Genomic DNA, 71,311 nt, shown 5'->3' on the forward strand with positions numbered 1-71,311 from the left:
GATGATATTAAATTTGATGCTAAAAGTTGTGTAGTTTTCTTGTAAATTCAAGATTTTAGTGAATTTTTGCTATTTCTAGCTAACTTCCAGCAAAGCGTGAAATGGATTACATTGCGATAACAAGCCATAAGCTCATAATTGCTTCGTGCATCGATATGCGCGAGCAGAGAGAAGCATCCTCTTGCTTTCCTTTGTTTGGTTTGACCTCAATAATACAAAGCGCGTTATTTCTTATGCTACAAAGAAAAGCCAGTGATCACAAAGCTGTTAATTAGAAACAATAATAGCAAACGTTTTTTGCGTTATCAGCTCTACAAAGAAGAATAGCAATCCACGATCAAAATAGTAGGCTATGGAGGCCACAAACTATTCAAAACAGTTGTTTCAAGCAGATAATATTCATTGACGAATAAAAAACGTTACAATAAGAAATCTTCTCTTGGGTAAAGACACGAAAACCTGGTTTCGAAATAAACGTTCTATGGAAATGCTCTCATTGACAAAACTTGCAATTGAGGAAATGTATTACTGCAAATGCTTTTTGGAGAAGCCGGAGAAATAGCGTTTTTGCAAACAGTAATTGTGAGATACACTCAAAATTGTGAGATAGGCTCCATTTACACGTATAGCAGCTAACTCGATGGCGTCCCTTCCCTGCTTTATGTCGCCTACTTGTTGTTATGTCCTGTATTTTTGTTTCACAGTGCACTGTGTTTTGTTCCAAAGAGCGCAAAATAAAGATGATAATGCCTCATCTACATTACAAAATATTTTGTAATGTACAAACAAAATGTACAATGTACATAATGTACATTACAAAATATTTTGTAATGTTGACGAGGCATAAAGTTAGGCGTCACATAAGACAAACAACAAATCAGCTTTCTTCTTTATTGATTCAACATCTGAATACGTTGCCCCAATGTATAAGAGGCCGGCTATTGTGAAGACCCGCCATTTATAAACGATCCGATTATACCAAAAGTGGGACAAACTAGTGAATCAAAGAATGAATAAACAATGCTGAGAAAACTAAATCTAAGTGACGAACAATACCGATGTCTTCATTTATCTTGGAAAAATGCTGCCTAAACTTATCAACAAAAAATACCGTAAATAACGGCAAGGATCCCGAAAGCAGAATTTGCTCGACTTTGGCATGAATTTAGTCAGACATCTACAGTAATAATTCTACACATACAATAACAGGCTCTCAACGGCTGTAAGATACATAATAATCAACCTGGTTCTGGACGATTTGTGTAACAGTTTAGGGGAAGACACTACTTGAAATGATGCACCACACAAAAGATTTTCAATGAAGACTGAGTCTAAAAGCCGATGTGGATTGTGCTGCACAATAACTTCAAGTTTAGGACAAAAGAGGCAGAAAATATCACGATAAAAATAAAGACCTTGTGGGAAATTTTCGAGAATCATAACACGATGCAAATACCATAAACGCTTAGTTTGCATGCTGCTCTAAGCTGGCCGGCAACCACAAAGGTAGACAACACAGGCAGTTTATAATTCGATAACAGCGCAATAAACATTATAAATACGTAAACCGACAATTTTCTTTTACAAACGTTTTACGTCTAATAGTAAATTTTCCCCCAACAATTTTTTGTGAAGCGCTTGCAAACCACGGTTTTGTAAAATAATTCATCATTGTTATTTTTTACTTCTCGGATATTGTAAAACGTCATCAGCAAAATCACAAAAAATTTTTTCATTACTTCAATGTAGTAGGCCTCAGAATTTTTTATAGAATTGTAGCCACGTTGTTTCAACAAAGAAGCCATTATTTGGCAATATAAAGTTATAGAAAATAATTTGCAATCATGCAAATGGTTGGAAAGAATCTAGGAAGTCTTCTCACAATCTGGCACAAAGTGATTATGTTTATTGTATCTCTGCAAAATGTTTTACGACAAACTTTGAAGCTTCGTTATAATCATTTTTATCTTTGAAGCCAAAAGTTAATTTTTTTTGGCCAGAAACATAATCACTGCCTTGCTGATGTTGTCGCCTTTACGCGTATTTTTTGTGCTTCAAACAATAAGGACCCAGTCAGCAATCCAGTCTATTTACATTGATTCAACATTTGTAAACGTTAAATTTATGTAGATTTGCTGACTGTGGGTTATTTCACATTTCCTTTGTTTACGCATGTTCCTCAATTCGCCGTTGCATTGTTTCGACGCTGGCGGACTAAAAATGTATTTTCAAATTGATTGACGCAATCTTCAATAAAAGTGGGCTTCGAACTTAGCTTTGTTGATGTAAATGCTGTATTTTTTGTGGATGTAATTTATGAGTCATGTTTATAAACACCCGTAAGCGAAATGACTTATGATGGAGCCTGCATGATATTTGTGATGCGACTTGACACAAATCCACAATTTCAAAAGCACCTAATTTGAACTTAGAAATTTCAGATAATTTCAACAACTTGTTCAATTGTCTTCTCTCTACTAAAAATATTCATACTACAAACTCAATTGTAGACCTAAAATACACAAACGAAGATGTAAACAGCTATTCAAGCAGGCTAAGGTGTTACTTATGAGAAATTTGGTTCCATAAAACTAGAAGCTAGCCATGAGTTTCGGAATGCATTAGTTTAGGACAAAAATGTAAGACAACAAACGCAGTTTTGTTTTTTTGCAAATTCGTGTAACAATATTATTCTGATTGTAACTATTTTAGAATCAGTGAGTAGCTTACAATAAGATTTGCTCGCAAATCTTTACCAACGCGATGATTCGGCACACCGCACACACACTTCGTGCAGTCGATTGAGCTCTTTGTTATTCAGAACTTTGCATGAAATCGGATTAGCATGGTAATTAAATAGCGGCAAGATAAATCAAAATTGTCGTTTTTGGGTACCTTTGCAAAAATTGAAATATCAAGTTTAACATATAAAATTTTAAAATAATGACTTTTCAAACTTATAGACAAATGATTTGTTTTCACACCAGTGCAACTTCTGTTGAAATAGCACCAGCGGATAACACGTAACAGCTGATTGAATTTGATCCAAAAACGGCCCCCCCTTGAGCAGTTAACTTCCAAAAAAACGTTGAAAAGCAAAGGGTTAAAGTCCGAAACTCCTTTCCGCTTATGTTCTAACGTCGTGTATAAGTTCACTTGCTCGCATGATGCGAGATTGTCATACATTGGTATGACCACGCGACATTGACCACAGGTAGCCACTTTAACAAGTCGAAATTCTGCCACTGAAATTGACTAGAATGAAACCGCCAACCAATCATTAGCTACGGTTGAAGTGACGTAAAAAATGGCGAAAAGAAGATCATAGAAAGCAAATTAAGGATGGATTTTTTGTCTGGTGGTTGGCGATGGGGTTAGGGTTAGGGCTAGAAAGTAGTCATTTCATTGACACGTGTTCGATTCTCACCACTGCTATTGCTCTTTTTCTTCTGTAATTACCAAATAAAGTTCAAAACAAGCATTAACTCTCTGGATGAGTGCTAGAAGGGTCACAATTGGACGGTAGCCTCTTATAACACGTTCTGATTGGTTGGCGGTTGCATTGTAGTCAATTTCAGTGGCAGAATTTCGACTTGTTAAAGTGGCTACCCTAAAAACATGAGCCTACGAACAAATATAACTGAGATCCGATCGGGTGGCTCAGTTGAGGCCCAATATATTGCCGCTTTAGTAGGCTACCCAGTTGGACCCCAGTTGTCATTGCTGGCTGGGATGTCGTAAAAAGCCCATAGCAGTTATAGAGTGACAATAAATAAAACCATAGCTTTATTAATATTTTAGTTTTTAGGATTGTTAGCTTTTAATCCTGGTGTTGTTAGTTGGTCGTTGTCACAGTTTCTTGCTATCTCTAAACCAGGAAAGAGACTTTGAAAGGTTCAGTGACGTAGTTTAATGGAATATTACCGAAAGGCAGTCAATTAAATGTCGAATATTTCTACTGGTGAAATGATAATGAAAATTCTTGAAGAACTTTAACGAACAGCTTCTCAAATAACTTTAATTTCGAACACAATTTATATCAGCACCAATTCTCATCTAGGCTACTTGTATTCAATTAATTCAACTCTCAATCAACAATAATCTCTGCACCTATTACCAATCCACAACTCATAACACAACTCTCATAATCAACTCGTCTCATAATAATCAACTCATAATAATAATCCATCAATTTACACCACTACTTATAGCAGGTTATTTGGTTTAGTAACTTCGATAAGGTTACGTAATGTTACATCATAAGGACTCATTGTTCTGTCACGTTGCACTAAACGTAGAAAAGCAAGTTTAAAGAAGCTTCTAGATCTGCACGTAGCCTAGCAGTAGAATGAACTAGAAAATACGTTACATAATAAAAATTTCGCAATCACAGATATACTTGTAAACATCTTTATGACGTCATCATAAACGACATTTGGCAATAGTGGAAAACAAAACAACATTCCAGGCTTGTTCTGAATGAATCTTCTGGAAATACATTACACAATAGAGATCTCGCAATCAAAGGTTAGCCTACTACAGGACAATAACCGATGATAACCTATAGCATAAGAATTTTACAATCAAAACAGCACGTTCGATCAAGATACAAGCAGCCCGCCGCTAGGCTTTGCGCATTGATTGTGACAGTCGTTCTGTTTTGCGGCTGGTTGAAAATGGTCATGAGGTAATTTCGGCATAGGATTGGTCGACCTTTGTTAATTCTTTGCTTTGTATTTCGTTCTCTAGGTTCAGTTCTTCTTGCTGACGTGCTTATATTGTGCTTATGGTGCTGCATTTCGCCTTCACACCTGGACTTGAAATTATCTAAAACATAGGGCATTGAAGTCTGTGTGTCCTGTTGGTCACCAATTTGTCACCATCGTGTCCAGGGGTAAGCCTATTGTCGTCGTACGGACGGCTAAATATGAGCGGTCGTATCGACAATACAACTCGCCATGTCCGCTACAAAGCTCCGCTTATCCTACCACACGAGAAAGGTCAATTGTCAAGTTGGCAATTTTTTTACGCTTCGCTACATGATTTCAATAAGAAAAAATTGGCTATTGTCGACTGTTTGTGCTAATAACAAATAGACCTACGACACGTCCTGAACGGGATGAAAGCTTCATCAACGCTATCAGGATACCGACAGAGAGAGTGAGAGAAATTTTTTATTTCGTCTATTGCGAAAGTATAGTAGTCTACGGCACAATTATAAACAATACAAATAAAATGGCACAATAACAAAAACTCGATTCTACAATAAACAAAAAGCAGCAAAGACTGACAGTCATCAAGTAGGCTTAAGCAGTTAAGCAGCCTCCAGTGTTGTTACTGTGACAATTGTCAAGCATCTGCAAAATACGTTGAAACAAGATAAGTTGATGCTCAGTAAAAATTAAAAAGGAGAAGGTACTTGCACCTGCACGTTCCGTTTGTTGGCGAGCCGGTATATCGATTATTGAAGTTTGATTTTTGTGATCTTTTTCGCTCTAGATCCGTTGATGGAAAAAAATAAAAGAAAAACATTTCCATAGAGTCTCTGCATCACTAGCTAAAGATACATCGGAAAGATCCTTGACTTTCCCTCGACATGATCAAACTGAGGATGCTGTGATCAGAGTCACTCTGCTGTGATGGCGAAATCGATTCATGATTTATTTATTTTTTTATTTGCATCAGACCAATAAGTCCATATTAATTACCATACATGCAAAAAGACAAAAAATGCAAGAATAAGCATAATAACCCGGTTAACAGATAATGCTGTTGCGGAGAATTGTTAACAAGTAAACTGCGAATGGAACATTTGAAATACGAGGATTTGACAAGAGCATCATAATTGTAGAGAGCATTTATGTAACAATTTTTGGAAGATTTACATCTAACTTACATAAAAAGTTGTAAATAGATTTGCGAAGTAGGCGACTCCTTTAAAAATTAAAACAGTAAGATTAAAAAGATTAGGAATTAAAAAGATTAAAAAGTGAGACTGGTAAACTGTTTGTTAAGTAATTAGCAAGCCTTATACTAGTGATGAGACAATCAACTGTCGACCGCTTCAAGTGGACAGTTTGCTGGGTTGGTTCACAGAAACAGACAATTTTATTACACAGTTTTTTTAAGTTACTTTCGGCAACACTGGAGGGAGATCCCCTTCATAAAAACGCGTTTTACTTTTGCTGTTAGCTTGTGCTGTCACAATCGCATTAGCAGTAGCCTACTGGATGTGTCACTTGTGTGTTTACAAAAGTCATATTTTTATAAAATTTGGTTTGTTGTAATTGCATAAACTGCATGAAAATATATTAAAAACACATATTTAAAATGTCTGAAGATATTAGCCCCCTAGAACAGCTGTTGGCTGAACATCGTCAAGAAAAAAAGGATCTTCAAGGTAATTTCCAACACTTGTACTTAACTATGGACTAGCCAAATAGAGTACAAAACAAGGATATCCATCTTTGTAAAAACAAATATACTTAATGTTTAAATTCTTTTTTTTTTGTAGTACGGTACTTTGATTTAAATATTTCTTGGTAACTCCATCAGATATACAGTAATTCTGTTTGATGTTGAGCTGTCTTTAGAGTAGGCTAAGCTTTTGCTTAGCGAGAGACACTGAGTCTGTGTATTATAGCTAGAAGTAGATAATTTAGGGTTTCTGTCCAGGGCTGCGATTTTTTCTTGTCGAACGACCAAAAATTCTGCGGTTGTTTGTCGAATAGTAATATGACATCACAAGAGTCAGATAAAGCGTTTGCTGCAAATTACCGCATAAGTTGTGTGGATGTACGTCAGAGTCATATAAGTTTTTAATCGCACGCTGATTGAGAAAACGCTCATAACAAAATTTGAGATTCGTAAAAAATTGTCTTCAGCCTCCTCATGGGGCCGAAAAATGGGATCAAAAACGCAATTTTTTTTAAAAATATTTTTAGTTTGGGTAGATACAATATTGTTTAGATATATCTAATTAGCCTAAGAAAAAAAATTGGAGTCATTTGAACTATTTCTTCAGCTTCCTCACAGCTTCTGAAAATTTTCATTTTGCTGAAAATTTCGCATTTTGTTTGTGGTTACATAACTACAAACTTTGTCAGTGACGTAAATTCAAATAAAAGACGTCATTTTTTCCTACTAAATTAACCCAATTTCATTAAAAAATGACGCAACAGCTCAGGGCAGGTCTATAAAGAGAAATACAATGACGTTTTATAGCTGGCAAAATGTCTAACGCAATTATGTATCATGTAACCACCCACAAAAATGCAAAATTTTCAGAAGCTGTGAGGAAGCTGAAGGAATAGTTCAAATGACTCTAATTTTTTTTTTAAAGTTAATTAGATATATGTATCTAAACAATATTGTATCTACCCAAACTAAAAATATTTTTGAAAAAAATTGCGTTTTTGATCCCATTTTTCGATTTTTGGGCCCCATGAGGAGGCTGAAGACAATTTTTTACGAATCTCAAATTTTGTCATGAGCGCTTTCTCACTCATTGGCACCATTTCCCCACTACCCCGATAGAATTTTAAAAAAAAGTTCAAAAACGAGCCACCCTATTGAGCAATGCATGTTAAGAACTGCTTTCCATTCAGCGGCACCTAATAGATGGAATAATTCTCCGGCAACAACACTTCAACAATTGAAAACTTCACTCTGTCAATCTCAGTGACATGGCCTGCATCAGTGATTCAAAGCCTCTATGAGTATGCGAAACTGCCAGGATTAAGCTTTGCAGGAAGCTTTCCCAGTCTGAAAATAAAGATTCAATCGATCAAGTTAAATGTAATGTTAAATATATTTTTTGTTAATCAAAATTACAAGCTCTTACTCGAAAAATTGAGAAATACTTGCGGTATCCTGCCTAACTTGAATCAATTTAGTTCATTGCAACAGGTGTCAGAAAAGCAACATTCTCTCGTCATGATTTTCACCTTCTTGTTCTTGAGTGGTCTGTTTTGTTTTGAAAGTCTGTTTTGTCTCTTTTGTCTGTTCTGAAAGTCTCTTCCATCTGTTTTTAAATGGAAATCCTTATGGTTTATATACGTTACGAGTTTTTTTCATTCCCCGCCTTATTACATAATGTAGCCTAGTGCCTTTTTATCAGTAATATAATGAGAGTTTTGAAAGCAGACCGGTTGAGCTACACAGTCATGTCGCTTCAGAAATACGGATGTGGTGGGCTAAATTCCATGAGAGTGGCACTTGTTAACATGAAGCGTGACATAAATTCTGTTAAAACAGACTTTAGGTTTTGAATTTGCACAGTTGAAGTATATTTGCAAATTACAATTTTCATGGGTTTCGGCCAAATGTTCTCATAATTTGAATTTGTTAGTTAGAAACATGTTACAGTTCTTCTGTTCATACTTCTCATATATCTGTTGATATTGTCTAGCCTAATCTTTGACTGGATGATTTTGTATCACGCAGTGTTGCCATGAATATGCTTGTCAAACCTTTCTAAGGTTTTACTTTCAATTTTATATTTTATAAGTTACGGTGGGTAAGCTGCTGACTGTAGCCTTAAACCTCATTTCATTAGCTAAGCAGTTAACATTTAAATTTTTGCAGTACTGTGATTTTTAAAGTTATATTTCATTTTCATAAATTTTCTATCACTTTGATAGATTTTCCATCTGCATTAACATATATATTTGCATTATTATACTGTAACTGGTAATTACTGCATTGGTAACTACTGAGTGTAAATTAAAGTTATGTCAAATTGTCAATGATACAAAACGCAATGATGAGTAGGCTACCCCATAGTGATTGAAGATAAAAGAAGATACTGTTTCACGTCAATGCAAAACCAAAGCTTGTGTTGAAACAATTGTTTTCAAATTTATGAAAAGACATTTGTTACGCCTAAAACTGATGCACCAACACTACTAAAAAATTGTATTATCATTATGAGTTTACTGCTTGGAAGAGTAGTTTTCATATGAGATTTGAAAAAAGGACTGTTGTGTATGGTTAGACAGCTTTTGTATGGTTGCTGACAAGAAATTTGTACCACAACCATCAGTGACGAAAAATGATAATCATGTGAGATTAGTCTGAATATAGGGAAAATATTTAAAAGCCAAGCCAATCACTATATTTTGTTATTTGCTGAAGCTTTTATTCAGAACACATTTCTCTTTCAGCAAATGTTCAACAACTGAAGAAAAGTGTTCCCAAAAATCAAAAGGCTAAAGTAAAAGAGATGAGGAAAACCATTGAGACAATGCAAAATGATTTGAAGCTGAAGCAGGAAAAAGAATTGCATGCTTTAAATAAGCAGGTATAAAAATTGCAACCAAATTTTTGCAAGCATTTTTTATGTTATTTTGAACACGTAGAATGGTTCGGTTCAGTTTATTTTTGTTTTGTTGGCGAAAAAGAAAGAAAAAAAAACAAAAATATACAAAAACACAATAAACACAAATAATTTGCACCACAAGAATGGCAGCGAAAGACCAAAAGGCCACCAAAGTCAGCTGCCATCGCAATGGGATTCAATAAATTGAGTAAATTTTTGTGCACATCATCGCTTATGATTTTTTTTATCATTGTTCAATCTTAGAAAGTTATGATCTTGATTCTACATTTTATGCTTGTACAATTTTAAGTACGTAGGCTCTCTGCTTATCATAATTATCATGTATGAGTGGCACTTGTTTTTTAGGCTTTATATTCACTTTACGTGAGATCATTGATGTGGATTGTTTCTTCCCCCTTTTCTTGTCCAAAACTTACTTTTCTATTTTGTTACCTCTCAACTCTCCCTTGTAAACTTTTTTTTAATTTCTACTTTGGCCTCTCTTTTCTTCATTTCAAATCACATTTTTCTGTTTACTTAATTCTTTCTTCATTGTCTCCGAGGCACTACAATCTTATCTTTCCATTTTTTTTCTTTAAAACATAACAAACTTATTGGTTTTACCTTTTGATAGTTGCATTCCACATTGTCCAGTTTGTCTATTGCGAAGCGCCTCATCAACATTTTCATCCCTGTCACTTGCATCTTCTTCACTTGTGTTTTTATCATGGCTAATGCTTTCGTTATGATTCAACATATCATTGCTGGTCTCACAACTGTCTCAAGTGCATCTTTTGCTTTTTCGGAAAATTTTTTTTTATCACATGTCACCCCTATAATATTTTTTCCAAGGACTCCAAAATGATATAATTGATGTATATATGTATTATACATCTTTCTTTTTTCACGTAAAGTGCAATATTATAATACTAATTCAAGTTTGAAGATATTGTGCATGTATTGGCAAGTAGAATTTTTTCGGAAGGCTAGAGCCGCTGGCGTATATTACAGTCACACCAACAGCTGCTTTCTTAGTACTTTTACTGTTTGCTTTCAACCTATGGCTTATATACTTATGCAATGAAATTTGAAAAATGGAACATTTGCACAAAGTGCCGTGTGTGTACCTTTATCAAGTTAGTTAATTCAAGTTTATCTAGGCTAGGGGTGTCCGTTTTTTTTAGCCACAACCCTCATTATGCTATTTGTGCATCTTGACGGCTCGCATTACATTTTTCACTCATTTTTGTCTTTAAAATTCGACTTTAGCTTCAAGACTGTATATTTTAGGGAAGGCAGTCACGAAACCTTTTCAGTTATATATACAATCAACCCTGGTTAATTGGCCCATGTTTAATCGGACAATTTTTTAATGGTCTCAAATCTAAATTAATTTTTCTGTGCAATTTTCTTCACTTGATTGGACCATCTTATAATTATTATAATTGGACCATTATATAATTATAATTAGACCATCTTTGCTCAAACGAACCACCCTCCCATTAAAATTAGGCTTTGTAAACGTTTCTTGCACGTATGTGTTTGGCGAGATTGCATTTTTTTGAAAAAATAATCATTTGAAATTTTCTACACTCAGGTGCTAATTTTCGTTTCTTGGATGCTGCCATTTCTGGTGACTCGCAGTAAAATTTCTCTTTGCTTAATTTTGTTTAGTAGCGATAGCAGTTGTGAAGCACTGTTTCCATGGCTGACTCCATCTAGTGTTGAAACTGAAAAGCGCAACAGAATTGACCTCAAGCTTCTTGTGTGGGCCATATTCAATTATATTTTCAAAATTTGCCTCAGCCCATAGTTTGGACACCCCCTGACAGTGTTAGCTAATATATTTCAGAATTATGCCATATGTGATGTAAGCTTAATCAAATAAAATTTCACAATTTAAACTAGCAAATTTTAATTCTCGCAACCAGATCAATTCTAGTATTTAATTTTATCTACAAAACAAATTTTTCTTCTCTTGTAATGTTTTTAGTCTGTATTGTCACAGACTCTATATATATATATATATCACTGAAAATAACAATATTGATAACTTAAACGAATGCTTTTATGTTTTTAAAACTCTTTCTTACATTTAGCGTGTTTCTTAATTCAACTGTCAAACATATCATTTTTGACATAAAATTAAATCATGATTTTGAGCTTTTTGCTGTTGCACGATTGTTAACCTGCTATAACTGATGGGTCTAATTATTATTTATACACAAACAACCTTGAACAGCCTTTTGTATATCTTAAACTCTATCATTGGATTAAGATCATACATATTTTAGAATGACAACACTGCAGAAGACCTTGCTATCAAAGTTAATGAAGTGACTTTGGAAGACGAAGAGACCCGACCTGTAAAAGTTAGTCGAGCACAAAAGAAAAGGGTTCGTGTGTATATGTGATTTCTTGATCTAATATATATGTTCAAGTAATTGTATATGCAAGTGTGAAAAATCTTGACTGTGTATTGGCTTGACAGTTCAATGGCTTGACAGTTCAAATGATCAATCAACACATCAACGACTAGTCAATAGTCATAGTTACCAACAACAATTCTGTGGAACGCATTGATAATTAAAATTTCAAGTCGAAATTTCCTCTTCTAATTTCACTGGTGCAAAGTTTGTGAAAATGACATGATAATGCCGCGATCAATGTATTGCTCTGGCTTTGTTTAAGCTTACGCACAAGCAATGCTTGTTCTCCCTGATAGCATAGTTGGTTAAGCACCTGACTTCATGAACAAAGAAACTCCAAGATCAAACGGCGCTAGCTCAACTCTTGGGGTGTGCCCTTGACCAACGCATTTCAAGAACTGCTCTTCATTCAGCGGCACTAGCGGATGGAAGAATTCACAGACGAGACAACAACACTTCAACAATCGAAAACATTATTCTGCCAATTTCTATAACCGGGCCTGCGTCAGTGGTTCAAAGACTGTAAAAGTAGTCCCCTCTCATTAAGCCCACCTCGGGACCGGATAAATTTCGGCTTTTTAAGCGGGTGGGCAAATTAAGGGGAAGACAATTCTCTGCCACTTCTGTATTACATTCAGTAATCCCTGACCAATTTTGGCTAAATAAGCGGCTGAGCCTATTACCTGTGGGCTTAATACGCGGGGACTATTGTACAGGTATATGCCAAGAATAATTAATCTATCAGCTGTAGGCTTTCTCAGTATGAGCATAAAGATTCAAACCAAAATTCAATATGATTCTTTAAAAAATATATTCTTTTGTACACTTCAACATGCCTTATATGCCGATGTGGTTCAGGATAAGAAAGCCGCTAAAGCGAAAGAACAAGCTGCCTGCATTGCTGAAGCTGAAGCGAATTACGCGAACACGGCGAGATATCTTGAGAAAAAACAGATCAAAGAAAGTTTGATGAAAATGGGATTGATAGTGAAGTCGGTGGGTTGCTATTATTACTTGACCTTCTGTAATCGTGCTGGCCGAACTATCATAATAGTCATGTTGTTTTATTTTGCGCTCAGTCCAACAACATACAGTACACTACGACCACAGATGCAACGCAACAGACAACTGAAAGCAGCAAAGAGACATGTCACCTGCTTATTGTTTTGGCATGCCATTAAGTGTCTTGCAGAAACACAGCCGTATGCTCTGGGCTGTGTCGAACCGACATCCTTTCGAGTGTGGCCCAGGCTTTCTCACCACTTGACCAAGCATTCGATACAACAACATTGCGGCACAGCAGCAGACTCTATAATGTTCTAACTCGTTTGTGGCTCAATAATGGCCTTTGTTGTAAACAGACCAACATACTGGTTTTACTTTTGAAAGATACTGACACTCGTCATTTCATTGTTTATAACGCAGGTTCCTTCAGACGGAAATTGCATGTATTCCGCCATTGAAGATCAATTAAAACAAGCTCAAGATCTCACCATGAGTACAGAAGAATTGCGACAGAAAACAGCTTTTTATATAGCTGAAAACAAACAAGACTTCATTCCGTTTTTAATCAACAAGGATACTGGGGATATGTTTACTGACGGTGACTAGTCTTTCAAAGATTTTTTGAAACTTTTTTCAACGTTTTATTACCGTTGCTTAAGATTGCATGTATTTTTTCAGAGGAATTCAATTGGTATTGTGCGGAAATAACGAAGCCCTCGACATGGGGCAGTCAAGTTGAGCTGCTTGCCCTTTGCCATATATTAAAATCGCCTATCCACGTGGTGCAAGCGTCCGCCCCAGTGACAATCCACGGCGAACAGTATGATTCCAAAAACCTCATTTTAACGTGAGTAACCAAAATAATAACGTGTGTAAAGCAAAATGTATAGTTTAGAATTCGTGTCTTGTACTTCGGTAAATTGTTGATATGATAGAAACTTACATCAAATATATGAGAGAAGTTCTGATGTGAAGCAGAGTGGAAAAGAAATCGATTCACCCAAAAATTTGTTTGCCATCGCATGACATTAATGTGTGATAGAATTTCTTTTCTTTTTCTGCAACTTCCAAGCAAGGTAAAACGGCCAGTTATTCATACTTGTTGACGAGTCTCCTTTGTAAAACATATCCTTCTTTCCAACAGGTACCATAGGCACGAGCTTGGATTAGGAGGCCACTATAACTCTGTCACTAAGCTGGTTGAAGAGGACGGGGAATCGTAGCAGAAGCTATGTGCTCGAAACCAATCCATTGCGATATTTGCTTGCTTTTTTCTTTTATCAATTGCTCTAGATTAAATCGTCTAGTTTAGATCGGCATATTTATGAATATAATGTTAACCCAACCGACGAAAAATATACCACTCCTCGGTTTACAACTGACCGGCTCCGGCTTTAGTATTGTTAGATCTTGTTTTATTTTTGGCATTTTTCTTTTTTTTTTATTTAATTTCACTGGTGATCGAAGTTTGAACGGCGACTTTTACAAAAATTGATAAGAACAAACATTTCTCTTTTCGATTTAAGTTTTAAAGCGCAATACGGAAAACAAAAAATACTATTTTGAGAAAAGATTGCAAGCAAAGATTTTATTGTTTATCGTTTTTTATCAAGCCGGAATCAGCGTTTTTTACGACTCCGGACACATCAAAATTCCCCTGACTCCACACGTCCACAGCCCTGCTGCAAATTTTGAGGTTTGGCTTTACTGTCACTTCCTACATCCATCATCATCGGGAACGTGCAGGTTTTACCTACACTCGTATGTGTCACTCTCGATAACTGGGTAGCTGCGTACACGGTAGATTTCACATGGTATCTCTACTTTATTGATTGAAAACTGCAATTTCTTATGAAATTTTGAATAACAGAACAGGTTCTCATGCCATGGATGCCGATCGTAGTTAGCGCTGTTTTTGAGAAGAACAGGTCACTTTCCTTGTAGTTTCTCGTTTAATACAAAGTCATGTCCGTAAACCGTGTGTCTAATTTTTGTTTGCAATAGTGAAACACTTCACGACATGCACGTCACAACAAGACTATATCGTTCACCAATGGCTGGCATGAAAGCGGTGCGATAATTGATTCGTTTCTCTTACAAATCTTTCACAGATCAGAGTGCATATTTCTTCCCGTTGTTGTTGCCTTCGAGGGCTTGCTGCAAACAACATAAACGTAATTATTACATATGTTGTCTATGGTTAAAAAATCACCTCTCTACCAAAATTGAATTGCATATGTCACTTTCATGAAAACTATTCTAATCTTTAAACGGTCTTCATTTCGAGAGGCACCAACATGAAGTCTATGAAAATGAACTGCTTCATTAGGTTTTTGACGTCGTTTCTTGCTTTTTGTTCATCACAAATACGACACTTTTTATGGTATTCGTTCGTTCGTCGTCTGAGCTTCTGGGGCCGAGGGTCTATCCTTTTACCACCCCAGATTCACGATGTTCCCGGACTACACTGGAAGGCTGCTAGAGAGCAGCCAGTCTTTAGTTTCATCATCCATGACGCGCAGACCTTCCACTCCGTTAGGTGGCTTGAAGATGGTACAGTCATTGATGATGTGGTCTGCGGTCTGTTTCTCGGCACCACATTCACAGGAGGAGGAAGAAGTCATTCCCCATTGGTGCATGGTTGAGCGGAAAAGCCCGACGCCCGTACGGAGACGGTTGAGGCGCACCCATGCCTGTCTCTGTAGTGTCAGGCCGATGGGGCGTGTGTCGGCGTGGGGATGAATGAATGGAGTCTGGTGGTGCTTGACCTCCATTCAGAATGCCATTTATGGTCCGCCCAAGTAGCCGCAGAGATGTCTTGTTCGTCAGCTTCGTTGATCAGAAGCCGAGCGGCTGGCACGAATGGGTGTCTTGATTTCAGTCGGCGGGGGTGCCCGTTTGGGAAGGCAGAGATCTTGTGGTGGAGAAGATGATTAGGCTCCAGTGCCCGTCGACCGAGGGACAGAGTGGCTTCTTCGCGACGAAGCTCAGCAGGTTGGATGCCAGCGAGAATGGGGAGATTGTCCAATGGTGTGGGACGCAGGCATCCGGTCACTGTGCGCAGGGCGCTGTTTGTGGCAGTGAGCACTGCGGCACCAGACAGGTGCACAGTACTCTGCTGAAGAGTAGACAAGGGCTAAGGCTGCTATTCGCAAAGTGTCAGCCCTCGCCCCCCAGCTAGAGCCTGCCAGGCGCTTCAGTAATGCAGCGCGGGATGTCAGTTTCTTGCGCAGTGACACCAAATGGTGGCGGTATGTGAGCGATCTGTCTAATGTCACCCCAAGATACCTTGGCTCGGGGCAGAAGGACAGAGGTTTTCCGTTGTTGTGGACATGTAGCTCACGATCAGCTTCCCGATTGTGTAGGTGGAAAGCTGCCGCCACAGTTTTGGTTTCGCTGAGTTTCAGTCGCCAGTTCTGAAAGCTGAGATGGTTTGCATGTCCTGGCTCAAGGTGTCTTCTAGATTTTCCCACGACTTTGTGGAGTGGAGAATTGCCAGATCGTCCGCATAAGCGTATTTTGCGGAGACCGTGGTTGGCAGGTCGTGGGTGTAGATGTTGAAAAGAAGTGGAGCCAGGACCGATCCCTGTGGGACGCCGTTTTTCAGGCGTCTCAGTCTGCTTCGCCGTGGGTTGCCGGTGGTGAGGGTGAAGCTTCGATTCCTGACAAGTTCCATGATCATATGGACCATATGTCGGTCAGGAAGCAGGCGAAGCAGCTTGTAAGTAAGGCCGCGATGCCATACAGTATCGTAGGCAGCTGTGAGATCTAGAAAGACAGCGCCGGCCTTCTTTTTTGCCTCAAAGCAGTCCTCGATGTCCTGGGTCAACAGTGTGACCTGATCTACAGTGGATTTTTCGCGCCGAAACCCAGCTTGCTCTTTTGAAAGGAGCGGGTCGATGATTGGGTTGACGCGGGCATAGATCAGTCTTTCGAGGATCTTGAAAGGAACACAGAGGAGGGATATCGGACGATAGCTCTTTGGGTCCTCTGGTGGCTTGTGAGGCTTAGGGATCGCAACTACTAAAGCTCTTCTCCAGATTTTTGGGATTGTGAGGTGGTGCAGGCAGGAAGGGAGGAATCTACGTAACCAGGACTTTAGGGCATGGCCAGCATGGAGCACAAGCTCAGGGCAGATCTTATCGGGCCCTGGAGACTTGTGTGGTTTCACTAGGCGGAGGGTGGTGGCGAATTCCTCTGGAGTGAAGTCTCCAGAGATTGTTTCTTCTGGTGGTGTTTCCACTCGCCATAGGGCAGATACTTCCTTGGCAACAAGGCGGGATGCCTTGCGGTCCTTTGTCTTGTACACCCCGTTCTGCACTAGCTGGGAAGCGATGGCATTAGCAGAAACGGGGCACTGACGAGGGGAGTTTGCTGAGCGCCCAGTGAGGTTGTTGATGATGCTCCATGCTTTGCGGCTTGAGTGTGAGAAGTCGATGGTTTGGACAGCTTCGTTCCACCGCTCAAGCTTCTTTGTGTCCAGCCGCTCAAGTAGTCTGGTGGCGGCGGTGTTAGAAGCAGCACCACTTGTGGCGGCTAGGTATGAGCGGTAGAGAGCTTCACACTCAGAGTCCCAGCATGGTTTATAGCTGGTTCGATGGCCACGTGGTATTGTGGCCTTTGCCGCAGTTATTATGGCATTGCAGAAGTCCTGGTATGCCTCGTCTGCGTTGCATGTTTCAGTCGGTGGTAACTTTGCAGCAGACTCATTGGTCAGGAGGCTGTATTGATTCCAATCGGCTTTTTTGAAGTTCCATCGCTTCACCGGTGAACTCGGGACAGGAGCCACAAGTTTTGGGGCGATGATGAGAGACGGCCGGTGTTGGGACCGCGGGAACTTCTCAAGCACACGTCTGTCTGGATGAGAGCTGTCGACACTCGCGAAGGCCAAGTCAGGGTTTGTCCCTGTTCCCCAGCGGCCGGAGTGAAAACTGGCTGGTTCCTTTGGATTGAATAGGAGGGCAAGATGGTTTGTAGAGGCCCAGTCAGCCAGCAATTCTCCGTCGCTGCTTGTGTTGTTGTAGCCCCAGTCGATGTGCTGGCAGTTGAAGTCGCCAGCGTAGAGACTGGGGGAGGGGAACGTTGGAAGGGATGATGGCAACATTCGCGAGGGTGGGGGCTTGTAGATGTTGACGATGTTGTAGTCTGAGATACATATGCACACCCACTCAATCTCGGCATCAGTTGGAGATTGGTCGACAAACGTCCACTTAAGGCTCTCATGCACAAACGTGGCAATGCCGTGCTTCCTGCTTAAGGTAGACCCGGCTAGCGTGTAGTTGGGAATGGCTAGCCTATCTGCAGAAGTGCAGTGGGTCTCCTGGAGGAGGATGACGAGTGCCCGGTTGGTATGGGCAAGCTGCTCCACAACTTTGGTCTTGCTTGTTGTGTAGCCTTCTATGTTGAGCTGCAGAATGGTGGGGCGTCTGAACTTATCAATTGCCCCTTGCAGCTGTGCCGTCCGGGTGGAGGCTCTTTGTTGACAAATTTCGTTTCTCATCTGGTTGAAGGCAGATGGTACTCACAGGATGGGGCACGAGGAGCCATTTGTCGTCTGGTATTGGCTAAGTATTGGCTGTCGTCTAAGTATATGGTATTGAACGATTGGCATATTTAAGAATTTTTCAGTGTTCTGAATTAGATGAAAGTTGGAATAGCTTCCTTGTTAGTCTACCGGAAAATCAAATAGAGTCACAAAGGAGAATATGTAGGTTTGAAAGCTGACAGTTTGTGTAATTGAAGTTGTTCTTGTTATCATCATCCCACATAGCCTAAGGAGTAGGCTACATTAACTGTAGTTTTACCTTTGTATTTTTGGATGAAATTTTATTTTGGATTTTCCCTGCCTTTTTCCTGTTTCTTGGCAAGACCGGGAAGAATTGGGATATTTCTCTTGCAAGTCTTCTTTGAATTGCTGTAACAACATCACATTTTAGCCTGCACAACAAATCATGTCTGGATAGGTCTGCGTCTACACACGAAGAGTGACACTAAGCTACCGTTTGCACTTAACCGTCATCCAAATGGTACCACGAAAAGCCGTCCTGACAGCAGCTCATTTCAACGAATACTTGGGGAATTACTGGTTTTCCAACACAAAGGAGCGTGGTTTTAAACACACAATTTGGCATGCGGCAAAAGCGATTATAAGAGTAGAAGTGCCTGCTTGTGCAGTGAGGCCACATCCTTGAAAACAAACGCGAGATAACGAAACAACAACATTGACACCAATTCCAAACCCAAGAGAGGGCAATCGATCGCTGGAACACTAACGCTACCAATCGATAAAAGTGGCCCAGTGCGCTACCCTTATTTTTGTCTTAACTTAAACTAACAAAGAAAGCACGTTGAGACGTCAAAATTACCTTGAAAACAAATGATATCATTCGTTCACACTGCTATTTCAACGTCGTTACAGAAAACACGTTCTAAATCTAAGTGATATTTATTGTTACACCTCTTTCAAAAACATTAGCATTTCAAAATGCGAGTTGCTGAGCTGCCCGGTTTGGCTTCAGCACGTCTTTTCCAACGGAGAAAAATCTCTACCGGAATACTGGAAGGAATGAAGTGTTGCATGACATTATAAATCGGCTCTAGGAAAGATCAAGTACTTGCTTCTTTCTGAAAAAAGGCCTCCACAGTGGTAGCCACTTTAACATAACTTTTGGAAGGCATGAACCAGCAATCAGATGCTGCGTTTAAGTGGCCACCGTCCAATTGTGACCCTTTTAGCACTTAGCCAGAGAGTTCATCAATGCTGTGAACATTGTTTGGTATTTACAGAAGAAAAAAGAGTTAGCTTATGACAGGGGTGAGAATCGAACCCACGTTATCGAAATGTATTCCCTAATCTACTAGCAGTGCCGGTCTTTAGGGTGTGCAAACCGTGCGATCGCACAGGGCCCGCAATTTACTCAGAAAATGCAGTAATTTTGTCATTTCCACAGGAAAAACTCAACAAGTGAATTCAACAAAGCAATTAGCAACAAGAAAACATAGAGACTCAACGGGTGAAACCTACTTAGTCCCCTGAACATTTCGTACCCTGAAAAGATCGAGAAAAAACACAACAGAGCCGAAGTCGCTGATCAGAGTTGCCGCAAACATTTCAAAATTTCTCTCAATCTTTTCAGGGGACGAAATAGGTCGAAATTTGTTGAAAATGGTTGAAATTTGTACATTATTTTTTTAGGTCTAAATTTGTTGTACGAAATCGGGGTACGAAATAAGTTGCATCCAGACTCAACATAGAGACATAGCTTTATTTCCGAAAAGTGCCAAAGAAAGCATAATCTTATCTTTAATTTACTATGCCACCTGACAGCACCATTTTACAGTAATATTCATACCCAGATTTTTGTTGAACATGCTCTCAGAATGCCCCAAATTCAAAGTATTTTTTTAAAATTTTCTTGGGGAGGCCCCCCAGACACCCACCGCTGGGTGTCGCCTTTGGCGATCACGCCGTTAGGCTTTGCCCGCCGACTGTCAAACCACCCCCCCCCCCCTTTTCCTTTCAAAATATCTAGCTACGCTACTGAATTGGATCATTGTCATTGGGGCCCGCAATAACCGAAAAGCATATTGCGCCCAGGGCCCGAAATACCCTAAGACCGGCACTGCTACTAGGACACGCTGGCTACGGCGGAACGTTTACTTAATTTAACAGTTAACAACATCGAGAGAAATTCAGTATTACAGTACACAATAAATTTGAATTATTAGCCTACAGCAAACAGAAATTCCTCAAGTAATTACACAAGAAACTAGGATAGTTAGAGGTTAGTATAAAATTAAAGAAACCTTAAATGATACAGCTACTAACATTCTAGTCTACCTCAAAGTAGATTTATGACTAGTAAAAAAACACGAGAAGGTAGCCTATAGCCTACTTAATTTCAGAACAATTTGTGAGAGTTACAACGTGGTAGATAAAGGTGTAGCCTATAAGCTATCACAGTATTTTTATGCATGTTTTATTGGTTATGAGAAAGCATTTGATAGAGTTAAACCATGAGAAACTGATTTGCTTTTTGTGCAATATTGGTATGAATGGCAATTTAAGACTGACGTTTTATTATCAATTTGTAACCTACTAGAATAAAAAAAAAAGCATTTATTAGCATGAAAAAAGATTTCTCTTAAGAAATTGATATCAAGCGTGGAGTGCGCCAAGGATGTGAACTTTCTCCACGTCGTTTTAACTTATATGCAGAAATGATTTTTCGACGCATTCATGATATGAAAGCGGTAAAAGTTGGCGGTTTGAACAGAACGAATTTACGCCATGCTGATGATAGGCCTACTGTTCTGTTGACCGAATCACAAGAAGATCTTCAAGAAATATTGGACAATGTTAACTCAATTGGTAAAGAATTTAATATGAAAATTAACGCTAAAAAAACAAATCAATGATAATCTCAAAATCACTAGACTCTCCAGTGCTCCATATTACAATTGACAATGAAATTATACAAAAAGTAAAATCTTTTTCCTATCTTAGACATTTAATAACTGAAGATGGGAGGTGTGACCAACTGACCATGGAATTCTACGACGGATAGAAATTGCTAGAACTACATTTAAAAAAATGAAAAATGTTTTAACCAATCAAAATTTAATTTATCAATTCGTCAAGAGATATTAAAATGCTATATCAGGTCAACCCTTTAATACAATTCTGAAGCTTTGACAGTGTCACAAAAAATAGAGAAACGAATCGATGCCTTCGAGCGCTGGACATTGGCTACAGGCAAATGTTAAAAATTTCATGGAAACAAAAGGTCACTCACGATGAAGTATTATCCAAATTCAATTCAAGTAAAATTCTCTTACAAATAGTCAAAAGAAAATTGAAGTATTTCGGACAAACAACAAGACAAAACTCGTCACAAACATCATTAATAAAATTTCATTCTCGGAGTTGTGACTGGTGTTGGTGTCATTCTTATCGGTATCAACATATCTTGATGTTTCCTGCAATAATTAAATGAATTCTGCTTTGCTTTTTTCAAGCATTGTTTCCATGAGAACTCTTCAAAAAGAGCACATTTTTCACTTTAAATTGGAAACTAGCGGGAGTGCGACTAAAAAAAATGTAGCGCCTTTCCGCTACAGCTACATTAAAATAAAAGTAGCGCCGCTACTCCGACAAAAAGGTAGCCGCGCTACTGCCAACCTCTGGATACGAATATACTCGTTTAAAATTAAGATGACGTTGAACTGAGATCAATTACAAACTAGCCTTGGACCAGACACACTAGTTGTAGCTATTTCCGACCATCAAAGCGAAAAATACACTGTTATCCTACTTAGCAATAACATATCAGGGGTATCGAAAAATGTGGAAGTTACAGGGATATTAAAGCGTGCTCGTGACCGAAATAATTTAGGCCTAACAAACACAAAGATTGGCTGCGGTCACAACACCTTTTGCATTAGGCCTCAATCTATCGCACAATAATCTACAGTGAAAGTCTCCTGTTGTATTTTCCAATGCAATTTTTTCGTTTTATGTAGAAACTTACGTTTGTAAACAGTTTGAAATTTCTTCGGTTTTCTTCATGCTTTTGTGGGTGAAATTTCCCTTGGCGTTTCAAACCTTTGTGCACCACGAACGCATTTGTGAGCACAGCAAAAGAATAATGCGCAATATACAGCTCACAAACCTGGCAAAAAAGTTAATTTTGGTAAACAATATCAATTTGGTCATAATTATGCATTGAAAAATTATAGTTATCTTCTATTATGCAATGAATGCACCTTGTTGTACGACGTGCATGACATGAAGGTGCCAGGGAGTTGAAAGGATAATTTGGGCCAGGTAGCCTGCCAATGAGATAGCCTAATCGGGACCCAAGTTACGACACTTCCGAGAAGAACGTTTCATATCTAGCAAATACGACGTGGTTTCTTCAAGCTCTCGGGCCTCTTAGAAAGGTTACGGGCCCTAGACCCTAGTCAACGCTCCTAGAAGGAGCAAATTGAGTTTATATAAAAGCCTTCATTCTGTCGCACCTAGTTTGTTGCCAGTAGCCTAACTTGTCGAGAAGGTGTAGTGTAATGCCTGTAGTGGTGTCCAACACGTGGCGGGCGGAGTATTTGAAAATGGCACTCAAATTTTTGATAAATTTAATCTGCCAAAAACCAGAGGTAGGCATCCGCTACTTTTATAGTAGCGCACGATACCTCTACTTTTGTCTTAACAGAGTGACAAAGAAAGCATGTTGTGACACCAAAATGATCTTGGAAACGAATAAAATCATTCGTTCACACTGCTATTTCAACGTCGTTACAGAAAACACGTTCTAAGTGAAATTTATTGTTACGCATCTTTCAAAAACACGAGCATTTCAAAATGCGACTTGTTGAGTTATGCCTGAAAAATGGCCTCCACAGTTGACTTTTCTTTCCGTACCGATGTTTCATGCGATGGCACTAACAAACCAAAAAATTCATCCTCGGAGTTGTGACTGGTGTTGATGTCACTCTTGTCGGTATAAACGTGGCTTCATGTTTTCCACAATAGTCCAATGATTTCTGCTTTGATTTTTGCAAGCATTGTTTCCATAAAAAATCTCTCAAAACGAGTCATTTTTTTCATTTTAAATTGGAAAGTAGCGTGTAGCGGGAGTGCGACTGAAAGAAATGTAGCGCCTTTACGTTACATTGAAAAAATTAGCGTCGAGACTGTAGCCGCTGCTCCAACAAAAATGTAGCGGCACTACCGCTACTTCTACCAAAAAAGTAGCGGCGCTACTGTTCACCTTTGCCAAAAAATAAGATTTGTTACACTATGGTTTGTTGTTCTATTGTTTCTTGATAACGCAAAACAATAGCAGCATTTACGACGAATAACATTTAAGCCTATTTCTAATCTGTATGACATTATGATACCGGCAGTTTAAGCGTGCATGACGTATTGACGTGCAACAACGTGCAACAACGTATTGACGTTGTTGAAAAGCATGGGCCGGTTCGAATATTTTAAGATGTGAGTAAGTTATAAGAAAAAAATGGCGCTGCTGCGTGTTTGAGTTAGACACCTCTAGTGTAGTGATTCGAAGCTTCCATTACATTTACAGTAAGGCCAACCAGGATTCTTAATTACAATTAGGGCCAACCTCCTCCAGAATTCCTAAAGCACTGTGGCCCCAACTGTGTAACATGGTTAAAAAGATTCTATTTTGCTTACCTGGCCCTCCAGGCCATACCTAAAATCCGGCAAAAAAGCAACTGTAGTGGCACTACCTAAACCAAACAAGTCTACTGAAGATCTCACAAGCTATCGTCCAACATCAAACCTGTGCGTTCTATATAAGATCCTGGAACGGCTTCTGCTAACTAGACTCGAGCCAGTTATTGACCTCCAGCTTCCTAAAAAACAAGTTGGATTTCGGCATGGACGTTGTACTACTCATCAAGCAGTCAAGCTGACCGAGGATATTGAGGAAGATTTCGAGAAGGGCAATAAAGCAGGAGTAATCTTGGTGAATCCTACTGTTGCTTATGCCACTGTGTGGCACCAAGGGCTAGCAATAAAGCTCCTCCGTATGATCTCGGACAAAATGTAGTGCGATTTCTCACAAATATTTTGGAAAATCGGACCTTTTTTGCTTAAGACCAGTGATGGGCAATGCAGCCGGTCCTGCCGCTTAAGAAACGGTGTTCCGCAAGGATCATGCTTATAACTTCTACTATTTAACATCTACTGTACATCAGTGGCATGCCAAAAACTACGTCACGCCAGTACGGCTATGCTGACGATCTGACACTACTCCATTCTGACAAGTAGACTACTGGCATGCAGTAGAGGAAGTGCTAACAGATAACATGGTCCAAAGCTCAAATTATCTGAAGTTATGGAGGTTGAAATCGAGCCTGGCAAAACGCACTGTCACACTCTTTCATCGCTGCAGCATGGAATCAACGCGCCATTTGTCAGTCTTTATTAAACGAAAACCCACTCTCACACAACCAAATCTCACCTATTTAGGAGTAAAGCTTGACCAACAATTGTCCTACAAACACCATTCTAAAACTCTCCATGCTAAGCTATCAGCACGTAGCAACTTTTTAAAATGTTGAGCTGGAACATCCTGGGGTGCTAGTACCCTACCAGCGCTTGAAATCTTGACACCCTTTTTCCGCCATGCATGCTGCAGCTATCTGCAACTCCAACTTCCAAATTTCTGAAGTTTGGAACAGTGAATGGAAAAAAGTAACAAAACCAATTCAATTCACAATCTTTTACAATATCATTATACCACCTACAGCAGCTGGCTATTATCTCGAAAGGAATGGACGAAACTCAATCCCTTGGGGACTAAATTGGGCCGATGCAAAGTACGAAGTTTCTATGGGGCCTCGCTGATTCACCATCTTGCATGAAGTTCAGATTTTCAGACTGCATACCACATTATCTACCAATGTCCTGTATACGACCCCAGGATAGATATGTGGACTCAACATTCAACAATGCTCGATAAACATAATTACAATCCATTGGCTTCTGTACCTGGATATAACAAAATGACCAGCGGCGGCCTTAAACGCAAGAAGAAGAAGGGTAAAGTAGGCCTATACAAAATTTATAACAGCTGCTGTGAAAAATCTTGTTCAATACATTGGCCCAAGAATTCCACAGTCGGAAACTGGAACTTTCCACTGCTTCCGAAAAGGGCAACACAAATGTTAGAGTGTTTATTTATATTTTATGCTGAGCAATATTGCTAAATTCTCAAAGGGAAATAACTTCACGGTCCATTGCGATAAAGTGTTCACGTAGCATAGCCTATTATGTCATAGGCTACACACAAAACAAAAATTCAAATGTGTAGGCCTACCATGATCATTATCAACAACAACAACAAGCAGGCCGTTGAGAGGATATTTCGGGCCTGGTACCAATGAGATCCTTGGGCCCCAAATCAAGACATATATAAAAGAAACTACTGTATCCAAAAATACGCTGTGGTTTCTTCATTTTTTCGGCTTTTTAAAAGGTTTCGGGCTCCTAAAATTATCCAGGGCTTAGGTCCAAAACTACCCCTGAACTCCCATGTCAATGCTACTGACAAGCAAACCTGACTGATCCTATCATAACCGTACTGCTTGAAGCGTTCGTCGTGGTCTGGAACAGAGACAGTCGAAATATAGAATGGCTCCCACGATTGTGCCCAAGCAACTTCATACGCCACAGGAAAGTCGTTTGATTCTGGTATAGCCAGCCAGTCGTCATACCTGTAGGTGCAATGTCTCAGTTAACGTAAATAGAGTACATTATCGGTAGGCTATGCCTACTTTAGTTCTTACAGAGTGAGCAAAACTTCACTGTAAAATGATGCAAAAATGTCATAAAACGCTCCTTGAGATTGCCAGAATCAGTAGGCTACAATGTTGCCATCAAACGCTATACGGTGAAACAAAGTAAGAAATATGCGCAATACAGTGTTTGAACTGCTACTCATACAATGTTTGAACTGCTACTCATTCTTCAATTGCAGGCTACTTCCCTTCAGATATAGGCTACAGTGGGCTAGATAAAAAGCTATTGCAATTTACAACTACGATATCCTACTTCGTGGGCTTGTGGCAACACGGACAGGTTTCTGTATGAAACACTCTGGCTTGTTTTTGCTTGAACGCTTGAATCAATTCTGATTTGCTATTTGGCATCGGTGAGTCAACTTCTATTTCAAAAGCAGGTGCTACGTAAACGGTTTGACTAGAATTCCAGTTTGAATGATTGTTGGTTAACCCTTTGTGCGTAATATACTTCAAGAAAGTTTCTCTTATGTTGGCTGAAGGCATCACATCCACATCTAACAAAAACATGTATTCTGTCGTACTTCCATGCTTGGCAACGTTACGTAATGTATTGTGTGGGTAAGGTATATCGCCGAGGGCATAATTGAAACCTTCGATTTGTCGTAGCGCATCTGATAGCTTCATGCAGTCAACCGCTTCATCATCAATATTTATGATATTGTTCCACAGGCACAATGCTTTATCTGCAAACGCAGGAGGGTATTTTGAAGGATAAACAACGTGTAATTTCACATCTCGATCAGGGTAACAATAAATGAAACTTTTAGATGCTAATACGGCGTGAACAAAGTGATAACCTGGCGCAAATACAGCCACTGATATTGGTCCATTCCATAGTTGCAATGTTTCTATCAAATGATGCAAGTTGTTGACAGAACATTGCGTAACTAAGCTGACATTCAAGTCCTTTATTGATTGACTTTCTTCTTTGTGGATTGTAGTGTTGAGGTGGTCAAACACGAAGTTCAACAGCACTTTGTAATCGTTCCAGTCTTGAGAGTTTTGTACCACGTTATCAAGCACTTTGCTGCGTAGACCTTTAAGCATATACGTGTACTTTACATAAACAACAAAGGATACAATTTGAATCAAACCCGAAGCTACCAAGATTAATATAAAAAAGTGAAACAATTTATCATGCATCCGTGATTCATCATGCATCTGGGAAATCAATGTAAACATCACATTTAACTAATCGTTTGCGAACACTTTCGTTTTTTTTATTTCTTCACTAGACTCTGATATAACAAGCTAAATGTGCTTGCTAAACGCTGTGATATTGAAAGCTTTCTAAGTCAACTGATATTACTTTCAATGCCCACCAACACAAACAGCACCACTACGCTACAACTCAGACTTTTCGAAACGGAGCTGAGAACAAGTTTGCTTGTCATTCTAAACAAGTGAGCGCTAGAGGGAGCAAAAGAAAGCACAAGATTTAAAACATAGAAGGGTACTTTTTTGTGTTTATGATTTTTGCAAACACTTGATAAGAATTTTAGTATCTGTAGTAATTTATAACACATTAATATTAACAAGCATATTTTTTTCTAAATAATTTTAATTTCTTACAAGGGAAATAATATACCAAAGGGATTTTATCCAGAACAATATTTATCATGGTGGATTTTTTCTATGATAGATATTTTATTAGTGCTTTTTTACGGAGGATATTTACCTGTAGGCAGAGATGGACAGAATCTTGAAGATCGCAAGTGATCTGGAAGATCAAGATAGTGATCTTTAAGATCACTTGTATTTTGGTGATCTCGATCTAAGATCACTTTTTTCGTGTGATCTTGATCTTGAAGAACAATAAGACTAAAATTACTTTAAAATTGAAGTTTACATATTAGATAGAGGCATTTTTTAGAACCATCAGTGTACAAAGTATTTAGTGGCAATTACTAACATTAAGCCACTGTTAATATGATATGTGTTCAAGAAAGTTGATTTGAAGTTTCAATCTAATTTAGTCACTGTTGCCATTTCAAAATTTAAGAAGTTTTTGTGTTAGTCATAATAAATAAGTCAATTTTTGTACAAGGCCTACTTTATGTTGAAGTATGATAAAAGAGGATTCAACTTTTGTAAATTCTAAAATATATTTGCTTTTCTTGACTTTTTTTAACTTCCTAATTTTATTGGATGTTTAAAAACTTCAGAATGCTAAAAAGAACTGGTCTCTATAGCCAACTGTAGTCATGTAAAGTGGTTTATTGCAGCAAATCAACCTGACCATTAATTGTTTAGGGTTTGAGTATAAACAAATATATTTACTGTGAAAACATAAGCTGCTTCTTTTTTGTATAGTTTTTGTATTTTTTTCACAATGTAGATTTTAACGACCTGTTTTAGCCTGATGCTGCGAGTTCGCTGCGGTAATTGAATTGAATTAATAGCTGTCACAATCAATGTGCAAGGCCTCGCGTCGGACTGCTTTGCGTCTTGACAGAATGTGCTGTTTTCATTATAAAATTCTTGAGCGGTATGTTATTATCGGTCAATGACCAGTAGTAACCTCTAATTGTGAAGTCGTTGTTAATAACGTAATTCTAGATCATTCTGTATCTGGAACGTTCTGGTGTTTTCACAATTGCCAATATCGTTTGTCATGATGTCACAAGGTTGTTTACGAATGGACCTATGATTACGAAATCTGTATTATGTAACAGTCCTCTACTCCTACGTGACATTCTTTAGACTTCTTTAAGCTTCTGCTTGTTGACATTTATTGTAACTTGACAGAACAATGTGACATTACGTAACCTTCTCGATGTTACTAGACCGAAACAACTTTCTATAAATAGTGGTGTAATTTGTGTGATTATTATTATTGAGTTGATTATGATGATTATGAGTTGATTATGAGAGTTGTGCTATGAGTTGTGGATTGGTAGTTGATGCAGAAATTTTTGGTGATTGAGACTTGAAGTAATTGAATACAAGTAGATGAGAATTGGTGCTGATATAAATTGTGTTCGAAATTAGAGTTATTTGAGAAGCCGTTCGTTAACGTTCTTTAAGAAGTCAGATTATCATTTCACTAGTAGAATTATTCGACATTTAATTGACTGCTTTTCGGTTTGACCCATTAAACTACGTCATTGAACCTTTCCAAGTCTTTTTCCTGGTAAGAGATAGAAAGAAATCGTGACAATAGCAAATTGCACTAGCTTTCGGAACACAGTTCCCTATAGTCATGTGCTATGACGAATGGTGTTGAAGTTAGTGAGTCGTTCTTAAATGTGGCTCTTTTGTCTGGCAGGCTGCTGCAATTCTTCCAACGCTTATTATATGTAAAATTTTCTAAGACATTGCCCTTTAAAATAAGGACAAATCTTAGAAATAAGGACGGTATGGCAACCCTTCTTATAACTTAGAAAGTTTGTTGTGTTTTGCAACATCATTGATGAATATACAAAAAGTGATCTTGATCTAATCACCAAAACTGGTGAACTTGCCTATCTCTGCCAGCAGGACACATTTGTTGCTCGCACAAATTAAGGATTTTTTTCTTGACCGCAATGTTTAGGATTTTTCCACACTAAACTTTACAGATTTTGTAAACAAGCAAATTCATTGTTGTGTCATAAAACAAAAAAACGGCAATTTTCACTAGATTACAGATAAAGGAATGAAGGATCAAGTTTCTGACCAAGCAAAATGGTTCAATAGTTGCAAAAAAATTACTTTTTTTATCATTCTGTAACAGGTTTTTAAGTAGGCCGAGTTGTTTATCATAAAGATCTAAAGTAGTCAACCTATACAAGGCAAAAAGATTGAATTTATAGTTAAATTACCAATTTTAATAAGGTATAGCCTACTTTTGGGCTTGCTTTGGTTCTTTTTGCTTCACTTATATTGTGTTAAAACCCGCTAGTAGAACAAGACTTTTTCGATGCTTGTTGTTTTAAGTTTGTTTTTTTGGAGGAGTGCAGGTTTCTCGTTTAACCAATAGAGTTGTTATCTGAGGTAGCCTAAGATTTTCGGAAAGTGCTTCCATAGAAAAGGTTAGGCTATTGGTTAAGCTACTGCAGTGGTGTAGGCCAGGCCAGCGGTCCTGAACCTTTTTTTTTACCGCCCGGTTTCTAAAATTGCCTCGCGGACCTGCAATTGGAAAAATGATGCTTAGCTTGATGTTTATTGTTATCTCCTTCTATGCAGGGTTGCCATACCGTCCTTATTTTGAAGGGCATTGTCCGCCCCGTTAGCTCAGTGGTTACGCGCCCGGCTCATAATCATGCGGCACAAGTTCGACTCTCGGGGTGTGCGCTTGAACAACGCACTTCAGGACTGTTCTTCATTCAGTGACACCTAGTGAATGGAATAATTCCCCGGCAACAAGACTTCAACAATCGGAAAAACTTCACTCTGCGAATCTTGGTAACTGGCTCTGTGTCTACAAGTATACAAGAGCCTATACAAGTATGCGAAACTACCAGGAATAACCAATCAAGGCTTTGTCAGTCCGAGGATAAAGATTCAAAAACCAACCAACCATTGTCTTAGAAAACTTTACGGTTTTTATTTCTAAGAAATGTCCTTGTTTTTGACTTGAGTCCTTTTGTCTTATTTCAACTACAAAGCTTCTATCTTTTTATGGAATATGTTAATAAGTGTTATCGACTTGAGAAGCATCCAAAGCACATCAACTGGACCCAGCTAAGAGATCAAACAACTGAGTGCGAGGAAGTTAAGGGGTTGGCGAAGCACATTGGTCCGCCAATGATGGCAATGAAGGATAAGTTATTCGATGAGGTCTCGGCTGTGAATGCTCTGCTCAAAAAGATTCCAGATGATGTGTCCCGTAAGGATGAACCTGAAGACTAGTGAATGAAGATCTTTACTGGAGGCGATTCTTTTCCGTTGCTCTACAAGCTGGTTGAGATCATCTTCTCCCTTCCGGTCAGTAATGCGATTATGGAGCGAGTGTTTTTTCTTGTTTCGGCTCAGTGGACCAAGGAAAAGAACAGACTTAGTGAAATGGCAGTCAAATCCCTGCTACAAGTAAAGGTAAAAAAACCTAGATCTGAGTTGTCGTGAGATGCATGAAATAATTTCTACGACCTAATAGTTGCTGAACAGATTGCTTCTGGCAAAACATATAACATGTGGTCTGTAATGGCTCGTATGAATGCAAAAATTTGTTTAAAAATGTTTGTTTCGATTTTGAAAATTACATTATTTGGTTGTCCTTATTTTGGAGTTCATGTCGATGGCAACCTTTATACTTTTAATTTTTATAACGATTTAAACACACTTTAGTTAGGTAATTATTATCTATTTTCGCTTTTTAACACGAAAAATAGCCAGTAGCCACTCCAACGCATTCCAGCTCGCTACGCTCCCTGCACAACAACTGTTAAAAGTTGCACCAAACACGACCACAGAGGTGATGAACTATTTTATTAGCATCGACAACGCACTGGGACAAAAGAATTGACAAGGCGAGAAGAGCACAATATACATAGCAAAGTCAGAGACTTTTCAAACAACAGGCCTGCACCATTGCCCGGCGGCGTGATTTTAGGGTGACGATACGCCCAAGGGAAAGGTTTATCAGCAGATTTCGGCAGGCGAGTTGAGAAGATAACTTGGGCGCGGTACCAATATATCACTACATCTTCGTAGAATAACGCAATGTATCGTAATTGCACTACATGGTTCGTTCAAGCTCCCGGGCTCCTTGGAAAGGTTACTGGTCCCTAAAATCATCCCGATTCCAAAAATAGGCTAGGCTACCCCCTGGCAACGCTACTGGGTCTCAGGGGCCAGCTGGGTAGTTGAGGTACCTATGAAAGGAAAGTGTAGATTGAAAACTCTGTGGGACTTGGTCGCAAAAATTAAATGGCGGAGCGGGCCAGGAAGACAGGCTTAACTTTTTCAATGCAAAAAGGTAAAAAATTTATTTAAATGTAGCTCTCAGTCTGTGAGCTTACTTGTGGCATATGCATATGCAAAAATTACAAAATTTGTTGGTGGAACATGAAAGAAATTTTTGAGATGGAATGGTAATGGGATGAAAGAAAATATCAGAATGGAAAATTGATAAAACTTTTTTCCATTTCATCCCAATTTTCATTCCCTGGTAGGGCACTCGATAGGGCGTCTGCTTAGCATGGTAGCCTATTTGTCGTTAACACAGAAATTGGCAATAATTTTTTATTAGTTCGTAAAATAAAATAAAATGGCATAATTCGTAGGCTATGTTGAAGAGAAATATGACATTTTGCTGCCACACTACAAGCTGTACGAAGTAGGCTACGCGATATACATTTTTTTATTTACGTTTTGCAGATACAGCTTATAAGCCATAAGTTTGCCGTTTACTAAGTAAGGCGCCTTAAAATGATAGCGTTTTTTGAAAATGAATGTCATTTACCAATGCTTTGGTACTTGCTCTGGCGATGAAGAAGGACATGAAGCAAAATCAACGGAACATTTGATTGTTGAACATCAAAGAAAGCTAGTTTCAAGGCTACGTGCAATCAGTGATACCAGTTGGTTTGACAACTTACAATTTAAAGTTATTTCTAATGGTTGGCGTGAGGCTACAGTGGGATGGCCCCCAACTAAACCGGGCTCCCATCATGTTTCTATTTCAGAAGGGAAAAAAGTTGTCAAGCAATTGCATCATGAAGGACTATCTCATCGCCGTGAAACTATCCCTTTGCCATTTCAGTGGCGAAACGAGTCAAAGTTGTCACTGCCAATCCGAAGACGTAATCCAGTTTTTCAGCATGTTCGCGCTGTACGTTATCCAGAGATCCATACGAAATATAACATAAAGCTCTCTGTAAAAAATCCAACTAATCATCAGAAACTACCCACTAGGACACATCCACTGAAAATAGAAAAAGAAAAACTTTTATCTAGAGGAGAATCAGATAACGAACAACAGCAAATGTTATTTCAAAGAAGGACTGTTATTCCCGAAAAATCACTTAGCTCAGTAAAAAATGATGGATGGACTAAATTTATCACAAAGCTTCCTGTCTTGAATCAACAAATTAAAGAAGACAATCAACTTATGAGAAGATTGACTGCTCGTTGCCGATCAGGAGAAAGAGTGATTGGTCCAACTCAAGTTTCTGTGGACTACGGAGCGGCAAGTACTGCGTCGAGTTTACCACAGAGTTTGTCTAAAAGCCTTCCTAAGCTTTTTCCCAGCGGAAAGGATTATCCCAAAAGACGCATGTCTGAGAGAGGAAATCTGCGGCTTTTGTTGACAAAACGAAAAAATTTGCCAAATGAAAGTTTGCCAAAAGATAATCCGAACGAAATGGACGATATCATGCTTGGCAAACAAATGAACTCATTTAAGTCTAATTGATCGAACCAAGTTTGGTTAATAGGCTATATGATGATAATATTGCAAACTTGTTTTGTTTGGATAAAGTCACAGTCATAATAAATTATACGACCATGGTGATTGTCATTTCTAGGTTTACGTACGGAGGTTGAAGACTTAGATCATCTTGAAGTCGAGGAAGCCCATCTTAATATCCACCTTTAAGCATCGTAGCACTGTATAGTGTATCAAACAGTCGTGTGTTCTTGTCTGGTGTTGAAGCAGCGCCCCATCTGAGCTTCGTGCAAGACTCTCACCACTTGCCTGGGCGACTGCTTAGTTTAATTTTTTTAAATATTCCTCTTGTAAGACATACAGCCTTTGGAAAGCACGAGACATCCAACTCATTGCAAAGAACTGGGCGAGCATAACATTATCGCCAGACGCTCTTAAAATTTCAATAGAAATGTTATTTAAAATATAGATAGTCCAATGATTAGTAAATCTTTTCAATGAAATGAAGTATGTTAAAGGTGATAATAACATTTGAACGTAACGTCAGTCGGGAGTCTTTTCAGAGTGGAGTGTGTCAGGTAAGCTATGCGCCATTTGCTTATCACGATAATTAGACTACAGGTCGTTTTACAACAGAGGATGTGATAGATTTCCTTCCGAACTGTGCTTTGAAAGCCTATTGTCTTACATCAAAGCATTTTTTCAGCTGTCGCTTCACATTTGTGAAACTCAGAGAATGAATAAAACAATGCACAGGGTTGGAAGTAATAACGGCTAGTTGTCACTATTCGATAGCGTTATTCGTTGCTTTCTGAATATCGAATGCTTATACCCATTCCTTTTAAATATAAATATCGAATGCGCGTTATTCACTGCTTTTTTATGCAAGCAACGAAATCATTATTCGTTTTTTACTAATCGATATTTAGGAGAACTGCAGCTGAATCATTTTTTGTTGTTCACTTGCTTCGTCGTTAAAACGAATTTACGAGATTTAGTCTTCGGATTACTATCTGACCTAGTCCCTTCCGGTTTTCGAACTTTAAAGGATTAAGAAAAATTTTACGGCAACACAGTTCAGAAAAACCATGCCGGTGAGAGTCGTTATCAATGTTGCCAACCGTGCAATTTTGGGCTTGTTTTTTTTAGTTTGCGGGTTTGACACTGAAATTAGGAGGTTTTTATTGTAGTCAACATTGTAGCCTATCCCTTCTTTTCAAGATAATTATTGCTTGGAACGGCGTAAACAAATGTCATTCTTGAAATAAACGTGATGCATGGACTGCAAAGGTTGTATTGAAAACTTTGAACTGCTAAACTGCGTGCTTTAAACTAATTGGTATTGGTTGCAAATTATTGGGCTTGTTTTTATGTTGATTTGCCTGTTTTTTTAGATTCACTTGCTTGTTTTCAAAAAACAACCTGACATCACTGGTCGTTAGATTCGCAAATATAATAACATACATTATAGGGGAGAGTGTCCAACAGTGCCCCGCTTTTTGGAAAATTGAGGTTTAGACATCAAAAAAAAAATTTTTATCAATTTTTTTTTTTCTATTATGAAAATTCCTCCTTTTCTTTAGTATTTCCACATTAAAAAAAGTTTGAAAGTTTTACACAAACTTCATAATCAGGCGTTAAAAATCACCTGTCAAAGTGGGACACTGTTGGATATGGTATCCAACAGTGCCCCGAGTAGGATCCAACAGTGCCCCTATCAAAGTAATTGGTGTCTTTAGTTGCAATATTGAGCCACTCTTTTTGCAATGATTACCCTAGGTATGAAACTTGTGTTAGTACCGGTATTGTTTTACATGATGGATGTCACTGAGCTGGTCAGGTCAAGACAAAACCTTTTAAAAGTGGTACATATGCTACACAATTATCACAGACACAAAATATAACAGCAACAATTATCATAACATGTAGCCTAGGACACGCTATCTGCCCGTCGTGGTCACTGTGCTTAAACGAAATAATGCGAATAGGTTCCAAGGAACCATGCGAACACACTGAGCTGTAGTTTATAGAACAGCCCAAGTTGCTGTAATTACTTTTTTTAAAAGCTTTGGTGTTGTGACCTAACCCTAACTACCAATTGCAATAAGGAAGGTGTTTATTCAACAGTCAATGAGTGAAAGAACATGCAATAGGCCTAATAGCCCCGATAGCTCAATTGGTTAGCGCGTCACTTCTGGAACGAAGAAGCTTCAAGATCAAGCGGCGCTGGTTCGACTCTCGGGGTGTGCGCTTGAGCAACGCACGTTAAGGACTGCTCTCCATCAGCGGCATCTAATGGATGGAATAGTTCACCGGCAACAAGACTTCAACAATCGGAAACTTCACTCTGTCAATCTCGGTGACCTGGCCTGCGTCAGTGATTCAAAGCCTCTACAAGTATGCGAAACTGCCAGGATTAAGCTCTGCAAGAAGCTTTCCCAGTCCGAGGAAAAATATTCAATCAATCAATCAATCAATGCAGGAGATTAAAGACATCATTGATTTGGCCACATGGAAGGTATGATTAACACAAGGTACAGACACAACACACTTTGGTAGGCCTATATTGGCATGTGGTTCACAAGAAATGGCTTGGTTTATGGAGCAAAATAACCAAATTTGACAGACAAAATTACTAAACAATAGGCCTACATATAGTTCAGGCACGAAACTTTTTCCACAGCCGAAACTTAGAAACACAGGCTACCGTACCAAAAACTCCCCAACACCTATAATATTGTTGATATAACATAAAATGTTGATAATCATTTTGGCACTGCACATTAATTAATAAAATCTCATGGCTTCCAACAGTGCTCCACCGGGGCACTGTAGGAGACCTCAAGGTGGGGCACTGTTGGAACCACGGGCCTACAAGATAAGATGGCGTCAGTTTTTTTTACCGAGGCCTACGATCTTAAACGTTATTACTGAAACCTAGTCTAGTGACTGACCAAGCATGAAAAACTTGTGAAGCATCCCTGAAGCCACCGTAAAAACTGCAACAAAAAAAGTTATAAAGTTCTGAAAATTTACTTTTTACCCCCTAAAACAAACTTTCATTTCTGCCAACAACAAGCAATGACTTATTTCTGCCTAACTTAGTTTCAGCAGCTTCTACGGACCACGTGACCACGGTAATGTACAGTTGAGTGAATAATTTGTCACGGATTGCGAAAAACGATTGGAGGGGTACTGTAGGCACCCGGGGCACTCTCCCCTAGCCTACAATATTTTTAGTAGCCTAATTTTGCTATTCATTGCATTTTTTAAGTATCGATCAGTGACGATCGGTGAGGGAAAGCAGTGCTTACCTGAGCGAAAACTATGCAAAATATAATGACTGAATTCTAGGTTTAACTTCTTATTACTTTTATCACGTCTATTTTAACTTGAAAATTACTGTATTCGTGACTAGAATTACTCGTAACGCTTGTGAGTAGTCTAAGTCCTCACCAAACCGCATGTCTTGCCTATAAATGCGAATTAACGCAAACGCTTCTGTCAGAAACAATCACTGAGGCTCCAGGTAAGCAACCATCAAACTTGCTTTCCCAGATTCAAAAATGTCAAAAAACGCCTTCGTTTTATCCAATCCTCACTCGTTTTGCAAAATGTCACCAGCTGCTTAGCCAATCAGATGTGTTATGGTATGGTTAGTTTTGCTTTCCCAGTGACGTCAATGCGAACATTCGCTAGAGCGGCTAGACTAACTCGTCAGAATGGTCTCTCGTCACGGTACAGAGCACAGCATCATAATGCCGAAATAATTGTTGCTGTTTTTTGATGTCTCCTCGCCATGTAGGCTACTTTATAGCCTACTAGCTTTCATAGTCATGCCTTTGCCCTTTTTACAGCGTTGATATAACGTTACTTCGCCAATGAACGTTCAGGTGCGGATGCAATATTTAGTTCGTTAAGCTTCTATACGCAGGAGGCAAACTTATCCAGCTTTTTGTACAAATTGCTTGCGGTTGTAATGTTTAGGCCTAAGTGTTAGTTTTTGTAGTGTAGGCCTAACTGAATATCTGAGAATGAACATTTATGACGAATTAAATATTTAGACAACTATTATTCCATGTCTAACACTGGATTTTGGTCCTGCAACGTTAAAATTAAGATTGTTCATGACTTCTAAACATTAAATGGATGTATAATCACGACATAGGCAAAGCACAATTTGACAGATTTTTATTTTTGATTTGTTTTGGAAATGCTCTCAGAGCGCACCAAATTGGAAGTGTTTTTAAAAATTTCTGAGGGAGGCCCCCCAGACCCCCCGCTGGAAGTGTTGCCTTCGGCAACACACCTTCGGGCTTCGCCCAACGGTTACGCCCTTCGTGCCTACTACCTTGCTGCAGCATATTTCCAAGTTGCTTTCCCAAACGGTTTAAGCCACCGAACGTCACTGGTATCGATAACGGAAAATCATTGCTTTTTTGGGCACTATCGAATAGTGAAATAGTCATTGCTTCTTGACTGACGACTTCCAATCCTGACAATGCAGGCAATAAAAGTGACATCATGAAATGTTGCAAACAGGATACTTGGAACGCTAACCTGGGTTACTTGTGGACACGAGGTCATCATAGGGGACCAAAACTTTTTCTGAACGAAAAAACACAGCATATTTTTTGAGTCGTTTTTTAAAAGTATTTTGTTCGCTCTTGTGAAGAATGTTGTCCTAAAAATCTTCTACTGAGTAACTGAAACAAAATTGTTTTAACTCTGTCCTGGTTTTAACAATCGTTTATTCAAATAAACTAAGAGTTGGACCAGATTGAGCCGAGTTAGTCAACTTTGCTGTGAGAAAAAAGTTTTTGGACATTTTCCACACTACGTCAACGTCAATACAAATCCTATACATAGGTAGGCTACGTTGTCGAGTGGCCTTATGATACTTCTAGGCCTACTACGCCAATGAATGTGATGGAAAGTAGGCCTATTCAGAGAGAATGTTCGGGCTTGTACAAACTTGAAGTGTAAAACGGTAAATCTTTGACTACAAAGAGTTTGATATTTTTGATGTTTTGAAAGCCTGGGATTGAATTTGTTAGTGGTTTTAGTAAAGACCCCAACGCCTAAGATTTTAGCTCGTTATGACGTCATAAAGATGTGGGGGCAAGCCCTTGAAATTTCGACGGCCAGAATTTTGAGGGCGTGCTCCACATCGATAGCGGATACTGCCAAGTTAGAAAAGAAACTGCTTTTGATTGATGGTGACTGCGTAAGAAAGGAGTCCAGTATTTGCCACGTGGTTATTTTATCAGAGGCGTATAAACAAAGACATGCAAAGCAGAACAAAAACACAAGATTCACTTTATTCATTAGTCATGATTTTAATAAAAAAAATCGAAAAACTACAGACGCAATGTAGCAAAAAAAATATATTCCGTATGGTTAAGTGAAGATAACCACAAAGCCACTTTTATACTGGTCTACTTCGCAAAAGTAAACTTAAGTTTTTCCTAAGCTAATTCTGGCAAACATATCAAGCGAAAAACACAGCAAGATATAAACAAATGGTTTGACTTCACTAAGAGAAAAGAAACTTGAAATCAACGGATGCGTGCAACTGTTCATGTGTTTCCACATTACAACAATTTGCATATTGTGTCTGTCACATCACGTTACTTCAAAGGATCTTTGAAATCAAATCATCGATGGTAAATGTTGCGCAAACACAACAACTCACAAGTTCATTTGCTTACACGGCTGTGAATAGACGCCACAACAGGACGTGATATAAACAAGACACCCACATTCGATGTTTAAACCTCCTCAAAAACGAGGTTTTGGATAGAAACTTGATTCAACAGCAGTACACGTAAAACTGGATCGATTTTAGTGGTTGAGATAGAAGATTCAAAATCTTTTAGTACTAAACATCTCAAGCCGTTGAGCATTTTCCATTTCGCCACTAAATTAGTGAGCAGTCCCACGTTTATTTTTATTGCAACTACAATTATTATTCATAAACCTTTATTGTTTGTTCAGCTTAGTTGTTTCTTTGTAAAATGCAAATAAAAAGATTAACGATCTTCTAAACAAGACGCCCGATCAACGATTTCTATCTGAGTAAACTCAATATCGATTTGATATGAAAGCACGTGACACCAAACCAAGAGCAAAGCATTGTGAAATTTTTGTCACAAAGACATAGTATTTTTTTCAAGATTCAACAAAAATAACGCTGTGCTAATGTAAAAGTGACTGTCAAAGTTACGTGGAAAAACAAACACAATAAAAATAAAGTTAGTGCGTGACGTTTAGTGAACAAGAATAGTGGCAAATTTCTACTCGGAAACACAGTATTTTAAACCCAAGTTAGTGTAGAGATTGAATATTATAAAATTACTGAGTTCGGATTCAAGAAAATGGAAATATTCGTTTTTTTAATAGTATTTAGAGGTGCCCAGCTGCAAACGCAATTTGTTTTCCCTTGATGAGTTAAATGCAAACGTTAAATCAATATGAAAGGGAGGGATTTAAAAATAGGCTGCGCCCCTTTACAAAAAGATTTGCAAATCATGAGATCTTGCTCTAAACGTTATGCAAAATATTTGTTAAAATCTTCCCTCTTTAACCTTTAATTAAAATTACATTCTCATTCCAAAGCGTAAAAAATTCCCACATGAAATACAATTGTCGTTTTGCGCAGCATGAAAATTTGATGATGCGATCGCAAAGAATCACGATAAGCAAAACAGAGAAAAACTAGTTAATTGTTCGTTAGATCGACTTGTCAAGGCAAAACAGTGCAAGTTTCGCAACAATATAACATAATTTTAACGTGATACAACATTAAAGTAGGCTAGTTTGAAAAGACGCTTTCTTGCGGGGTTTCCAGAAAATGCGAACAACATTGTCAGTTGTACATTAAAATGATGGAAACAGAGTAGTTTGTGTTAATGGGCAAAGCAAACCAATCATTTCTGCAAAAAAGAGCTTTTTTGTATAATAAACATGTCAGCGAACGCCTTCCCAACTAAAATTTGATGTCGCTTGCCAAAACACCAGCTGGACCGTGCAAAGTAACACGTTGGGTGAACTTCTAAGTGTGACAACATGTTATCGAAAAGTAGCGTTTCATTTAGGTGATATAAACGTCAAGAAGTTGCTAAGCAAGCCGTGTGCTGAAATCTGTTACTGTTAACAATTAACACGGTCTATTCGTTGGTTCGGCAATGCAGATCTCCAGACAACAAAATCTGTCATTTTTACATTGGTTCAACGCCTGCAGATGCAGAAAAAATGACGAATTTCGCTGTCTGGGAACACAAACCAGGCAAAACGGCGCCTTTTCAGCAAGCAGGGTCATCATATTCCACAAAGAGACGTCAAATTAATTTATCACCAAAAGAATAATATTCAAATTAGTTACAAAGTCATCGGTGGGTTGCAAGCTGAGAGTACTTTCGTTCACCAAACCCACTTACCCCTTTTGTTACTGTGCCTTCTATATTACGTACTCGCCATAGCAAAGCAACAACCATGAGATGTAAGTTTGTAACCCTCCCCAGACAGCAAATCAGTCTTTTTACATTAATTCAACGTTTGCAGACGTTGAATCAATGAAAAAAGACTGATGTTCCCGGCTGGGCACAGAGACTTTTGAGGCACTCTGTAGGCTGGATAGGACAACCAAAGATCAGTGACAAAATTAATGATGAACAAAAAACATAAAGTACATTTACAACTATTTGGCGTTGAAAAAGCAAAACAAAATTACGCAAGCCAATGTCAGAACTTCAAGAAAACGATAAATCATTTCTTTTAAAAAATTCCTTCGTAAACAAATTTCACTTTGACATAGGCCTTGAGACCAATCACCACGTGGACCACCATTAATGTGGACCAGCGTACTTTTTGTTAGCCCATAAACGTTTCATGAACTTCTCAGACAGCAAAATCCGTCATTTTTACATTGATTAAACGCCTGCAGACGTTGAATCACTGTAAAAATAACGAATTTAACTGTTTGGATTTAGGCCACAGGCCTTGCCATCGTGCGAGCTGGAGGCGAACAAAAACTCATGTCTATAACTTGCTAAACACACTTTTCCAGGCTTGTTTGCCCTTTTTGTATTTGCGTTACTGACGTTAAATCAATGTTAATAATAGCAGATTATGCTTGACCAAGAAATATTGTTTTCTTGTGTGCATTTGTACTGTTTCATTTAACACCTTTTCTTTCACTATGTGCTTTATTTAAATGTGTCATTCATTGTAAATCGAACATAGAATGCATATAACTTATCAACTAAATTTAAAAAAAAAAATTGATTATTATTTACTGATATGGTATCAATCGAGCAGGATTTAACAAAATGGGCAAACAAGCCTTGAAAAGTGTGTTTAGCAAGTTATAGACTTGAGTTTTTGTTCGCCTCCAGCTTGCACGATGGCAAGGCCTGTATTAAGTAAGCCATGATTTAGGGTCACTAATTGATCAAGAATTCAAATCCACCAAAACGCAATGTAGAGTGCATTATCTTTTACAAAAAAAAAACTACAAAATGGGAATTGTATGCAAGGAAGTTTTAGATGTTCCGTTCAAATAACAATGGAGGCAAAGTGAGGAGTGCGCTACTAGAAATTTCTGCTAAAAAGCGAAGTCCCAGTAAGAAAATCAGTATCTTACATTGATTTACGTTGCAATTAAATTCTAATCAAGGTAAAAAAGACGGATTTGTTGGCTGCGCATCGACTGAAAAAGGCGAGCCATTAAACTAAACGGGAAATCCGTGAATCTATTACCACCAGGTGTAGCGCGTAAGCTGACGATTATCAAACAATTATCCGTTCATGCATTGTTGTTGTTCATCATTCATGTTACAGAAAATTCAAAAAATATACATTAAATGCTTCGGTCAATCTTTTAACAAAAATATAATTTGGTAACAATGGTCAAAATTCTCTGCCTTGTTCAGCCTTTGAAACGTGGATGAACTAAGTTTCAGGTTGGCACCATAAAAGGTATCATCTAAAAGAAAACAAAAGATGTAACGTTGAGTCAAAATTTCAAGACTTTAGATCCAAAATTTGATTACCCTGGTATTAAAACAAAAACAATGCAAGTTGTACTTAGCCGCCAATTCTCATTTTTCACAAATTCGACAAATGATATTAGGTTAAAACCAAAATTAGGTCTAAAACAGCAGATCGAAGTGCGTGCAGAAGGTCACGTGTGAATGAATTGTTGCGTGACGTTGTTACCATCACGTGATCAAAGATTCAAAGTGATGTCAACAAAACATACGTCGAATCCTGTCGTCGTATGTAACCAGCTGCCAAATCAGTCTCATTTTACATTGATTCAACATCTGTAGATGTTGAATCTATGTAAAATCAGACTGAATTGCTGGCTGGGTGCGTCGCATATCCTGTTGCTTTGCTTAATTGGCATTTCGGTTTCAGTGGTTTTCCGATGTTTGGATTTGGATTACCAACATTGTCAGAATATGCTTTTCTCAAGAGTCGCTTTCAACCCCAAACAAAAATTTGGTTCAACACTGGGCTAAGTTTCAAACAGAGTAGGGGTCCAGGTAAGAAAACGTAAATTTGTGTAAAACGATTGTAATATCGACCCAAAAACAAACACAAGTTGCTATAGCAAACGGATATCTTGAAAAAAAGAAAAAAATGAAACATTGACACTGATTGGTGTAGATGCTGGGACGTAGAAGATGAATTTACCCAGCTCCAACCCGTGTTGCGAAGAGCCATCAAGAACGCATGAATGCTTGTGAAAACAACAGCTCATCCATAAAACCGATGCATAGTCATTTGCTGAAGATGTCGAGTTTACCTTCGGACACCTGGTTGGAAGCGAGATCCTTGTTCTTGCAGCAACTAAAATATAAACAAGTTCAATGAATTCGCTTCACGTTTGTCACCTGGTCAACAAGAAACGTTCAAATTGATTTAATCGTTTCCCAATCGCTAAGAGTGACCTTGGACCAATGTAAAAATGACCAATTTTGATAGCTAAGATAGCAACATACAAAATTGAAATTTTAATGTCTTCACGTTTTCCGATTTATCGAAAACCGATAAATGCATTTAAAGCCGGTTAGGAAAATCGGGACTGACAATAGTTGCAGACACAGCATTTGAAAAATACAATTTGAAACTTTATATCCAGTTAGTCTGCATGAAAAAGCGTTCAAGCGGTTAAAATTTAAGTTAAATGGACTGAAAGGTAAGCAAGTCAATCTCCGAGTCCAACATCAGATATGTCAGGAGTGTCCTGCCAAAAACATGGTTGCATGATCTTGAGCGGTGTCGAACCAGCGCCCTTTCGAGCGTCGCACCAGAGCTCTCACTACAGCAAACAAGGATTCTTTTACAACAGTCTCAAAGGTTTAGGACTACACTATTAGCAATTTAAGCACTCCAGATGATTTCAAAGTTTTCGCATCGAATAGTTGAGCGAACAATAAGTTACGTAACAACACGCATGTCATGCGTAGAAAATTCTGATCGGTTGATTTAATTAGATCTGTTAAAATATTAAAATGCCAATGTAATCACAACACCGTATTCACAGCAGAAGCGTGACGTTTTAAGCTAATATTCCTGATCGCTACCTCGCAAAAAGGCAAGATTTTATAAGCCGATTACACACATGGCTAGATTGAGTTGATGGAACAGAACAAACTTTGCAATGCTTACATATCTATGCAAGCCGGTCAGAGAAGTCTAATAATGTTTGCGCAATTATGTAACGACGCATTGCGTTGTTCCGTCGGGAGGAATATGACTAACTAGAGTAATTACAAGCTATTATGTAACATGTATATATGAGAACATTTGTAGTGTGATGCATATAAATCATGACTGGTATTGGTAATACACTATAATAGTAGCAGTATCATACTGATAAAAAATGGCTGGAAGCGTCCGCTTGGCTCATTAACTGACTAGCATTGTTAAACTAAAAACTACGATCAAGCGAATACTTTGCTGGTTGCTTAGCGCTGGCAACATCAGAACAGAATATACGAAAAACCCAAATCAAACAAAAGGAGAACTTCCGAGTGTCCCACACAGGGATATCCCTGGTCCCACAAAACAAAATGGATCAGTTTAAGTAACTCTGAACCGAGCCAGCAAAATTCGTCCTTTCAAGTCAATCCGAATGAAGACTGAAGAGAATGAAATTAAATGGCTGGGAACGTCAAGTCGCAAACTATCGTTCGTAAATATATAACGAAGTAAGCAATTTAACTCATACCATCTACACGCCCAGTCAAACCCTCTGCTAGAGAGCCCAATAACACAACCAAAAGATACAATGCCTAGAAATTTTGTGGTCAAGGTAAATGCATGACAAAGGTCCAATCATCATGCTGTAGATCAAAATTCCAAATACAAACAAAATAAGTCCAAATAGAACCATATTATCATGTTGCAGATCACGATTTCGGATATTTAAACCTCTTCAGTACAACTTTATAACATACAGACAGTGAAATACAGCAGTGTAGTTCAGATAAAAGTTTAAGTTGTTACGCTGTTGCTAAGTTTGTTTGTTGTTAAGTTTTGTTTGTAATCCCCACAAACGACCAAATACATTCTGTGCGCTACAGAAGATACCGTTTGCGTTGAAAACCCCGTTGCTTGCTATTTCGTTGAGTTAAGTGTTCTTCTCATGAAATATGCATAATAAATAGGGGTATGTTGAAACAAATGGTGATATGTTTGGTTTTAAATACCAAAGCGCACGCAGGTTGCTTTCATTGCAAAGTAGGTCGGTGCTAAAAACAAGTAACTTTTGGAATGAATTTGATGATATTTACTAAAAACAGAAAGATAGTGTGGCTACTGAAACATTGATCCCTTTATGGTAACTTTACAACCATCTCCAATACCTTAAAATCCTTGCATGATGACGCAGTTAAAACCGAAGCTTATTGAGAGGAAAAAAGCGCTATATATTTAAATTTGACTAAAATGTATCTTTGTGTATTCGCAACCGTCACATGTATTTCTAAAGTTATCAGAAAAATACTATGTCCAGTTGTCCACGCCAACAAAACTGGATCCTTTTTAGACATCCTCCACTGATTTTTACGCTGATTCAGTAGACTGATTTGATGTCAGAAAGGTGTACCGGTATCAGGATGGTGTCAAATTGAGAATGCTTTGCAGGCCTCGAAATTCGTTTTTGTTGACGGCGGACAAACGTGTCCGGTCTGAGCAGCTATCTCGGCGGACAAATTAAGTCTTACGGCGGACACACCAGTTTTAACGTCGATCGTCATACTTAATCCGTTTATCTTGATAAGTCTTCGCTCTAAATATGATGATGATGATAATATGATGATTGTTAAAAATTTAAATTCTATGGACTTTTTGTGTCTGATGCAAACAAATAATCAAAAAATAATCCGCCGCATAACTGATTAACTTCCACCGAACGAGGTCATGTGGCTTCTTGCGTCACAATGCTCTGGGCACGAGTCGGAAAACTTCTACACTAACGCGTAACGCTACTATTTTCTGATGTGCAAAAAGTTTCACTAGGCTTTTTTCTTTAGGTTTATTTTTGCGTGTCATGTGAGCGAAAGTGACGAAAAGAATAAACAAAACATTAGAAAAAGCACAATTATTTTTTCCCCTCTCCGTGATGCGGTCGCCTCTCCAAAATAGTATCAGTATTCCACAAGACCACGGCAGGCTCGGAGTTATAATCAGCGCAGTCAAGGCCATTCAAACATATGCGCATGATTAGAGCTTCAATAACATCGATCTTCAAAGACGTGCGCCAATCTCCACGAGATCACTGCTTGTCGTTAAGATACGTGATACCGAGATCTATTCCGTGTCTTTTCTCCAGACCGGCTAGTTGAGGGAAAAGCATAAATGCGAGCTCTTCTTTAGCGATAAAATATGCGATTTCAAACAATCTCTTAATTTGATTTTTTTTGTCACTCATATTGTCGATGGCCGGAAATTGATGGCTTGGGGTAAACGATGTGTTGTGATCTTTGACAGAGCTAATCCTTACATTCGTTGTTCCTTCAATATATGCGTCTATCACCACTAAAATTCCTAGTAGTAGGTTCATCGCCCTCATTCTCACTTTCAGAAATTTCCCTGGGCCTCTTCTTTCTTACTGTAATACCAAAACTTAAGTTTTGCGGCATCTTGCTGTAGTAGCCTATACTCTTATAATCTAACTTTGTAACCAACCTTGCCTTATCAATATTACTCGGAGATCAAAGCCAGACATTGTGACATAAGACTTGAACTAAGTTGCGCGTGATTAGTGTAGAAGTACCGATATTCCCATCAATTCTTAGCTAAGAATTCACCTCTGTTACGCTGATTCAATGTCATCAATCGTTGAAGCAACGTAAAATTCGAAAGTTTTTCTGCTTGAATGGAAGGTAAGAGATACAGTATTAACTTTGTCTAGATGCGCGCTTGGAATGCGATAATTTCGCATTCCCAGCGCAAATTATATTCTTGCAACAGTTGTTCGTGCTATGCAATGACGATTTGTATCGCCAGTTTCTGCGATATTTCTCGGCGGACAAATATGACCGATCTAGAGGGTACTTCCCGCGGACATCACATGCTGTGACGGCGGACATGTCCGCCGTGAATTTCGAGGCCTGCTTTGTAATGTCGGAAAACCAAAAACTCCGATGCCACATAATACCGGAATGGCCCGTTTCGGTGAGTCCGATCTCTATTCAGTGATTTTTTCAATTTTTTTTTTTTAAATTATCGGGTACCGTAGCCTAATTATCATTGCCGTTTTAGGGTTAGGGATTAGGGGTTAGAGGTTAGGAACTCACCGAATAGTAGCAGACCCCCATAATACAATAATAATAAAACAGTTTTTGTGCATCACGCCACAAGTAACTGAAGAGACCTTGTTCTTGCAAACATGATAATCCATAAAATAATGTAGAAAAACTCAAGTAAAACCCAGAACAAACTAGATCAACAACATTAACCAATAGCTGGAAAAAACATTACGAAGTGAAAGCACGAACTGAACATCAACGCGAATGGAAACAAATGGTCGGAAAGCAATCAGAGCACCTTTGAGTTTCTTAAGTGATGGAACAATATCACACAGATGCTAAATGGGAATGACCACTTCATATCACATCTAAGAGTATATAATTTTTTATGATCCAACGAGTTGGATTCAAGACCAAGACGAGGGTCACGACGTATCATTAGTGGACACTGAGATTAGATCCTCACCTTTGCTTTCGAAGTCTGTTCGGTGCTGTGGACGCCGTTGTAACTGCTATTTGTGAGTTCTTTAGAAACAATGCAAAGAAACTCCGACTGGTCGGCGTTCCCGTAAGTGTATGGTGACCCAACACTGATGAGCTGAAAGAAAATGTTTAAAAAAAGATAAAATAAACTTTGTGCATTAAATATTCCCAATGCGTTTACACTTTACAGAGCACACAACTCTCGTTAATAATATTTTGACAATTAGATTGACATACTCATTGATCAAATAACTCATCAATCGTTGATCAAACAACTCATTGATTGCTGTTCTTCACTTTTAAATCTGCTGGCCAGGTAAAGTCGGCAAGATTCTCAAAGACGGTGCGGCATTTTTTGCCTCAACCATTATACTAGACTTTTTACACACAAAATTAAAGTTTTGAATATTCGCTGGCCTTCTAATTACTGATACAGCAAAGGTCAATACATTACTTAGTTGACGTCGTCAGAAAATCAATACTTGATAGCTTTGAACCCTTCAATTAAAAAACTTGGTTCAGATTCGTCAAAACTACGTCCTTATATTAGAAAGTTTTCCGTGTGCTAACGTAAGTTTAAAGTAAACCGATGTAAGTGGTAAAACACATTTCAACGTGACCCGTGTTTCAGTTCAAGCCAACTCACTTGCTCGAACTTCCATCCGTCCGACATGGCAGAGACAGTGTGAGTGAGCTCACCTTCCAAACACTGAATGACTCTATACACGTGCTTCCCTTGAGGCTGTGCAGAAAATTAACTTTCGTTTTAGATCGTTCTATTGAAACTTTGAAAATAAACTATCTATGATGAAAACGGCTTTGGAATTGCAAGTGATCGATATCGTATAGATAGCGGTAAAATACAGACAGAAAACCAACTATAGCCGTAGTTGTAAAGGACTAACCTGGTCATGTAACTCACAACGTAATGGCTGACAGCCGATCGACCGATGCTAAGTGCAACTGCCATGCTTAAAAAGTTTTAAAAATCGATGCGACTCAAATCTAGTTGACTACTTGAATGCAACACCAGTTTTAGGATCAAGGTTATATCGCTTATTACGAACCCGTCGATGCCACCGCAATAAAAAGATATCATTTAATCTAATAACTAACGTACACAAATATAATACCTATAAATTTAATTACTAATATGTATTTTTTGCCATCAACTACTTTTATCAACTTATGTCCCAGCAAGCGACCTGGTTCTTTTTTACATCGATCCAACATGTGCAGACGTTGAATAGATGTACCGTACATAAGAACTGGTTTGCTACCAGAGATTGTGCTATGTTGGAAAATTGTTTTTGGTGTCTTTCAAAGCAATCAACATGCGTTCTAATTAGAGTATTGCTCCAACATACAAATATACAGTATATCACTTTTCCTCTTTCAAATGCTTGACCCGTTGGGCTGCACAATCGTCAGTTTTCATTTCGTATGTGAGCAAGATAAGCAGTTTTTTAAATGTTTAGATCAGACTATATTTTTGTTGTTGTATTGTATGTTTCTGTGGTATTTTTTAGACAATAGTTTTCTTTTAAAGACTTGATAAGGGCTATATGCTATGCGTAGCCGAAAATGTTTGTTATGTAGTTTTTGTTTTTATAATGTTAAATGTTGTGTTGTTCAGAGGTGGGTACCCGCTACTTTTAAAGTAGCCCGCTATCCGCTACTTGGGCCAAAGTAGCGCGCGCTACCGCTACCCGCTACCAATTTACAAAAGTAGCGCGCTACCCGCTACCGCTACTCAGGCCAAAGTAGCGCGCGCTACCGCTACTTCTTCCGCTACTTTTGTCGAAAATGACACTAGGAAACACTCAAGTCCCTAAAGTGACTCAAAAATGACCTTGAAAACGAACGTTATCATTCGTTTACGCTGTCATTTTGACGTCGTTATAGAAAACACATTCTAAGGAAAATTTATTGTTACGCATCTTTCAAAAACACGAGCATTTCAAAATGAGAGTCACCAAGTCCTGCCCGCTTTCGCTTAAGCACATCTTTTCCAACAGAGAAAAGTCTCTCCACCGCAGCACTGGAAGCAATGGGGGTGTTGCATTTAATGAACAGATGTTTTAACTCGGTATTCGAAAAGCTCAAGGACTTGCTCTTGTCCGAAAAAAAGGCGTCCACAATTGTTGCTTCCTTCTGCACCGACGTTTCACGGGATGGCGCAAACACTCCAAAAGATACATCTCGGAGTCATGACTGGTGTTGGTGTCACTCTTCTCGGTATCAACCTGGCTTGATGTCTCCCGCAACAGTCGCATTACATCTGTCTTGACTTTTTCTCGCAGTGCGTCAGCATCATCCGTGGAAACGTAGTACAAAAATTGTAGCCACGACGTCTTGAAGGAGGAATGAAGACATGATGCCATAACGCATTTCATGTTGTTGAAGCACTTGTTGAATCGTTTCTTCACCCCTTCAAGGACTTTCACTTTCAACTCCTCACAGGTCACAAGATCACTGATCTCGGTCAACTTCTTCCCGCAAATTGTGATGGTTAGAAGCAAGACTCCGTCGGAATGGCCCGTTTCGGCGAGTCCGATTCGGCTAATCCGATTCGGCTAGTCCGATTCGGCGAGTTCCCTATTCGGCGAGTGCCCTATTCGGCGAGTTTTTGAAATTTTATTTTTGAAAGGAAATTATCTGGTACCGTAGCCTAACTGTTTTCACATCGTTTTAACGTCGCTGAACGTGCAGAAAGGAATAAAAATAAAATGTTTGAACTATTAAATTAAAATTCGTCATGTCAGTTCAGTTGTTTTTATTTCTGACCATCATATCAAAAACAATACACGCCAACATAGCAAAGGTAGAAGCGACAAAACGCGAACGCTGAAACGTGCTTGAATTCGTCATGTCCGTTCAGTTGTTTTTAAGGTAGAAGCGATAAAACACGAACGTTAAACGTGCTTGTGACCGAAGTAAGTTATTGAGTTGAAAGAAATTTGGCACGGTCGCAACATCTTCAGAAAAATTTAAGATGTGAAGGGAAAATAAAAATAAAGAAAATGTTTCAAAAAAAAATCATGTTTATATCTATAAGTTAGTACTTTTGAATAGTTAAAATGATTAGTTTGGACCAACAAATGTGTGGCCTACAGCTTGGATTGAAAGGAAATTATCGGGTACCGTAGCTTAGTTATTACTACCAGCAAAAAATTGTTCCAAGAACACAGTTCATTTTTACATTGTAGTAACAGAATGAAAAGGCTAACTAAATGTGTGGCCTATCGTTTTAACGTCGCTATACGTTGAAATCGTGTAGAAAAAAGAACTTTAATGACTAGGATACGTTGCAAGCCTTAAAGCAGCCGGCGGCCATGGCCGCTAAGTAGTGCTTGAATGACCGCCTGTGCTACCTCCTCCGTCGGCCAAGTTTGGCCGCCGGTTTCTTCTAGCCAATTATTTAATTTTGCAATAGAATGATCGTGGATTAAATGTCGAAAATATGTAGTATCAAAGAGTGACGCAGAATTAGATCAGCGCATCATAGTCACTACTGTTGTATTGAATATATCCAGCTGCGATCACCAGCGCTGTAAGTCTTGTTTGCAATTCCCGATGTTTATTTTAACAAAGTGTTAATCCGAAGTGCTACTTTACATCGGCTAGCAATATTGTCGTTTTTATATCGATTCAATGTTGTCGGACATTTTTTCCAAAATTCATTAGGCTACGGTACCCGATAATTCCCTTTTAAAAATAAAATTTCAAAAATTCGCCAAATAGGGCACTCGCCGAATCGGATTAGCCGAATCGGATTAGCCGAATCGGACTCGCCGAATAGTAGCAGACCCGACTCCGTAATATGCCTTGGACTCGCCCTGGAGAATGTCTAAAGCAGTGGTTCCCAACCTTTTTGTTGTCACGGACCCCTTTAGACAAATTATTAATTCTGCGGACCCCTACCTAAATTTTGGCTGAAACTCAATTAACATACTATTGACTCTCTCTCTGTAGGTATCATGACTGATACAGCCTTCGATGCAGGCCTACAATGATGTTCCAGTTGTAATAATTGACTATTGTAATACTATTGACTATTGTAATAATTATGCTACTCAACTACTGTACTATGTGTCATATTGCATTGCCGCTATGACTCCTGCGGCAAATAGCCTATCAGGTTAAACAGTTGCTCAAATAAGAAAATGAATGAATTGTTCAAAAAATGTCAGCAGTATTTGAATATTAAGGTGACCCAAAGTGCCATGCCGAAACTTTTTCAACGTAAGCAAATTTAATGAGAAATGAAAGTAAAAAGATGGCTTTTCGTTTTTTTTTTCCAAAATTCATCAAGGTAATCACGGATCCCCAAGGGGTCCGCGAACCCCAGGTTGGGACGGAATGGCCCGTTTCGGCGAGTCCGATTCGGCGAGTCCGATTCGACTAGTCCGATTCGGCGAGTTTCCTATTCGGCGAGTGCCCTATTCGGCGAGTTTTTGAAATTTTTGAAAGGAAATTATCGGGTACCGTAGCCTAATTGCAATTGCCGTTTTTACATCGTTTTAAAGTCGCTAAACGTTGAAATCGTGCAGAAAGGAATAAAAATAAAATGTTTGAACTATTAAATTAAAATTCGTCATGTCAGTTCAGTTGTTTTTATTTCTGACCATCATATGAAAAACAATACACGTCAACATAGCAAAGGTAGAAGCGACAATTCACGTCAACATAGCAAAGGTGTAGAAAAAGGTAGAAGCGACAAAACGCGAACGTTAAAACGTGCTTGTGACCGAAGTAAGTTATTGAGTTGAAAGAAATTTAGCAAGGTTGAATCACCTTCAAAAAAATTTAAGATATGAAGGAAAAATAAAACAAAAAAAATGTTACAAAAAAAATAATGTTTATGTCTATAAGTTAGTACTTTTAAATAGTTAAAATCATAGGCGCCTAACTATTTTTTTGGCCGTGGGGGCGAAAGCGTGTTTCATCAGCAGCAACGTAAATTCAGCAAAATGTCACGCAGATGGATGACGTAATTATGTCGTCACACTAGGATTGCTTTTATTGCCACACTCGGAGTTATCGCTACGTTCGACCTGCCGTTAATTATTATAAACAAAGCTCGACCAAAACACATGCTATGCGTCTGCGTTGGCTAGCGGTTGATGGACTGCGACTCTTTAAGCTAAGCGCAACATAAAGTTTAGCAACGAACTAGATTTATTAGCATGAAACAAGAGACGATAAGGTTTACTAAAAGGTATACTGTAAATGGAATGAAAATACTAACTTGATCATAAGCTTGAAAATATACCTGTTGAAAGCAAAATCATTCATGTTTACATCAATTCAACAGCACGTCACCTTTAATAAATTTAAAAGTTGCTGACATCCGTAAACAGCCCTTGAAAAATAGTTACAGAGAGACGTTTGATTAAGCTTTCGACTTGACATTGCTCCCTTTTCACTACAATATCGCAACTTATGGCTGACCAGCTTTCAAGTTTCAATTCGCTGTAATAAATACGCCCGTTTTCGTGTTGCAGATGAAACAAAAGATGCGCATATTTCCCGCCTTTGATCGGGTTTCTATGGCAACGGACGTGTGTGCGCCATGCAGTTTGCGCGAGTCCGTTGTTGTGTTGATTATGCCGCGTGTGCGCAATGCGGTTTGTACCAGCCCTTGTTACGTTGGTTAGTGGTAACCTCGGGCCGAGACTTCAAGTTCATTTTCACAGCAACCGATTCACTGCTGCGACAATTGTCTGCAGAGGTTTCGACTTTCGAAAGCGACAGGAGGCTGTTTGCATGCGCACGCTGCGTCAACGTAGCAAATTATGTTGTTTTTGGGTGCATTCAACATCTGATGACATTGAATCGACGCAAAATGGTAGATTTTTGCAATGTCACAGGCAGCAAAATCAGTCATTTTTACATTGATTCAACGTCTGCAGACGTTAAATCAACGTAAAAATGACAGATTTTTTTGTCTGGGGTGGGATTGTAGCATCGCTACTTGTTCTAGTGATTATTTACTGCGAAGCTGTTGCGGTTTGTATTTAAAAATGTTTTCCTGCTGCCGATCGCTAGTTCATCTATTGTTTTATGTATCAATGCCGCATAAAAAGTTGCTCCCACGCGGAAATATGCGTGGAGGCCTGGCCCCTACGGCTTAGGCGCCTATGGTTAAAATGATTAGTTTGAATCAACAAATGTGTGACCTACACTCCTACAGCTTAGATTGAAAGGAAATTATCGGGTAGGCTACCGTAGCCTAGTTATACCGACCAGCAAAAATTTGTTCCAAGAACCCAGTTAGCCTAACAGTGCATTTTTACATTGTAGTAACAGAATGAAAAGGCTAACCAAATGTGTGGCCTATCGTTTTAACGTCGCTAAACGTTGAAATCGTGTAGAAAAGGGTGCTTTTGCTGACTAGGATACGTTGAAACTGAGAAACATTCACAGAAGCCCTACGATACGTTGCATTTTTAAGATAATGTATTCAGACGTTGAATCAATGTACAAATGAAATGTTATGCTAAATGGGTTCTTGGAACAAATCGTAGGGCTTCTGTGAATGTTTCTCAGTTTCAAAGTATCCTAGTCAGCAAAAGCTCCCTTTTCTACACGATTTCAACGTTTAGCGACGTTAACACGATAGGCCACACATTTGTTTAGCCTTTTCATTCTGTTACTACAATGTAAAAATGAACTGTGTTCTTGGAACAATTTTTTGCTGGTCGGGATAACTAGGCTACGGTACTACATAATTTCCTTTCAATCCAAGCTGTAGGCCACACATTTGTTGGTCCAAACTAATCATTTTAACTATTCAAAAGTACTAACTTATAGACATAAACATGATCTATTTTTTTTTTTTTTTTTGTAACATTTTCTTTGTTTTATTTTTCCTTCATATCTTAATTGCGACCGTGCCAAATTTCTTTCAACTCAATAACTTACTTCGGTCACAAGCACGTTTTAACGTTCGCGTTTTGTCGCTTCTACCTTTTTCTACACCTTTGCTATGTTGACGTATTGTTTTGGTCAGAAATAAAAACTGAAATAAAAACAACTGATGGTCAGAAATAAAAACAACTGAACTGGCATGACGAATTTTAATTTAATAGTTCAAACATTTTTTTTTATTCCTTTCTGCACGATTTCAACGTTTAGCGACGTTAAAACGATGTAAAAACGGCAATTATAATTAGGCTACGGTACCCGATAATTTCCTTTCAAAAATTTCAAAACCTCGCCGAATAGGGCACTCGCCGAAAAGGGCTCTCGCCGAATCGGACTAGTCGAATCGGACTCGCCGAATCGGACTCGCCGAATAGTAGCAGACCCAGGTTGGGAACCACTAGTCTAAAGCCTAGCAGATAGGCTTCATCACACGGAGATATTCGCCGAAGAAGTTGACGTCAGCTAGAAAAGACCGAAACTTTGCAACCAAGCCGATTATATATATAGCTGCTTGACCATGCCAGTATTGCAAAAAAACAAGTATTTTTTTAAATTTAAATTAAAAAGTAGCGGGTAGCGGGAGTGCGACTGAAAAAAAGTAGCGCCTCTCCTGCTACTTTGGAATAAAAATAGCGCCGCTACTGCAGCCGCTACTCCAACTAAAAGTAGCGCCACTACCGCTACTTTTACCAAAAAAGTAGCGCCGCTACAAAAGTAGCGCGCTACTGCCCACCTCTGGTGTTGTTGCTCAGTTATCTTTGTTTATGGTTAAAAAAGTATTATATTATATATATCATTTCTAGTCTCCACCCAAATTGTATTTCACTAAGAGTGAACAAGTAAAAAAGAAGCAAAACATCATACAGTTGCGGTAAATATAACAGCTGCCATGCCTAGATAAAATTGCAATCAGCTAATGCCGAAGACACACAAAGCAGGGCATGTCGCTTCAGTCATGAAAACGTCATGATATTGCACGCACATTTGCATATAGCAGAAGACAATAGTTTTCCGTCTAAGTACCGAGCACGAAAATAAAACCAAAGGTTTTCTACTTAACAGCCTTTCGCTAGTTCTAAGCGAATCTGGCATCATTATCGTTTTTGTCAGTGCATATCATCATCATAATCCATCGTCGGTTTGTTCCCCACTAGTGGGGGTGGCCGATTTGCATATAAAAATGTGATTTGGCGACTATGTAATCAAACATTTAACGGACCGCAATAGGCAGGTGATGTAAGAAAGAATTTTGTGTAGGTGCATTAATCCTCCCAAAAAAAATTCAGGCACAACAGACTGTCAAAACCAAATTGGTTTCACAGCCTCCAAGAAAATACGTTGCAGACTCTCAGGATGCTCTGAATCGAAAAGCGCAAATCAATGATCTAAAATCTAAAAAGTGTATATATTAGAAAATAATAATAAGTTGAAGTCTATGGCAAACCAAACATAATTCGAATGTAGCTGTACTGCCTGTACAAACAATTTGATAAGATGTTCCAACAAGACTTGACAGCAACAATTTTGTGTTAGGCAATGATTGAAACACCGACAAACTCGATAAATCGCATCATCCATTCGCAAAGTGGGTTTGTATGGTCTAGATTTACCAGAAAATGCGATTGTTATCGTTACAAGCACGTGGTCGCGGCAAAACACTCAATAACACGACTGGAGGTGAAAACAAAGGTTAGCTTCCTTCTTCCTTGCCTTGATACTGTTCTTACAATACAACTGCTATAAGCCATGGATTCACTAAAGCTTACGGTAATTATTTCTGAAACGTAATGTAGAAAGATTTCAATACAATTTTAGACGGTTCAGTGTCTCGAGGATACCATGTTCGTTGAAAACTATTTGTATGACTTCCAGTAGTGTTGAAAATGAAGCAACAATAGCATAATTTCGTTCCATAAACTTCGACCAATCGACAGTTTTAGAAAACGATACTGTTGCAAGGGTAGCTGCTTCGATACTGCTAACAGGTGCACTGCAAAGATGTGCAGACTTTCGATCTGACATATTATTCCGAGGAATTGACGACTTCATAACAATACAGACAGTTCATGCAATAACACTTAGAAAGGTTTGAAATGACATATCACCTGTACAACTTTAATGTCTCTTTCGTGGATTCGATCTTTCACAAGGCCTATCAGTTCAGCAATGTTGTAAAACTCGGCTTCTTCCAAAACTCCTGCATAGGTTGTAAAGAATAATTTGTTAAGTAGTTTGTGGAACTGCACGGTGAATAAGACTTTCACAATGTTTAAATTTGTTTTTAACACTGAACTGTGTAGAACAGTAAGAAAATTTCTGCTACCCATACAGCGTACAATAAGCGAATATATAGAAATGATGGCAAAACTTGGCATTAAAATATAATTAGCACAAACGCAGCTTGTTGAGATTGCAAAGATGCATCTGCATCAAGCATAGCAAGGACACCGTAACAATATACAAAAGAAACGTTTTGAATGTTCAATCAAGCTACGAGCTGCAAACAATCATAAAGTAAAACCATGGTTGTAAAACTTTGTTTGAAATATGTACATACTGTATCATATATGTATTGTATAACCATCTTGTGCTATGGTAAGAACGATGAAGAAAAATCAAGTGGAATTTCTCGGCAATTGTATGACAAAACCAACAAAAAAGTTTAAATGCAGCCATACATTCAAAACTATGAAACCTAATGTCATCGGCGCAAGCCTAAAGCGTCATTGATAGACATTTAGTAAAAACCATCGTCAGCATCTCATGAAGCCTCTGCCGAAACTACCGGCACATCGTGAGTTACAGCAAGGTCATTCATGAACGTCTTGTAATTACTTGAAATTAAACTGTAACTGGTGGTTAAAGTTTGTCTATAAAAAATCAAGAAATACTTCCAAACATAATTACTGCTTTGCACAACGCATGTGTGACTCTGGTCAATACTACCGGTACGTGGTATATTGTCGATTTGGAAAAACGTCAAAGGACTAGCATTGTGGCAACTCAAATGGTAAAGTGTTACTTATAAAAACAGGAATTACATATCCTTTACTCTTTCAAGAGAAATTTGAAATGTTCAGCTTTCACTTCGTACAGATTTTTATTTCCGAAAATTTTTCTTTGCTATGTTTAGAACATCGCTTAAAAATGCTTTTTTTCTGCTCAAGCTATTTGCAGAAAATTTGCGAATTAAGATAAAAGTAAAATAAACAACAAAATGCAAAAACTAAAACAATGTAAAATATAGTCTTCTTTTATAAGCCATCTCCTTGCATTGTATATTCCGTATTTAACATTGCATTGCAACAACAGTGAAAAGCTATAAATAACTATGGCAACTGTCACGATTTATTAACAGTCAAGGCGCGCTCTGTATCGCTGCAAGGCTAAATTAGCTGCAAGGCTATTTATTTAGATCCGTCTTCCTCACTGCGACGTGCCGAGCTATTTATAACGCGATAGTTGACTATACGCCATTCAAAATGCTGCTCAAGATCTTCCCATTAACTCAGAAATAAATTGCGAAGTATGGCGCAATCCATCAAAACACAACCAACCGTTGCGTTACCATACCGTATTTAACGTAATGACCTCTTAATAAAAAGTAAATGGTGTACTGTAATATTTTTATTAAAAACATTTTTCTTCTAATCTTTGCCAAAAAGTATAAAGCTTTGGTAAAGTAGAATTAAACTTTTCATAAACTTATTGCAAAAGCTACAAACAATCAGCTTCATGCATCTGTAACTCTCATCCCATACAGCAAAATTCGTCATTTTATTGTAGTCATATTCGTCATACAAAATTCAACGTCTGCAGACGTTGAATCAATGTAAAGATAAGGAATTTTGGAGTCCGGGATGTTGCTGTGTAGCTAAATATGATACCTAAAAATACTGGATCGCTTCAGCTTGTCTAGTTGAGCACATTAAAACAGCACTAAACAATGCAGAAATAAAGAAGACACACACACGCCAAACAAAATGCTTCATATTTTTACAGTTTTTTTCACAGATTTCATCAAAATTGAGCAAAAGAGTTCGTGTGTGTGAAGTTTCAAGACAACTTGAGAGAGTGATGGATTCGAGAATAACCAAACATGAAAAACCAATTAATCTAACTTGGCAAGCTGCAATTTTTGCAAAATGAAGGTTTTGCTCATTCAGGTCTGAAAAACAAGAGTGGAGGCATTTCCATCTACAATGACGTGCACAAGAGGTTTCGAAAACCACAAAATTGATATGAGCCATGTCTCAGGTATATATTGAACACATGGAGTAGCAGTAAAAATAATATTTAATAAAATTCACAAGCCATCAAATTTAAACTTGTAGAAATAGGTATTGTGCCAAATGGGCATCAATTCTGTTTAAATTCTTTACTCTAAATGTTGCAGTTGTTGAAATCTGTAAGGCATATGTACTACGTATAATGATGTAATATTTAGAAGATGTTTTTCTGTGTCAAGGGTTGTAAATAAACTAAATTACCTTCTTCAGCAAGATCTTTGTTAATGACAAGCTTTCCGTGACGTAAATAATTGAGTATAGGTCCAAAGTATGTGGGATCTCTGTCAATCAAGTAAGCTCCTGTTTCATCCTTGGAAGAAAACACTCAACTAAAACGGTGCCATTGTGTTTGGCACAACATTAAGATATGGTGAACAGTTTCACTTTGTCTTTACAACATTAAGAGTTAGGGGTTATTATTGAATTCTATGATTTCTTGTCTGAAGGTATTTAGAAGAGATACAAAATAGAAGAATAAACAAAATAGAAGATAATGTTATTTCACATTGCAAAAAGCAGCATGGGTCACTTTGTCACCATGCAGTGATTCTGTGTACCATAGGAAGCAAAATTATGTCGTGATAGTACCGAGTTTCAACAACAACAGAACTTCTCATTCTTGAGAACTAAAAATTTTGTGTCTTAAGACTGTAACAAACTTGAAATTTATGGAAAATCTATAGAACTACAAGTCCTGTGTATTAAAGTAACAACCCAATCAATAAAACAGTCGTTTTCCACACTGATTCAATATGTCTCATACAGACATTGAACCAATGTAAAAAAGGGACTGTTTTGTGAAATGATTTGCTTGAATGGTTCTAAATTACTGGTAGCCTTCTTAATTATTACAAGCGCTGTGTTATATATATAATATTTATATATATCATATATACAGCAGATTTTTTAAGCAAATTCAAAATTGTACTTTACCTTGTCAGAGTTTAAATCCGGGCGTTCTTGGCACAGTCTGTACAAAAATGACTTTGGATATTTACTTAATGTATCTGTTGTAGTGACGAAATATTGCCCACCAACGTTCAGCCGTATCCATTTTTTTAAATGGTCATTAGAATTCGATGGACACTTTTCTGCTGTACCATTTTCACCTTTAGGCTGACTGTCTTTCAATTCAGGTTCTGCACTCTTCACCTTAGATGATGAAGCAACATCACTTGATGGTGATTTTGCATTAGTTGAATCAGTGTCTTTATGTTCTTTATCATTACTACAATTTACAGATTCCATTTTATCAATATGTGTAGGTTTTCACCGTGAGTTGACCTGGAAACGCAATTCAGTTCTTATGCATCGAGTTTAGTTGAAGCTTTTATCGAAGGTTTAGTTAAATAAGATATTAAAAACGTTCAAATGCAGAAAACAAGCTACACTAGCTTGATTTAACAACATATATATACATTACTAGCATCTAGGCTACTGCATTAAAACTGATCAAAAGTTTAAAGTGTCAAAAAGCATAGAATACTGGACATTGGTCAGATTAAGGTAAGATTTTAGATTTGGTAGTTTTTACCTACCAGCATTATTCGTGTCAAATTTCTGCCAAACCAGAGATGTTTTCTAAATGCTGGTTTTTTGTTGTTGAAATAACATGGTTGACCCAAGATCAAGCAACACTGGCTCAACTTTTGGAATGTGTACTTGAACAAATACATCGTGAATAATGAACAGATCCATCCAACATCATCTAGTCGGTGGATTACTTTGCAGGCAACATCACTTCAATAGGCAGAAGCTTCATTCTGTCAATTTGGTGACCTGGCCTGTGTCAGAGGTACAAAGCCTTCACCGAGTATGCAAAACTGTCAGGATTATGGTTCCAAAGAGGCTTTCTCAGTCCTAGGATGAAGATTACCGTACCATAATTAATAAACAGATTTGTCTTGTAATCAATCAGCAGGTTTGTCAGTTTAACAACCACATATGAGTAAAAATAAAAAGCAACATAACATTGCAAGACTGAAAATTTTGTTGAAGGTTAAGCAAATTTCAAAGCCGTTTGGGAACAATAAATTGTTTTTAGAAAAATTGTAAATCTTTCACAGTGAGCAAACTTAGCATGGAAATCGAAAGCCATTTAAGAGGACAAAGACTTTTTTTAAGCAGCAGTGTAATGAAGAAATGCAAAAGCAGTGATAAAGTCAGCTGTTGGTGTTGGTGTTACCGTAGTCCGTAGGTAACACAGAAGCAATAATCATAATTTGAATAGTTTTTGCTAAATATTACCGTATGTCACAAGTCACTATTCGAAGTAACATTTTATGGAAATAACAAAAAATAGATTGTGGCCATAGTCTCTAATGCTGTGGACACAATATATTACTCAGTTGCATGTGGTGACTATTTTATTGGGTGTTTATTTTTTTTCAGCATTAAACAAACCTTCACAACAGAGAAACTTGGCATTTCATTGCCTCCAACCCTCGACGAGAGAAACTTAATGATGATGATGAAACAAACACTAAGTTTGCAATTTGCGCAATCGCTGTTCAGATATGATATAATGTGCAAATCAAGCATATGTTGCAAACTTTTAAAAAAAAGTGAACACCCAAAAAAACGATCACTGTACACCACTGACTTCACAGTAGCATGATGTCATTGCTCAAGTGTATCTGTTTGAAAAATGTAAGGTTGTGCATGCCACACAAACTTTGAACCAGTAAAAGGAAAAAAAATGACGAAGCCAAAAAGTTAAAATATACGTTGATCAAATTCATTTTTCAAAAATTAGTATATATATATCATTAATATTAAGAGCCACCTAACCACAGTGCTCGATTTTTAACAATTAATTTAAAAAAATCCATAGTTCTGCAATATTTGAACTATTCTGTCCATTTTCTAATGTGCCATCATTTAAACAAAGCTAATGCAAGCTAGCTATCAAGTTTAAGCTAATGCAAGCTACCTATCAGGTACCTGTTACTGCCTGGCGTAGACCCAATGGTCTCACCCACTGCTAATTCAGCAATTTCACTTAGAAGCAGTGACGCTAGAAACCTGAGATTTCTTGACTTTTACTTTTTTTCTTGCCCCAACTTTTAATCACGATTATGTTGGTATCGGATAATTGTGAAGTTCACAATAAACCTTTTGTCACAGCCAATTATGAAATGCAAGAAATCTGCTGATATTCAATAGCTTGATTGACAGTTTACTATTAGCGTGCGGTTTCATTTTGTGTTTGTCATTCATAATGCGACAGCTACCCAGGCAGCAAAATTCGTCATTTTTACATTGATTCAACGTCGATTTTGCTGTCTGGGTAGGGAGTTGGTCTCTGACACGATATGAGTCATTCTTTGCTGACAGACAATAAATAGGAAGGTAATTAGTTATTTGCGCAAATTGCTTTGTAGTGCAAAAAGTGCATGAAATAGCCTACTGTTTGCACAGAAACGGAAAAACAAAATTGATGAAATTCTGTGTTCAATGCAAGAAGACTTTCAAAATAAAATGCAAACTGAAAAATTTGACCAAGAAATGGCGAAAATAGGTCAAAAACCGAGTCTTTATCAGCCTTTCTACCTAAAATACACAATCACGAATATATTTTGCAAAATAAATTGATTGTAAAGTGATAGATAAGAGAGACGTAGACCTGATGGTCTCGGCCAGTAACTCTTGCCGCCAAAAGGAATCAGTAACAGATACGGTTAAGACGCCATTGCAGTTACCTTTGGTATAGAATAGATCGAACAGTTTAGCATCATCAATGCTGACATTTTTCTCAGACAGATACTTCCACACACTGCTGAAAAGCGTTATCCTATTCTTTGGTGTAAGACAGCATAAGCAATAAGCACCCAATCAAAGGATGTGAACTCGGAAAATGAAATTAGTGGTCTATTCATCCAAATAGGCAACACAAGAGTCGAACAATAGAAATATATACATCTGACATGGTCTGGTCATCGAGCAACACTGCCTTCGTTTGCCACAGAAATAAATGTATCCACCATATCCACAGCAAGCAATGTATTGCCAACCACAGTCAATAAACACTTTTCTTAAACAAGAATAGCCAACTTCTGCCACAGTTCACAGAAAACATACATATATATATACTTTTCCTTTTTGGTACCGTTGCTTAGCCTTATTTAGCTTTCGCCAAGGTCACATAAAAATAAAACCTTGTTGAAAATGGTAGCAATGCAAAAAAGAAGACATTTGAGCATTTTCAAGTGTCCTCAGAGGACAAGACATTTTTTTATGAAAAAAGAGGACAAATCCTCCTAAAAAAGGACATATGGTAGCCCTATTCTAAGTTGGGTGCAAGATAATTTATATATATATACCCTGACCAATCCGTACCCTCATTTCGTACCCTGAAAAGATCGAGAGAAAAAATAGCACAAAGCCAAAGTCGCTAATCATAGTTTCCGCAAACATTTTAAAGTTAAGGTTAGAGTTAGGGTTATCCGTGTGCTATTTTGGCTTTTTTTAATTTTTTTCTTGATTTTTTCAGGGTACGAACTGAGGGTACGAATTGTTCAAGGTACAAATTAGGTTGTATCTGGGTTAATTTTTTGCTTAAACTTTTCGATCATTTGTCCGAAATAACTTGAAAAATATCAGTCATTTTTTTATTTATTTTGGTCATTTTTTCTGATGAAAATATTTCCATTCAAGTAGCCTAGCAGATACAAACCAAAAATTTTTCAGACATTTTGACCTAATTGACTATATAGTTTTTCGGACATTTTGACGGAATTGACTATATTTTTTCTGGACATTTGGCTAAAAATTAGGTCAATGACCGATAAATGACCGAAAAAAAACCCAGGGTTGCATCCTTTTAAGTTCAAAAAAGTTTGCAAAAAAAACAACTTTTAAGTAGTGTCAAATGAAGGCCCTATGAAATCATGCATGAAGGTATCGCTTTTATGAACGAAACCACAATTCTAATCGTACTCAAATAAAAAATAGTGCAGTTTGGAGTTAGCCCATAGCAGGGTTGGACAAAGAAAGAAAAATAACTTCTATTTCATCTGTTGCGGGGAATAGTATGGTACAATTCCAGTATGAATAAAATAGCACCATAACAAACTAGATTCCACAACAGACAGGAAGCAACAAAAAACTATAACAGTCATCAAGTCAGCTGCTTCCCAATCTTTTGATTGAACACCAGTAGTACAGTCTGGTTTTTTTTTTGGCTGTGGCTATATTTACACTATATAGTGTAATAATAGCCTGAATAGTGTTGCCAGATAAGGAATTCTGCCCTAATTTGAGAAAAGTTCAAAGCTGTTGAAAACAAAAACTTGTATTTTGGAAATTTTTTTTAGTCCTGGGAAGATCAAAACCCTAATCTTATTCCTAACTCTAACCCTTAACTTAACCTTTCCTAACTTTAATGATAACTCTGGCAACACCAGATTGTGGAAAAATAGCCACTTCCTTTTTTTTTTGCTGAGACTTTTCGATCATTTGTCCAAAATGACTTGAAAAAATTCAGTCATTTTTTAATTATTTTGGTCATTTTTTCTGATGAAAATATTTCCTTTCAAGTAGCTGATACAAACTAAAATTTGCACTTCCTGCCTAGCTACAACATTAAGTTTTGCTGAGAAACGTTGTCGTGTTTTATCTGAGAAAAGTTAGAACAGACAAACGTTTCTTCAACGTTCATCAGCGAAACTCAACCTTGCAACACTGTTTTCGGACATTTTGACCGAATTAACTACAGTATATTTTTTTCGGACATTTTGCTAAAAAATCGGTCAATGACCAAAAAAAAAACCAGAGTACAGTACTATAGCAGAAAAAAAAATCACTAACTAATGCTAAATTTTTATAGAAATTACTGCAAAACTTCCTCAAGACTAAGCTTATTAGTTAGCCTAGTTAGGCTTGACTTTATTACGATTTGATGAAAAGGGTACATATTCAATTAATTATACAAAGACTTCCGATCAATAATGGTTCAGTCAGTTTGCTTTAATTCTGACCATCACAATGACAAACAATATATACGGTACCAAACATAGCAGAGGTCTAGAAAAAGGTAAAAGGGATAATACGCGGACGTTATAATGTGCATGATATACAATGTAATCAGTTTAAAATGTGGCAACACCTTAGTACAGTAGAATTTTTTTAAATTTAGAGAAAAAACGAAGACAATGAACCTTTCGCTTTATTCTGGGCTTCTTGGTGCGCTGTCTTGTATGTGTATATCATATATGTGTTTTGCTTGTCTGTTGTTTTGTTTACATCTCCATTTTTGCGCACCAGAACAAACTTTCTGACTTACTCTTTGGTCTTGCCAAAGCCCAAATAGTCAAACACTTCATCAAACTTTATTCAGATTTTTTTGGCTTACCAGAGTTGCCAAATGTCACAATAGTTTTTCCCACATTTGCTTTGCGAATTTTCCAATTCAATTTATTTTTTCAGCACTGGGGAAAATATCTAGTTGCGCGTCCAGTAGCGTTGAGTATGGAATGGAGACGAAGTCTAGGCAATTTTTATAAAAATAAAGTGGATTCAGAGTTTCATTTTTTACAAAATTTTACAGTGGAGTGGATTCGGAGCTTAGTTTAGCAACTTTGCATTTTTGTTAAATCAAATAAGTCCAGCATACCATGGCTTGTTTGTAGAAGAAAAAATAAACACTGTCCCCATGATTTTTCATCTAGCGGTAATGATTATAAATGTATCTTTCCGCCCCGTTAGTTCAGTAGTTAACCGCTCGACTCAAGATCAAGCGGCCAGGGCCAGATTTATCAGTAGGCAGAGTAGGCAGTTGCCTAGGGCGGAAAATTATTGGGGGCGCAAAATATACGAATACATTATATGGATAATACTGTACGTGAATACAGTAATTCACAACAGATATATTCAGATATATAGCAGTTAATTAATATGTTATCACATCACACACATTTATAAACAGTGCGGCAAGTCATGTAAGGCAAGTCATCGGCCCTAGAGTACTTCACGCTTGATTGGTTTTCAACAATTTGCTGCTTATCGCTTCTTTTAGTTATCTGTCTCGCTTAGTATGGAGGACTAGCCTTTGTCTGTGCAATTTTTATTAACTTTTGTTTGGTTTGTTTCACGGTTAGTAAATTTAAAGGAGCCTAGAAAAAATGTTTTTAGTCAATGTTAGGTTGATGGAAAAGTTGCAGGCTATTTTGTGTAGCCTACTTGCCGTGATGTTTGTTTGTTTATCTTTATCCTGCATTGCGGGAAAGCGGACTTGAGCGCTATGCATCGGTGTACGCCTTCCGACGTACACCTGACCCACGCTGCAGCCGACGGCAATGTCTGTTTCCGGTTGTCTACTCTACTTATGACTTAAATTTGGTGCTACCCATTACTCGAAATCGATCACTGGGTAGAGGCAATTATCATAAAGTTTCTTGCCCAGAGAAACAACAGCAAGTGCGGGTGGCTGGAGTCGAACATGCAGGCTCTCGACTGCGAGCCCAACGCGCAAATCCACTCGGCCACTGCTGCCGACAAGTATGCAAACAGGCCATGCTTCAAGTGATGCTTCAAGCATGTAAACACGCCAAAAAGTAAGACTAGTTTAAGAAAAGGTGTTTAGTTTCATGAAGTTTTATAAAAATGGCGGTATTGAGGACAAATGAGAACAAGTGACTGTGTTGTATCAAAAAATCGAAAATCACCATCAAAAATTTTTTTGGGGGGAGCGGCACTTTTCTCATCTGCCTAGGGCAGCACTAGGCTAAAACCGGCGCTGATTTGGGTCTCGGGATGTGCGTATGAGCAACGCATTTCAGGACTGTTCTCCATTTAGTGGCACCTAGTGAATGGAATAATTTCCCAGCAACAACAGTTCAACAATCGGAAAACTTCACTCTGCCGAACTCGGTAACCGATTCTGCGCCAAGAGCCTTTACAAGTAGGTCTATGCGAAACTAGCAGAAATATCCTATCGAGGCGTCAGTCCGAGGATAAAGATTCAAAACGAACCAAACCGACTAAAATTGACAATTTTTTTTGTAACTTAGCCTACCCTTGAGCTATTCTATGCATGAGGGTGCACTGCCTCACGCACAAACACTAATACAAACGCTGAGTTTTCGCGTTATGAATATATGTTCTTTGATATTTAGTTTTTGAAGTTGAATACGTAGATAGTTGCAGTTAACAAGGATCTATACTGCAATGGATAAAAGTAATGGCACACAATACGAAAGTTTTGTAGATAACAAATAAACAAATACACATGTATTAAATTGTTGATTTCAGATTCGCAAAAATTAGGTAGAATGTGGGTGTAAAAACATGCAAAATCCACCACCAAATATACGTGTAATACACGTGAAATGGTGTCGACACTTATACGTGTATTATACGTGAAAAATAACATATAATCCACGACCTAAGGTACGTAGAATCTACGTGTATTAGTGTTGTCAGATACGCAGATATTGAGTAGAATGCGGGTGGAATCCACCACCAAATGCACGTGGAAAACACGTGTATTAGTGTTGTCAGATGCGCGGAAATTGAGTAGAATGCGGGTGTAAAACACATAAAATCCACCACCAAATATACGTGGAAAACACGTGTATTAATGTTGTCAGATACGTTGAATTTAGGTGGAATGCGGGTGTAAAACACGTAAAATCCATCACCAAATATACGTGTAGACTAATACACGTGAAATAGTGTCGACACTTCATACGTGTATTATTCGTTAAAATTAACGTATAATACACGACCTAAGGTACGTGGAATCTATGTGCAATACACGTGGAATTTCTAGCTGGGTAATTTGTCAGTCCGAGGATAAAGATTCAAAACGAACCAAACCGACTAAAGTTGACAAAATTTTTTGTAACTTAGCCTACCCTTGAGCTATTCTATGCATTGGGGTGATTACCTCCCCACCAATTGGAGTGGGGGGGGGGGTAACTAATGCAAAATTGCCCCCCACTAAAGTAGAGATAAAAATCTCATTTTTAATACGGCATCTTTTTACTATTGTGTTTTATTTTAATTATATTTTTTTGTTGCACAACTTTTGATTTTTTTGCTTGGAAACTCCGACTCGCAAGACAACGCCAAACTATATCCTATCAAAAATATACGCATCACAATGCGCTATGTGTGACGTTATGATTTCTCACTGCTACAAACTGTGTAATTTCACTTTTACCACTCACAAGTGAAACCCACTAGCCTACAGTTGCACTATTTCAATGTCTTTCGACATTAAATCTTGTAACTCACATCCCTCGCTGTGCTACTCAAGCGCCTGGCAGGCTCTAGCTGAAGCACGAGGGCTGACACTTTGCGTATAACAGCCTTAGCCCTTGTCTACTCTTCAGCAGAGTAGGCTACTGTGCACCTGTTTGGTGTCGCAGTGCTCACTGCCATAACATCGACACTGCCATAAACAGTGCACAGTGACCGGATGCCTGCGTTCCACACCATTGGACAATCTCCCCATTCTCGCCGACATCCAACCTGCTGAGCTTCGTTGCGAAGAAGCCACTCTGTCCCTCAGTCGACGGGCACTGGAGCCTACCCAGTACCCACCTTCTCCACATCAAAATCTCTGCTCTCCCAAACGAGCACCTCCGTCGACTGAAATCAAGACACCCATTCGTGCCAGCCGCTCAACTTCTTATCAACGAAGCTGATGTACAAGACATCTCTGCGGTTGCTTGGGCGGACCATAAATGGAGTTCTGAATGGAAGTAAACCGCCACCAGACTCTAGTGGTTCATCCCCGACGCCGACACACGCCCCATCGGCTTGAAACTACCAAGACAGGCATGGGTGCGCCTCAACCGTCTCCGTACGGGTGTCGGGCTTTTCCGCTCGACCATGCACCAATGGGGAATGGCCTCTTCCTCCTCCTGTGAATGTGGTGCCGAATAACAGACTGCAGACCACATCATCAATGACTGTTCCATCTTCAAGCCACCTAACGGAGTGGAAGGTCTGCGTGTGTAGATGGATGATGAAACTAAAGACTGGCTGCTCTCAAGTAGCCCTCCAGGCCTCCAGTGTAGTCTGGGAACATCATGAATCTGGGGTGGTAAAAAGATAAACCCTTGGCCCCAGAGGCTCACACGACGACAGCGGCCTTTTCCGCGGAAATAGCTTCTCTTCGCCTTTCTTTGAACCATGCGGGACTTGATGGTTTTGCCATGCCATGCGATTTTGCTGATGTTGAGACGATGGGTGGCTTTTAAAATTGACTGCAAGGGATAGCTGAGTCAAGGGACAACTATTTGCTAAGTCAAGCAAAATTCCTATTTATTTTTAAATAATATTATTATTTTTAAAATTCCACTTTTTGTTTCGTGTTATTTGTTACACGGTAGAGATGGTACGCCTTCCTGTAGTGTCGATCAAGATGTCTCCTTATTTTCAGTTGTTGTAAAAGTTAATGCATTTTACCTTTTATTTCTGAGTTGAATGTAGGCCTAGCTTTGACCTTTTAAATCTAACCTTTTAGCGTCTGAAGTGCAAAATTTTGAGGACTTGAGCCAAGGAAGAATTCTGAGAGGGATTATTGCGTACGTCCCCTCTTCCAGTCAAAATTGTCTCAAAGCTTCAAAAAAATGTGCCAAATGAGAGCTTTTGCTCGCGATTTCAGATTTGTTGAAATAATTTTTCGAATCGGGCTGAAAAGCAAAAGTTTTGAGCCTTCGGCGCGAAACATGTCGCCTAAGACACTGTATAAGAAACTGAAGCTTTCAGTAATGCGAAAGGGTTTGGGGGGGGGGGGGCGACCTCCCAGAAGTATATGTGATGCGATAATCCAATAAGCCCCTTGTCAATGTCAAAACATCGTTCCCGCCCCTGCATTACTCCCCACTCTCAGGAAGTGTCCGTAGCCCCTGATGCTATTTAGTAGATTCGGAGGCTACAGCCTTGAACTTTTTCGGAGTCGGATGGGATTAGAGTCTGGCTTATTGAGTTGGAGAGGAGTCGAGTCACTTATAAACTATAGAAATAAGCAAATTTATTTTCAAATTTTATAATTACAAACTACCGGAAAACTTCAAAACTTTCTTTACACATGTATCAACTACGCATTCGTAGGTAACACCCAACGCTCAAGCTTCAATTCGCTGTATACTCAACAGGCAAGTAGGCCTACTCAATTATTTCAAAAAGGTTTAAAATGCATCGGAATTAAGGTAGCCTACCGTATGAAAAAATTTACCCCAAAAAATGAAGAAAAATAGATGAAAAAAGCGACATCCACTACCTGACTGTATGTCCATTGTTATTAAGTTATTAGGCTATTATTTTTTGTATTTCTTGCGTCCGTATTTGTTTTTTTTTTGTTTTTTTTCTGTTCTTCCTTCCTTCTTCTTTTTTGTGTCAATTTGCTATTTAAAAGCACTTTGGGACAGGCTACTCAATTGTTTGGATGTTCTTCCTTATAAAAGGTTAAGGATATGTAGTTATTACAACATAAGGGCATGTATTTCAAACCCCTATCGCGTGTGTGAATTGCGAGTTCGAGGCAACTGATCCGCCTTCTATAAAGTACTTCTTTGTTTCTTCAAATGTCTGACACGTTTCAACAACAGTAGCCGACAGGCATTCTGCGGCAACAACAAAAGAAATTGACGCCGCCCATTTGGCTTTGCGATTAAACATATCTGGACTAAATCGATTGCTCTGTATAACTTACAGGCATAGCGTAAAGGTAGATTTACGCCACTACCTAAAAATATATTTTCATACTCAATCGAATAAAAATTCGATGTAAAATAAAACGAAAGCTAAGGTTCAATACAAGTCTCGTTCTTACACTTACGAACAACCACCACAGTAATTAGAACTTGTTTTATGATATAAGGATGGTTATAAGTAGGGCAACCAAATTTTTGACCTAAAAACTTAAAATTTTGACTTTATAATTTACAAATTTTGACCTAATTTTGACCAATAACTTTCTGCGTTTGCAACCCAAATGCGAAATACAAAGCATGTTAGAAATCAAACCGTAAGGTAAGGATATCTTCTTTTTCTAATAAAATAAAAGAAAAATGTGGAAGACTCAATGACACCACAGCTAACGAACAGGTAATGAAAATCACTCGAAAAACTGCAAAACATAAATATGGAGTGTCTTTAGATATCCCTAAATTACTGAGAGGGTTCTGCAGTATTATATTTCAACATCAAGTGATGTTTCACATTATCGCCTTTGAAATTCCTGTCTCTCGCCAATTTTTTTCTAAAATGGAGAAACTTCTTACTACTGATGGAGAAGTTGCTTGGGAGTTCCTCAGCAGGCTATATAAATGTGGTGAAATATCATCTCGTCCCATTTTCTAATTTGGCAGGGCGAAACAAGGCTATTACCACAGAAATTGCAACAAATGGATTATTACGTCAGAATAGCAACATAAATTGCAACAAAAAATCAGTATCTGTGTAGCTTTAATAAAATATCAATAGAGAAAAGAAAAACT

At 38.2% G+C, this 71,311-nt stretch overlaps 4 protein-coding genes across 4 annotated transcripts; 2 read left to right on the plus strand and 2 right to left on the minus strand.

The window, feature by feature from the left end:
- The first annotated feature begins 6,011 nt into the window (after positions 1–6,011).
- On the plus strand, positions 6,012–15,111 carry LOC145786341 (deubiquitinase OTUD6B-like). Its single transcript, XM_082597982.1, has 7 exons — positions 6,012–6,400; positions 9,165–9,301; positions 11,614–11,715; positions 12,607–12,744; positions 13,174–13,351; positions 13,432–13,600; positions 13,898–15,111. The coding sequence occupies exons 1-7, from the start codon at positions 6,331–6,333 to the stop codon at positions 13,974–13,976; spliced, it is 873 nt and encodes a 290-aa protein (XP_082454108.1). The 5' UTR covers positions 6,012–6,330; the 3' UTR covers positions 13,977–15,111.
- On the minus strand, positions 14,790–27,137 carry LOC145786340 (beta-1,4-glucuronyltransferase 1-like). Its single transcript, XM_082597981.1, has 5 exons — positions 26,336–27,137; positions 25,842–25,998; positions 22,284–22,424; positions 18,558–18,667; positions 14,790–14,910 (listed from the first exon to the last, which is right to left on the minus strand). Exons 1-5 carry the CDS (start codon positions 27,130–27,132, stop codon positions 14,859–14,861), a joined length of 1,257 nt encoding a protein of 418 aa, XP_082454107.1. The 5' UTR covers positions 27,133–27,137; the 3' UTR covers positions 14,790–14,858.
- A 5,252-nt stretch (positions 27,138–32,389) lies between these two features.
- LOC145786515 (uncharacterized) lies at positions 32,390–33,520 on the plus strand. Its single transcript, XM_082598182.1, has one exon. It carries the CDS (start codon positions 32,456–32,458, stop codon positions 33,419–33,421), a length of 966 nt encoding a protein of 321 aa, XP_082454308.1. The 5' UTR covers positions 32,390–32,455; the 3' UTR covers positions 33,422–33,520.
- Positions 33,521–42,835: 9,315 nt separating this feature from the next.
- On the minus strand, positions 42,836–60,137 carry LOC145786553 (BTB/POZ domain-containing protein KCTD5-like). The gene is made up of 6 exons (XM_082598225.1): positions 59,793–60,137; positions 59,061–59,169; positions 56,676–56,767; positions 48,287–48,382; positions 47,624–47,755; positions 42,836–43,249 (listed from the first exon to the last, which is right to left on the minus strand). The coding sequence occupies exons 1-6, from the start codon at positions 60,105–60,107 to the stop codon at positions 43,202–43,204; spliced, it is 792 nt and encodes a 263-aa protein (XP_082454351.1). The 5' UTR covers positions 60,108–60,137; the 3' UTR covers positions 42,836–43,201.
- Between the last annotated feature and the right edge of the window lie 11,174 nt (positions 60,138–71,311).

This window comes from Aplidium turbinatum, chromosome 17, assembly GCF_918807975.1.
Source record: "Aplidium turbinatum chromosome 17, kaAplTurb1.1, whole genome shotgun sequence".
Taxonomy (NCBI): domain Eukaryota; kingdom Metazoa; phylum Chordata; class Ascidiacea; order Aplousobranchia; family Polyclinidae; genus Aplidium; species Aplidium turbinatum.

What these genes read in the sequence shown, in the direction of transcription:
- LOC145786341 (XM_082597982.1), top strand. Translation starts at nt 6,331, where the DNA reads ATGTCTGAAGATATTAGCCCCCTAGAACAGCTGTTGGCTGAACATCGT. An exon ending in AGAAAAAAAGGATCTTCAAG is followed by an intron (nt 6,401 to 9,164) that starts GTAATTTCCAAC and finishes TTTCTCTTTCAG; the next exon opens with CAAATGTTCAACAACTGAAG. An exon ending in TGGGATTGATAGTGAAGTCG is followed by an intron (nt 12,745 to 13,173) that starts GTGGGTTGCTAT and finishes TTTATAACGCAG; the next exon opens with GTTCCTTCAGACGGAAATTG.
- LOC145786340 (XM_082597981.1), bottom strand. Translation starts at nt 27,132, where the DNA reads ATGCTTAAAGGTCTACGCAGCAAAGTGCTTGATAACGTGGTACAAAAC. An exon ending in TGTTGCCACAAGCCCACGAA is followed by an intron (nt 25,999 to 26,335) that starts GTAGGATATCGT and finishes TTGCACCTACAG; the next exon opens with GTATGACGACTGGCTGGCTA. An exon ending in TTTCATCCAAAAATACAAAG is followed by an intron (nt 14,911 to 18,557) that starts GTAAAACTACAG and finishes TGTTGTTTGCAG; the next exon opens with CAAGCCCTCGAAGGCAACAA.
- LOC145786515 (XM_082598182.1), top strand. Translation starts at nt 32,456, where the DNA reads ATGAATGTCATTTACCAATGCTTTGGTACTTGCTCTGGCGATGAAGAA.
- LOC145786553 (XM_082598225.1), bottom strand. Translation starts at nt 60,107, where the DNA reads ATGGAATCTGTAAATTGTAGTAATGATAAAGAACATAAAGACACTGAT. An exon ending in CGGATTTAAACTCTGACAAG is followed by an intron (nt 59,170 to 59,792) that starts GTAAAGTACAAT and finishes TTTTCTTCCAAG; the next exon opens with GATGAAACAGGAGCTTACTT. An exon ending in AACAGACTTCGAAAGCAAAG is followed by an intron (nt 43,250 to 47,623) that starts GTGAGGATCTAA and finishes TTTATATTTTAG; the next exon opens with TTGCTGCAAGAACAAGGATC.